The sequence below is a fragment of the Salmo salar genome, chromosome ssa27 (genome assembly GCF_905237065.1).
Source record: "Salmo salar chromosome ssa27, Ssal_v3.1, whole genome shotgun sequence".
Classification (NCBI taxonomy): domain Eukaryota; kingdom Metazoa; phylum Chordata; class Actinopteri; order Salmoniformes; family Salmonidae; genus Salmo; species Salmo salar.
Genome location: NC_059468.1, coordinates 7,531,385 through 7,603,473, shown reverse-complemented (window position 1 = coordinate 7,603,473; position 72,089 = coordinate 7,531,385).

The window sequence follows — 72,089 nt, the reverse complement described above, 5'->3', positions numbered from 1 at the left end:
CTATGTAGATATTCCATTAACAATCAGCCTCTTCCAGCTACAATAGTCATTTACAACATTAACAATGTCTACACTGTATTTCTGATCAATTTAATGTTATTTTAATGTACCAATTTTTTAAATTTTCTTTCAAAAACAAGGACATTTCTAAGTGACCCCAATATTTTGAACGGTAGTGTACATGTATGTATGTATGTATGTATATATTTTCAAAAATAACAAGTAACAAATAAAAATAATATGGCTATATATAGGGCGTAGAAATTAACCTGGCTATATACAGGGAGTACCTGTACAGGGGTACGAGTTAATTGAGGTAGCTATGTACTCACTGTACATATAGGTAGGGGTAAAGTGACTAGGCAGCAGGATAGATAATGAACAGTAGCAGCAGCATACGTGGTGAGTGTGAAAGTGTGTGAATTTTTGTGTGGTGTCAGAATGCATGTGTCTGCATGTTATGTGTGTGTGGGCATATGTAGTGTCGGGGGGTCAGTGTAAGTGTGGGGCATAGATCAAATAAAATCAATCACATTTTTATTGTCACATGCTTCGGAAAAAGTGAAACTGTGATATGCTTACATGCAGGCCCTTCCCAACAATGCAGAATACAAACAAATAAAATAATAATAGAAAAAGAACAAAATAGTAACACCAGGAATAAACACACAATGAGCAATGATATATACATGGGCTATATACATGGGGAACAAGTCTAGCGTCAATGTGCAGGGTTACGAGGAAATTGAGGTAGATACTCTATGTACATCTAGTTAGGCAACAGGATAGATAATAGAAAGTAGCAGAAATGTATGTGATGAATGTATGTAAAACAGTGGTTTACAATGAAGGTCTCCAGTTGCCTCAACAGCATACTGTAGGGTAGCACCATGGTGTAGCCAGAGGACACCTCGTTTCTGTCCTCCTCTGGGTAAATTGACTTCAAAACAAAACTGCAGTGCATAAAATCTGGTGAGTAGTTGACTCAGAGTGAGAAAGACAATAGTTGAAGAGTTTAGAATAAATACATTTCTTAAAAAATGAAGGAGAAGCAAGAGCTTTTGTTGTATTTTTTCACTTAGCCTACTTAACTAGTGAATGCAGCTAGCTAGTTTAGCCCGCTCAAACAGAGAGAGATGCTATGTTAGCTAGCTGGCTAGGGCTATCCAACACTGGAACTATTTCAAGTCAAGACAAGCTTTTGGTTTAATTGATTTATTGCCACCGGGGCCCGCCGGTGTAACTGCTTGCTGCTGACTGTTCTGCATGATTGTAGCAGATTTACTAACTCCTTAGTTCTAGTAGATATGTTGACTATGACGTTAATATGGTGACAACGATGCAGGCTGTGTGTAGCGGTTATGATATGAAGGTTTGGCTTGGAAAGGTTTTTCACCTGGTCATTGAAAGCTGATGTTGTGCACTGATGTCCACAAGGAAGGGAAAAGGTCGGAGGAGAGCATGTAGATGTGGGAAGAAATACAACGATAAATTTGATCAAACTTTTTTATGTTGCTGCTATGAAAGTGAACTGTGTTTGTGTGTGATCAGGGGTGTATTGATTCCGCTGATTCTGTTGAAAACCTTTTTAAAACGGAACAAAATATGAATAAACATACCTGAATTTGTCCAATAGAAACTCTCATTTTGAACTATTGGACTAATGATTACACCCTAGATCAGCTAGATGCAGGCAAGAGTGTGCAAGGCGGTATTGAATTTGTCAATGTTTGTCACCTTGATTACTCAAATTTCTCGAGCTATGCACTTACGTTGTAAACCTTTATTCATAGGCTAGGTTGTAGTAATTTCATGATGGTAAAGGAAAAGTTTGAGTATCATGCAGTAGCCTGAACCTATCAATGTTAAATTGACCTGGGTGAATGGAATAGGAATGACAATCATCCAATATGCTGTAATAGAAATAAGCCCTTACAAAAAAAGATTGCAGTAAACTCAGCAAAAAAAGGAACGTCCCTTTTTCAGGACCCTGTCCTTCAAAGATAATTCGTAAAAATCCAAATAACTTCACAGATCTTCATTGTAAAGGGTTTAAACACTGTTTACCATGCTTGTTCAATTAACCATAAACAATTAATGAACATGCACCTGTGGAACGGTCGTTAAGACACTAACAGCATACAGACGGTAGGCAATTAAGGTCAAAGTTATGAAAACTTAGGACACTAAAGAGGCATATCTACTGACTCTGCAAGGAGGCATGAGGACTACAGATGTGGCCAGAGCAATAAATTGCAATGTCCATACTGTGAGACGCCTAAGACAGCGCTACAGGGAGACAGGATGGACAGCTGATCGTCCTCGCAGTGGCAGACCACGTGTAACAACACCTGCACAGGATCGGTACATCCGAACATCACACCTGCGGGACAGGTACAGGATGGCAACAACAACTTCCCAAGTTACAGCAGGAACGCACAATCCCTCCATCAGTGCTCAGACTGTCCGTAAAATGCTGAGGGAGGCTGTGTCACATGAATTGACGCTGGAGGGACGAAGCAGGTACGGGGAGTAAACATTTAATAAACAACTGACATAGACGAGACAGGAACAACGTCAGAAACAAATACAAAGACAATCAATGCAGCAGCAGGGAACAGACAAATATAGGGGAGGAAATGAACATGTGATAAGTGAGTCCAGGTGAGTCCAATAACACTGAATGCATGTGACAAGGGAAGGCAGGTGTGTGTGATGGATGGCAGGAGTGCGTGATGAAGGGTCATCTGGCGCCCTCAAGCGCCAGGGGAAGGGAAGAGTGGGAGCAGACGTGACAGGCTGGACTGAGGGCTTGTAGGCCTGTTGTAAGGCAGGTCCTCACCAGACTTCACCGGCAACAACGTAGCCTATGGGCACAAACCCACCGTCGCAGGACTAGACAGGACTGGCAAAAAGTGCTCTTCACTGATGAGACGCGTTTTTGTCTCACATGGGGTGATGGTCGGATTCACGTTTATCGCCGAAGGAATGAGCCTTACACCGAGGCCTGTACTCTGGAGTGGGATCGATTTGGAGGTGGAGGGTCCATCATGGTCTGGGGCCGTTTGTCACAGCATCATCGGACTGAGCTTGTTGTCATTGCAGGCAATCTCAACGCTTTGCGTTACAGGGAAGACATCCTCCTCCTTCATGTGGCACCCTTCCTGCAGGTTCATCCTGACATGACCCTCCAGCATGACAATGCCACCAGCCATACTGCTCGTTTTGTGCGTGATTTCCTGCAAGACAGGAATGTCAGTGTTCTGCCATGGCCATCGAAGAGCCCGGATCTCAATCCCATTGAGCACATCTGCGACCAGTTGGATCGGAGGGTGAAGGCTAGGGCCATTCCACCCCAGAAATGTCCGGGAACTTGCAGGTGCCTTGGTGGAAGAGTGGGGTAACATCTCACAGAAAGAACTGGCAAATCTGGTGCAGTCCATGAGGAGGAGATGCACTGCAGTACTTAATGTAGCTGGTGGCCACACCAGATACTGACTGTTACTTTTGATTTTGACCCCCCGTTTGTTCAGGGACACATTGTTCCATTTCTGTTAGTCACATGTCCGTGGAACTTGTTTAGTTTATGTCTCAGTTGTCGAATCTTATGTTCATACAAATATATACATGTTAAGTTTGCTGAAAATGAAAACAGTTGACAGTGAGAGAACGAGAGTATTTGGAGCATAATGCATTTCTACTGCACCCCAACTGCAGTTATACTGCACTCTGACTGAAATCTTTTTTCTTAAGGGAGTCCATGCTCATAAAAAGTGCAGTCGTCCTCCCTCATCTTAAACGGCACCAACCGCCGTTGGTGTGTAAGTGTGTGCGTGGCAAATGTGTACATGTTCTGTTTGACTGAGTGTGTGTGTGTGTGTCTATGTGTTGGCGTTTCAGTGTAAGTATGTGTGTGTGAGTGTCCAGTGTGTGTGCATAGTCAAAAAGAGTTAGCTCGCTTATATAGAGCGGGTACTACTTATTTGCTGAAATGGGTGCTAGAGGGCAAAGTTCGTAAGGTGTCTTGAGCACTTTAACGAGGTGTTTAAACCCCTTATTCTTCTCAACCACCGAGAATGGGTGCATATCCGTGGCTATAAACATACCTATTGCTCTTGTAATTTCTTTAGCTTGGTCAGAATCAGCCTCAAAGTGCTGCTTGAATGCAGACGGGAGACAAAGTTGTGCTATTTTCATTGAGCAGTGGTGACATACTCTCTATGTCCATCGCCGTTGTAATCTACTGGGAAGCCAAAATGTTCTCAAACTGAAGATTTAAACGATGATGGAGAATCCTCCTGGTTTATCGACCCTACCGCTCGACATCGTTCAGAACTAGTTCCTGTCTGCGGCTCACAAAAGCAGAGTTTGAAACGCGGTCATTAAGATTAGAATTTTGATGACATTGTGCGCATGGGCTTTCGTTGTTTTGAATCGGAATAGGTAGAAGAAAGAAGAGGCATGCAACGCAGCGTAGGCATAGCCTATAGGCCTAGTTAAAAAATATATATATTAATTTGGGTTCACCGTGTGGACCGAACTGAGATCCCCTACTGAGAGAGAGAAAGTATGCAAGAGAGAAAGTATGCAAGAGAGAAAGTATGCAAGAGAGAAAGTATGCGAGAGAGAGAAAGTATTTCGAGAGAGAGAAAGTATGCGAGAGAGAGAGCGAGAGAGCACTGAAGGGTATTTAGAGGGTATAGTATGTTGGGGGAGCGGGGAACTGGAGAATAAGATGTGATATTGTTAATGTTACAGAGCATTAATATTCGTGTGAGGTCATCTATTACAGGGGAACAGGCGAGCCATGAGAGACATCCTAATGGATCCTGTCACAGAGAGAGAGAACGAGGGAGGGAGATGGAGAGCGAGAGAGATGAGAGGGAGGGAGATAGAGAGGGAGCTATAAAGGAAAGGAGAGAGAACGGGAGATAGAAGGAAAGAGAGCGAGTCAGAAGGGTAGGAAGGGAGAGACAAGAGGGAGAGTTAGGGAGCCGTGCAGAATTAATCAACAAATTAGAATGAATAATTAATGCATGGGATCCCATAAGGGTAGGATGGAATAAGGGACTGAGAGCAGAGGAGGGGAGGAGGGGGGATTAATAAAGATGCTACCACAGCCAGCTCTCCACACCAGAATCACACTGCTCAAATGGAGTCTTTTACCCAACTAGCTCTCACAGTCTCATGTCAGAATTAGATGTTCATCCAAGTTTTTCAAACATCAAAATTGTTGCAAATGTCACATTTCTAAGTGTTTAAAGTTAAGTTTAGTCATTAAATCTATATTTTCAAGGTTAGGGTTAAGTTTAGGAATTAACACTGAATGGTTAAAGTAAGAGTTAAGGATAGGGATAAGCTTAAAACCAAAATCTCAAAAACAACTTTTGATCGCTGGATTTGAATTTACAACCTTTGGAATCAGAGGCAGATGCTTATGCCCATCCACAATGCCGAAGTGAAAACCAAAACCTACTTGAAGGTAACAGCGCTCACTGTTGGCCCTAGTGCTTGGTTTCCATGTCCTCTCCCGACATCCTCAGACGTGGATGGAAGTCGAATACTGACTTTTATCATGGGTGACCTGACTGCTTTTACCACCACTGTGACTCTGTTAGGGATGTAAGGGAGGTGAGCACAGATCACTGATTACCTGACCTGATCTTCTCTCTACTGTGTCCACTGGACTTTATCTATCTAATAGGCTTTTCTTCTCAGTGACTGGGACATACACACTTTGTACCAAATTGCACCCTATTCCCTTTATAGTGCCCTATGGACGCTGGTCAAAGTAGGGCACTATAAAGGGAATAGGATGCCATTTGGGAAGCAGGACGTGTCCGTAGTATGGATGGCCCATCATTGATTATGCTCAAAGACACATTTTAATCTCAGAATGGTCGTCAATACGGGCAGCTGTAGGGCAAGGCAATAAAACAGACAGAAATACATTCACACGCACGTACAGAGTGTATGAATTTCTCAAGTTCTCCTCTCCCTTTAGGTATCAAAATAAATTAATCACAAGGAATAACATTTTGAAGTATCTGTCATATAACTAGAAGATATAAGAAAGCTCAGGAAATATATATTTTTTTACACATATTTAACACCTTATTTTTGTTGGCACAAAACTACCTCCATACTTCCATTCATTTGTATTGGTTACCCTTAGACGAGTCCTGTGAGAGTCTCCCCTTTCTATTGAGTGGTCATATTAGTTTGTAGGCCAAACCAGTCGGATGCTACAGACGTTTTCGTGGGAAGACCAATTTTTCGGGATGTCTCCTGGTCTGATGAACAGCGCTGTAGCTCTGCCACTTTCCACCGCAGACGCAGAAGGGCGACGTAGGTGGATGTGGTGGATTGAGACGCAGCCCGTGCAAAAAAAGCCCAGCAGATCTCTAGCTTAAACTGACGGATTCTGATGGGGATCTTTCTATTATGTTACTTAGATTGACATACCGGTGCGTCAATAGACTCTAGGGGTTTAAATGGAGGCTCGAATCATTCTATAATAGCTAACATTCTGTAAATCCAAATGCTCTTACATACACGCATACACACACACATATGCAGGTACACGCACTCACGCCAGCATGCACGCACACACAAAATATTTTTATTTGAATCCACAAATCACATTACAGTCGAGAAGGATTCGAACATGTCAAGGGAAACAAATATTTGGACTGTCACACCCTGATCTGGTTCACCTGTCCTTGTGATTGTCTCCACCCCCTCCAAGTGTCGCTTATTATCCCCGGTGTATATATCCCTGTGTTTCCTGTCTCTCTGTGCCAGTTCATCTTGTTTGCCAAGTCAACCAGCGGTTTTCCTTGCTCCTTCCTCCCCCCCGTCTCTGTTTCTAGTCCTCCTGGTTTCGACCCTTGCCTGTCCTGACTCCAAACTCACCTGCCTGACCCCTCTGCCTGTTCTGACTACCAGCCTGCCTATCCCCTTGTACTGTTTTGGACTCGGATCTGGTTTCTGACCCCTGCCTGGCCTGACCTCGAGACTGCCCATCGTCTGGTACTGTTTGGACTCTGACCTGGTTTATGAACTCTCGCCTGTCCCCGACCTGCCTTAGCCTACTCCCTTTGTTATAGTAAATATCGGAGCTCTACCATCTGCCTCCTGTGTCTGCATTTTGGTCTCGCCTTGTGTCCTTACATGGACACTACAGATGGCACCTCCTTCTCCACACAGCAAGGCTGCCCATGACCGCTAACACGGAGCAGTGCCTTTCTAGCTACTTTGACATTGTCATCACAGTAATGCAGGCCTGCAATCTGAAGGCCACGTACTGTCAGCCTATTTACATGGCCGAGACTCCAGAATATCAACAACACAAGCTTGCACTGATAACTAAGGCTGTTCAGGCATGACATGAAGGTCTGGTACTTGTCAGCAAAGGTCTGCTCAAGGGTCAAAAGAGCAACCCACTTCCAAAATGAGCACTTCCCTCTGGCTTCCCCCCCCACTACAATATCTGGCATACAAGAAAACACATCATCAACACCAAACCAGCCTCCTCTGACAAGAGAATGTTTGTGAATGTCTACCCACAGGTATCTAGCCACAGGGTAAATCATGCATTCTCTTCTTCCACTTGACTGCTTCCTGCACGCTTCTCTGGCAGGAAAGTGTGATGCCACTTCCATGCCCGCTCCTTCCACCCACCCTCCCAACACAACAACAGAAGGTGACTTGGCGTTGCCAACGGTGATAAACATGGGCCTTATTAAAAGACTCTGATAGTTCTCCGCTGCCTTTTTAATTTCCTCAATTAGACTTGTCATTTACCCACCTCTCCCTCTTCTCTCCTGCAGGCAACCGCTATCACAACTACCCAGCAAACAAACCCAAAGGGAGACCTTTCAACAACAAAAATAGGAGCGAGACAGAAGAGGAGAGAGAAAGGGGGAACCAGTGCCAAGACGGAGCAAGTCATTAATCGCATGCCATGTTTGACGAGTGTCATTTTGGCTGATGCCGAATGGGGGCCGGGGGAATTGGGTGAGCTCATCTAATGGTCTGTATATAGATAGATAGATAGATAGAGAGAGAGAGAGAGAGAGTCAACGAATTGCGAGGGCACTAGAACAGTCTGCAGCACCCAGCCTCACCCTACTAGAATATGAAGTCAAATGTCTACTGTTTGCTGGTGCTTCTGTCCCCAACAAAGGAGGGCCTACAGCAGAATCTAGATTTTCTGCACAGATTCTGTCAGACCTGGAATCTGACAGTAAATCTCAGCAAGACAAAAATAATGTTTAAAAAAAGGTTGTTGCCAGAACCACGAATGTCATTGCACTAGACACCGTTGCCCTAGAGCACACAAAAAACGATATATACCTCGGCCTAAACATCAGCGACACAGGTAACTTCCACAAAGCTGTGAATGATCCGAGAGACAAGGCAAGAAGGGCCTACGCATCAAAAGGAGCATAAAATGTGACATACCAATTAGGATTTGGCTAAGAATACAGATGAAGTCGAAAGTTTACATACACTTAGGTTGGAGTCATTAAAACTTGTTTTTCAACCACTCCACAAATTTCTTGTTAATACACTATAGTGTTGGCAAGTCTGTTAAGACTTCTACTTTGTGCAAGAAACAAGTAATTTTTCCAACAATTGTTACAGACAGATTATTTCACTGTATCAATTCCAGTGGTCAGAAGTTTACAAACACTAAGTTGACTGTGCCTTTAAAAAGCTTGGAAAATTCCAGAAAATGATGTCATGGCTTTAGAAGCATCTGATAGGCTAATTGACATCGTTTGAGTCAATTGGAGGTTTACCTGTGGATGTATTTCAAGGCCTACCTTCAAACTCAGTGCCTCTTTGCTTGACATCATGGGGAAATCAAAAGAAATGAGCCAAGACCTCCACAAATCTGATTCATCCTTGGGAGCAATTTCTAAATGCCTGAAGGTACCACGTTCATCTGTACAAACAATTGGATGCAAGTATAAACACCATGGGACCACACAGCCTCATACCACTTAGGAAGGAGACGCGTTCTGTCTCCTAGAGATGAACATACTTTGGTTTTAAAAGTGCAAATCAATCCCAGAACAACAGCAAAGGACCATGAGAACATGCTGGAGGAAACAGGTAAAAAAGAATCTATATCCACAGTAAAACAAGCCATATATCGACAACCTGAAAGGCCGCTCAGCAAGGAAGAAGCCACTGCTCCAAAACCGCCATAAAAAAAGCCAGACCACGGTTTTCAACTGCACATGGGGACAAAGAGTGTACTTTTTGGAGAAATGTCCTCTGGTCTGATGAAACAAAAAAAGGACTGTTTGGCCATTATGACCATCGTTATGTTTTGAGGAAAAAGGGGGATGCTTGCAAGCTGAAGAACACCATCCAACCATGAGGAACGGGGGTGGCAGCATCATGTTGTGGGGGTGCTTTGCTGCAGGAGGGACTGGTGCACTTCACAAAATAGATGGCATCATAAGGTAGGAAAATGATGTGGACATATTGAAGCAACATCTCAAGACATGTCAGGAAGTTAAAGCTTGGTCGCAAATGGGTCTTCCAAATGGACAATGACCCTAAGCATACTTCCAAAGTTGTGGCAAAATGGCTTCAGGACAACAAAGTCAAGGTGTTGGAGTGGCCATCACAAAGCCCTGACCTCAAGCCTATAGAAAATTTGTGGGCAGAAATGAAAAAGCATGTGCGTGCAAGCCAGGAGGCATACAAACCTGACGCAGATACACCAGCTCTGTCAGGAGGAATTGGCCAAAATTCACCCAACTTATTGTGGGAAGCCTGTGGAAGGCTACCCAAAACATTTGACCCAAGTAAAACAATTTAAAGGCAATGCTGCCAAATACTAATTGAGTGTATGTAAACTTCTGACCCACTGGGAATGTAATGAAAGAAATAAAAGCTGAAATAAAATCTCTCTACTATTATTCTGACATTTCACATTCTTACAATTAACTAACCTAAGACAATTTTGACTAAGATTGAATGTCAGGAATTGTGAAAAACTGAGTTTAACTTCTCTAGGGTAGGGGGCAGTATTTTGACGTCCAGATGAAAGGCGTGCCCAAATTAAACTGCCTGCTACTCAGGCTCAGAAGGTAGGATATGCATATTATTAGTAGATTTGGATAGAAAAACACTCTGAAGTTTCTAAAACTGTTTGAATGATGTCTGTGAGTATAACAGAACTCATATGGCAGGCAAAAACCTGAGAAAGATTTCCACACTTCCTGGTTGGATTTGAGGTTTGTAGTTTTTCAAGTGATTCCCCATCCAGTACAGTGACTTAGGGTTCATTTTGCACTTCCTACGGCTTCCACTAGATGTCAACAGTCTTTAGAACATTGTTTCATGCTTCTACTGTGAATATGGAGCGAACAAGAGCCTGGAAGTTGATGAGTGAGAAAATGACATGAGCTCAGAGGCGCGCGCTCGTGTGAGAGTTAGCTGTGTTCCTTTTCATTTCGGAAAACATTGTAATTGTCCGGTTGGAATATTACTGAAGATTTATGTTAAAAACGTCCTAAAGATTGATGCTATACATTGTTTGACATATTTCTACGAACGTAAATATAACTTTTTTTACTTTTCGTTGTGACATTTGCGCGCGCTTCCTGCATTTGGAGTAGTGGACTGAACGCGCAAACAAGGTATTTAGACATAAATGATGGACTTTATCGAACAAAACAAACATTTATTGTGGACCTGGATTTCCTGGGAGTACATTCTGATGAAGATCAAATGTAAGTGAATATTTATAATATTATTTCAGAGTTTTGTTGACTCCACAAAATGGCGGGTTTGGTTTCGTGTCTGAACGTTGTACTCAGACTATTGCAAAATTTGCTTTTGCCGTAAAGCTTTTTTGAAATCTGACACAGCGGTTGCATTAAGGAGAAGTGTATCTATAATTCTTTAAATAACTGTTGAATATTTTATCAACGTTTATGATGAGTATTTCTGTAAACTGATGTGCTCATTCACCGGAAGTTTTGGGAGGCAAAACATTTCTGAACATTACACGCCAATGTAAAATGGGGTTTTTGGATATAAATATGAACTTTATCGAGCAAAACATACATGTATTGTGTAACATGAAGTCCTATGAGTGCCATCTGATGAAGATCAAAGGTTAGTGATTAATTTTAGCTGTATTTCTGGTTTTTGTGACGCCTCTCCCTGTTTGGAAAATGGCTGTGTGGTTTTTCTTGTTTAGGTGCTTTCCTAACATAATCTAATGTTATGCTTTCGCCGTAAAGCCTTTTTGAAATCGGACAATGTGGTTGGATTAACTTCTATGGGCTAGGTGGGACAATACATGTATGTTTTACACAATACATGTATGTTTTGTTCGATAAAGTTCATATTTATATCCAAAAACAGCATTTTACATTCACCAAAACGTCCGGTGAATGTGCACATCAATTTACAAAAATACTCAAACGTTGACAAAATATATAACAATTATTTAAAGAATTATAGATAGACTACCCCTGGATGCAACCGATGTGTCAGATGTTAACCTGTTGGGGCTAGGGGGCAGCATTTGCACGTCTGGATAAAAAAAATGTACCCGATTTTAATCTGGTTACTAATCCTACCCAGTAACTATAATATGCATATACTTATTATATATGGATAGAAAACACTCTAAAGTTTCTAAAACTGTTTGAATGGTGTCTGTGAGTATAACAGAACTCATTTGGCAGGCAAAACCCTGAGACATTTTCTGACAGGAAGTGGATACCTGATGTGTTGTATTGACTTTAAACCTATCCCATTGAAAAACACAGGGGTTTAGGAATATTTTGGCACTTCCTATTGCTTCCACTAGATGTCACCAGCCTTTACAAAGTGTTTTGAGTCTTCTGGAGGGAGATCTGACCGAACAAGAGCCATGGAACGATGATGTCCCATTAGACACCTGGCGCACGAGTTCATGTTGGGTACCCTCGTTCCAATACGTTATAAAAGAGTATGCATTCGTCCACCTTGAATATTATTCATGTTCTGGTTAAAAAGGCCCTAATGATTTATGCTATACAACGTTTGACATGTTTGAACGAACGGAAATATATTTTTCCCCTCGTTCATGACGAGAAGTCCGGCTGGCTTACATCATGTGCTAACGAGACGGAGATTTTTGGACATAAATGATGAGCTTTTTTGAACAAAACTACATTCGTTATGGACCTGTGATACCTGGAAGTGACATCTGATGAAGAGAATCAAAGGTAATGGATTATTTACATAGTATTTTCGATTTTAGATCTCCCCAACATGACGTCTAGTCTGTATCGCAACGCGTATTTTTCTGGGCGCAGTGCTCAGATTATTGCAAAGTGTGATTTCCCAGTAAGGTTATTTTTAAATCTGGCAAGTTGATTGCGTTCAAAAGATGTAAATCTATAATTCTTTAAATGACAATATAATATTTTACCAATGTTTTCTAATTTTAATTATTTAATTTGTGACGCTGACTTGACTGCCGGTTATTGGAGGGAAACGATTTCCTCAACATCAATGCCATAGTAAAACGCTGTTTTTGGATATAAATATGAACTTGATAGAACTAAAAATGCATGCATTGTCTAACATAATGTCCTAGGAGTGTCATCTGATGGAGATTGTAAAAGGTTAGTGCATCATTTTAGCTGGTTTTATGGTTTTGGTGACCCTGTCTTTGACTTGACAAAACATTACACACAACTCTTGTAAATGTACTGTCCTAACATACTCTAAATTTATGCTTTCGCCGTAAAACCTTTTTGAAATCGTAAAACGTGGTTAGATTAAGGAGATGTTTATCTTTCAAATGGTGTAAAATAGTTGTATTTTTGAAAAATTTGAATTTTGACATTTATTTGGATTCAAATTTGCCGCTCTTGAAATGCACCTGCTGTTGATGGAGTGCACCACGGGTGGCACGCTAGCGTCCCACCTAGCCCCAAGAGGTTAAAATAGCTTTACGGAGAAAGCACATTTTTCAATATTCTGAGTACATAGCTCAGCCATCACGGTGAGCTATTCAGACACCCGCCAAGTTCGGGGCAACCTAAACTCAGAATTAGTATTAGAAATATTCTCTTACCTTTGCTGATCTTCGTCAGAATGCACTCCCAGGACTGCTACTTCGACAAGAGATGTTGTTTTTGTTCAAAATAATCCACATTTATGTACAAATACCTCCATTTTGTTTGTGCGTACAGATCACTTATCCAAAGGCATAACGCGCGAGAGCGGAACGAGAGACAAAGTCAAAATGTTCCATTACCGTACTTAGAAGCATGTCAAACGCTGTTTAAATTAAATCTTTATGGTATTTTTAACGTAAAATTGAGATAATATTCCAACCGGACAATAGCGTATTAATTCAAGAAGAAAAAGAAGGAGGGGCGCTCGCGGGACCGAGCATATCCAATCCCTTTGTTGCCAGGCAGACCACTCAGTAACTGAGCTCCTATAATCTGCCCAGTGACAGGAGAAGGCTCAAACCACTTTCTGAAGGCTTTAGACAGCCAATGGAAGCCTTAGGAAGTGCAACATCCCCCACAGACACTGTAGCTTCGATAGAGAATCAAAAGAAGAACTACAATTCTCAGACTTTCCACTTCCTGCTTGGATTTTTCTCAGGTTTTTGCCTGCCATATGAGTTCTGTTATACTCACAGACATCATTCAAACAGTTCTAGAACCTTCAGAGTGTTTTCTATCCAAATCTACTAATAATATACATATTCTAGTTTCTGGGCCAGAGTAGTAACCTGTTTAAATTGGGTACGTTTTTCATCCGGCCGTGAAAATACTGCCACCTAGCCCAGACAGGTTAACGAGAAGTGTATCTTTAAAATGGGATATAATAGTTGTATGTTTGAGAAATTTGAATTATGAGATTTTTATTGTTTTGAATTTGCCTCCCTGCTATTTCACTGGCTGTTGAATAGTGTGTCGTGCAGGTGGGACGCTAGTCCCACATTCCCCAGAGAGGTTAAATGTCTTTGGTTAAGGTGTATGCAAACTTCCGACTTCAACTGTACTTGAATCAGTTATTGATCCTATTGCCATTTATGGTTGTGAGGTCTGGGGTCTGCTCATCAACCAAGAATTCACAAAATGGGACAAAAAAAACCACACATTTAGACTGCATGCAGAATTCTGCAAAAATATCCTCTGTGTACAACGTAAAACACAAAATAATGCATGCAGACCAGAAATAGGCCAATATCCGCTAACTATCAAAATACAGAAAAGAGACGTTAAACTCTACAACAACCTAAAAGGAAGTGATTCCCAAACCTTCCATAACAAAGCCATCACCAACAGAGAGATTAACCTAGAGAAGAGTCCCCTAAGAAAACTGGTCCTATTCACGAACAGACTCGACAGAGCCCCAGGACAGCAACACAATTAGACCCAACCAAATCATGAGAAAACAAAAAGATAATTATTTCCAGTGTGTCAAGTAATTAACAAAAAAAAAACTGAGCAAATCTAGAATGCTCTTTGGCTTATCTAGACTACCTGACCACTGTGACTGACCTATAATTAAGGATAGCTTTGACAATTGTGACGACCCTCCCATTCTGTCTGACAAATTCTCTCTCACCGCTCTTGTTTCCCTTAATAGGATGTCGGTTTTGCGGAGTTGGGAGGGTCGTCAGCGAAATGGGACACGTGGGGGGAAAAATGTGTATTACCATTACTTTAAATGATAGGTATGTACAATCCTGTTACTCTGGTTGTGTAAGTTGCTGTTTTCACATAACTCTGTACCTAATTTACCAGGGCTCTGCACATCTCGTGTTCTTGCCCCCACCCTCTGTACTCTGAAACCTGCATGTTCCGAACGAAGTGTCTCCTCAACCTAAGAACAAACCGTTCTTACTACTCGCAGGAGAACACGGAGTACTCCAAATATATGGCCACCTCATCCAGTAGATATGGGTTGGTTTGACACATTGAGACAGTTGTGGTGGATTAAGGAAATGTAACCAGGTTGGGCTATATAAAGGCAAGCCCCAACTCAGAATCATTCAGCTCTCAACGAATCACTTATCGGTGGTTCGCCGACCAGCTTCATTATTGCAATAATTAAATCGATATCAAATAAAGATTGACTGTTTGAATTATCCAAGTTTCTCTCACTTGATTAGAATTTCCATGACAGACATCTGGGCTCGGGTGTGTCCCGTGGATAAATACACCTTTCTCCCACACATCGAAGAGACTCGCAGACACTGTTTTTTGTTTTTTGTTTGTTGCATTTTGGGGCTTCTTTTTGGAACCTCACAACACCCCATCTATGCACACATCCACTCACTTACACATACACCATTGTTTCTTGTCCTCCCCTCTGTAACAGGCTACGAGCCAGTTGGTAATACTATGTAGAGACTCAGTGAGCATAGCCTTGCTATTGAGTGAGGCCGCCACAGGCAGCAGACCTGGCTCTCAAGAGAAGACAGGCTTTGTGCCCACAGCCCACGAAATGAGGTGGAGACTGACCTACACCTCCTAACCTCCTGGCAATTGTATGACCATATTAGAGACACATATGTCCCTCAGATTACACAGACCCACAAAGAATTTGAAAACAAATTCAATTTTGATAAACTCCCACATCTATTGGGTGAAATACCAGTGTGCCATCACAGCAGCAAGAATTGTGACCTGTTGTCACAAGAAAAAAGGGCAAACAGGGAAGCAAACACCATTGTAAATACAACCCATATGTTTATTTATTTTCCCTTTTGTACAATGTTACAACACTGTATATAGCCATAATTTGACATTTGAAACGTTTCTATTCCTTTGGAAATTTAAATCTAATGTTTACTGTTCATGTTATGTTTAGTTCACTTGCTTTGGCAATGTAAACATATGTTTCCCATGCCAATAAAGCCCTTTGAACTGAATAGAATTGAGAGGATGGAAAGAAGGGGTGGGGAATTGGGCGAGATGTGGAAAGAGAGAGCAAGAGAGTAAGGTGGAGAGAGGGTCAATATTTACTATGGTGGGTGTGATCGGAATAAGAATGAGCTGAGAGAAAGTAAGTGAGGTGTAATTAAGGAATTGAGATGTCACAGGGCTGAGAGTTTGGTTGATGAGCTCCAGACATTCATATTCCTCGCTTTTTCCCCCCATTTCGCTCTGGTCGTCTCTTTCACTCCATCCCCTCCTCCCTCCTTCTTTGTTTCCGTCTGCCCTTCTCTCTACCCGTCTGCCCTTCTCTCTACCTGTTATCTTTTCTTTCCCTTGTCTTTCAGACCTTCATTATATCTGGTCTGGATGCTCCCTTCCTCATCCTAAACCTTTTCACAACGTCAGTCAATGAGGAGTCGCAAAGTGTCCCCGGTTCAATTCACACTGCCCTGACTTCTTGACTCACCCAGGGCCCTAATAACAACCATTCCAGTTTACTAATGGGCACTATTTGAAGTATATTTCAGACACTCTCACACACAGCTAGGAATCTTAGGGGATCATGGGGAATGGACATAAGGGTAGGACCTGTGAGAGCGAGGTGGTGCGAGGTCGCTCAACTCCCCTACCAGAGATTTCTGCTAACTCGACCTTACCCCACAATAATGACTCCGTTTTTTTAAAAGGCCCAGCGCAGTCAAAAAACATGATTTCCTGCATTTTATATTTCCAAACTATGAGGTTGGACTAATACTGTTGTGGCCTTCCTGGTGACATCACCAGGCATTAAATTAGTTATTAGATCAATGAGAAAGAGAAGCGCTCTACAATAAAAGCTAGTTTTCAGTTTTCCCCTCCCCATTAAGACCTCTCCAAGACAGTCCTAGCAAAATTCTTGCTTGAGAAATTGCTCTTTCCTAAGAAGCTATTTTTGTTCATTTTAATTGAAAACAATCAAAGTAAGGTACTTAAATGTTACCCTGAAATTATTTGATATTGAGATCAGTGGAGGCTGCTGATGGGAGGACATCTCTAAGTTTCTTCCTAGGTTTTTGGCCTTTCTAGGGAGTTTTTCCTAGGGAGTTTTTCCTAGCCACCGTGCTTCTTTCACATGCATTGCTTGCTGTTTGGGGTTTTAGGCTGGGTTTCTGTACAGCACTTTGAGATATCAGCTGATGGACGAAGGGCTATATAAATACATTTGATTTGATTTGATGTGTTTGATGTATTTGTTGCTATTCCACTGACTCCGCTCCAGACATTACCACGAGTGTAACGCTTGATGTAGTGGGTGTGGAGTCAGGCGCAGGAAAGAAGAGTGTTTGCTATCGGGCTTTAATAAATGCACTGTCAAAAGAATATACACCCAAGAACAACAACAGGGTGTAATCAAAAACACAAGGATCCAAACACACGTTCCACTACACGAAACACAGTGAAGGACAGAAATAAGCCCGCACACAGAACAGGTGGGGAAACGGGCTTAAATACCCAACTAAACACTAATGGGACACAGGTGAAACCAATAAAGACAAAACCAACAGAAAAGGAAAAAGGGATCGGTGGCAGCTAGTAGGCCGGTGACGACGACCGCCGAGCGCCACCCGAACAGGGAGAGGAGTCACCCTCGGCAGGAGTCGAGACAGTACCCCCCCTGACGCGCGGCTCCCACAGTGCGCTGACACCGGCCTCGGGGACGACCCGGAGGGTGAGGCGCAGGGCGATCCGGGTGGAGTCAATGGAAATCCCTCAACAGTGTTGGATCCAGTATGTCCCCCACTGGCACCCAGCACCTCTCCTCCGGACCGTACCCCTCCCAGTCCACGAGGTACTGCAGGCCCCTCACCCGGCGTCTTGAGTCCAGAATGGCACGTACTGTATACGCCGGGGACCCCTCGATGTCCAGAGGGGGCGGAGGGACCTCCGGCACCTCACCGTCTTGTAAGGGACCAGCTACCACCGGCCTGAGGAGAGACACATGAAACGAGGGGTTAATACGATAATACGAAGGGAGTTGTAATCTGTAACACACCTCGTTTATCCTCCTCAGGACTACACGCTGCGGACCCAGCTTCCGGCAGGGCAGGCGAAGGGGCAGGTTTCGGGTCGAGAGCCAGACCCTGTCCCCTGGTTGGAATACGGGGGCCTCACTGCGGTGGCAGTGAGGGAGCGCTGCACCCAATCCTCCACCGCAGGAGCCTCGGTCTGGCTCTGATGCCACGGTGCCAGGACCGGCTGTTAGCCTAACACACACTGAAATGGTGACATGTTAGTGGAGGAGTGGCGGAGTGAGTTTTGGGCCAGTTCGGCCCAAGGTATGTACCTGGACCACTCCCCTGGCCGGTCCTGGCAGTACGACCGCAGAAACCTACCCACCTCCTGGTTAACTCTCTCCACCTGCCCATTGCTCTCGGGGTGATAACCGGAGGTCAAGTTGACCGAGACCCCCAGGCGCTCCATAAATGCCCTCCATACACGGGACGTGAACTGGGGACCCCGATCAGAAACGATGTCCTCCGGCACCCCGTAGTGCCGGAAGACATGGGTGAATAGAGCTTCCGCAGTCTGTAGGACCGTAGGGAGACCGGGCAACGGGAGGAGACGGCAGGACTTAGAGAACCGATCCACAACTACCAGGACCGTGGTATTCCCCTGAGACGGGGGAAGATCGGTGAGAAAGGCCACCGACAGGTGGGACCACGGCCTCTGTGGAACGGGGAGGGGTTGTAACTTCCCTCTAAGAAGGTGCCTAGGAGCCTTACTCTGGGCGCATACCGAACAGGAAGAGACATAAAACCTAACGTCCTTAGCCAAAGTGGGCCAGCATTACTTCCCCCTAAGGCCTAGCACTGTCCTCGCCACCCCAGGATGACCCGACGAGGGTAACGTATGAGCCCAGCGAGTCAATTGATCACAGACACCAAGCGGCACGTACTTACGGCCTGCTGGACAGTTGGAAGGCGCAGGCTCCAACTGTAGCGCCCACTCGATGTCCGCGTCCACCTCCCATACCACCGGTGCGACCAGCTTAGATGCTGGAAGGATGGGAGTAGGATCGATGGGCCGATCCTCAGTGTCATAAAGACGGGACAGCGCATCGGCCTTAGTGTTCATGGAACCTGGTCTATACGAAATAGTGAACTGGAACCGGGTGAAGAACATGGCCCACCATGCCTGACGCGGGTTCAGTCTCCTAGCTGCCCGGATATACTCCAGGTTCCGGTGGTCAGTCCAGATGAGAAAAGGGTGTCTAGCCCCCTCAAGCCAGTGTCTCCACACGGTCAGAGCCCTAACCACAGCCAACAGCTCCCGGTCCCCCACATCATAGTTACGCTCCGCTGGACTGAGCTTCCTAGAAAAGAAAGCACAGGGGCGGAGTTTCGGTGGCGTACCCGAGCGCTGAGATAGCACGGCACCCACCCCAGCCTCGGACGCGTCCACCTCCACTATGAATGGTAAGGAAGGGTCCGGGTGCGCCAACACAGGCGCATCAGGGAACAGTGCTTTCAACTGGGTGAAAGCCCTGTCCGCCTCTGTCGACCATCGCAAATGCACCGGCCCCCCCTTCAGCAGTGAGGTAATGGGAGCCGCCACTTGGCCAAAACCCCGGATAAACCTCCGGTAGTAATTGGCAAAACCCAAAAACCGCTGCACTTCCTTCACCGTGGCTGGAGTCGGCCAATTACGCACGGCCTTAACGCGGTCACACTCCATCACCACCCCCGAGGTGGAAATGCGATAACCCAGGAAGGAGACGGCTCATTTGGAGAACTCACACTTCTCAGCCTTGACGTATAGGTCATGCTCCAGCAATCTCCCAAGCACCCTGCGCACCAGGGACACATGCTCGGCGCGGGTGGCGGAGTAAATCAGGATGTCGTCGATATACACTATCACGCCCTGCCCATGCAGGTCCCTGAGAATCTCGTCTACAACGGATTGAAAGACGGCTGGAGCATTCTTCAACCCATACGGCATGACGAGGTACTCATAGTGGCCCGATGTGGTACTGAATGCGGTTTTCCACTCGTCTCCCTCCCGAATACGCACCAGATTATACATGCTCCTGAGATCCAGTTTCGTGAAAAAACGCGCTCTGTGAAATGATTCCACTGCCGTAGCGATGAGAGGTAGTGGGTAACTAAACCCCACTGTGATGGAATTGAGACCTCTATAATCAATGCACGGACGCAGACCTCCCCCCTTTTTCTTCACGAAAAAGAAACTCGAGGAGACGGGTGAGATGGAGGGCTGAATGAACCCCTGTCTCAGAGATTCTGTGACATATGTCTCCATAGCCAACGTCTCCTCCTGGGACAATGGGTACACGTGACTCTTGGGAAGCGCAGCGTTTACCTGGAGGTTTATCACACAATCCCCCTGTCGATGGGGTGGTAATTTAGTCGCCTTCTTCTTACAGAAGGCGAGAGCCAAATCGGCATACTCAGGGGGAATGCGCACAGTGGAAACCTGGTCTGGACACTCCACCGACGTGGCACCGATGGAAACTCCCAGACACCTACCCGAACACTCCTCTGACCACCCCTGGAGAACCCCCTGTTTCCACAAAATCTTGGGATTTTGACTGGCCAGCCAAGGCACCCCCAGCACCACTGGAAATGCAGGTGAATCGATAAGGAAGAAACTAATTCGCTCCTTATGATTCCCCTGTGTTACCATGTCCAGTGGCACCATGGTCTCCCTGACCAGCCCTGACCCTAATGGCCGGCTATCTAAGGAGTGCACGGGGAAGGGGGAATCTAACGGTACTAGTGGAACTCCCAGCTTGAGGGAGAGTCCGCGATCCATAAAGTTCCCCGCTGCGCCTGAATCGACTAGCGCCTTATGCTGGGAACAGGGGAAAGAATCAAGATTTTTTTTTTAATCAAACATATGACCAACAGAGGGTTCTGCCTGCCTTCTCGACTCCCAGAGGGACCCCCCCAGCACCGGTCGACCGTGTGTCCTCGGCGACCACAATTGGTGCAGGAGAATGGGAATGGGCGCGGGAGGGCTAGGAGGTGGAACTGACAGGACCCTTTCTGAACGCCCGCGGGCAGCCAGCAGATTGTCCAGTCGGATTGACATGTCAATCAGTTCATCCAGGGAGAGTGTAGTGTCCCGACACGCTAGCTCCCTGCGGACGTCCTCCCGGAGGCTGCACCGGTAATGATCTATTAGGGCCCTGTCGTTCCACCCGGCCCCCGCAGCCAAGGTCCGGAACTCCAGAGCGAAGTCTTGCGCGCTCCTCGTCTCCTGCCTGAGATGAATCAGTCGCTCGCCCGCCGCCCGGCCTTCTGGAGGGTGATCGAATACGGAAACTCAGGGTAGTTCTCTCTCGCTGAGTTGGGGCTGTTCCAGACAGCGTTGGCCCATTCCAACGCTCGCCCCGTCAGGCAGGAGACGAGGAGGCTCACACTCTCCTCTCCCGAGGGAGTCGGCCTCATGGTAGCCAGGTATAAGTCAATCTGAAGCAGAAACCCCTGGCATCCCGCTGCTGCTCCATCATACTCCCTCGGGAGCGCAAGATGTAATGCTCCAGAACCAGACGTAGGAGGGAGCGGAGTAGGTGGACTCATCTGGTGAGTCGGAGGCGAAGAGAGGAGACCACTCCTCTCCCATCGGTCCATCCTCTCCATCATTTGGTCCATCGCTGACCCGATTCGATGGAGTACGGTGTTGTGGTGGAGGACCCGTTCCTCCATAGAGTGGAGAGGGGTGGCGGCTGCTGCTGCTGACTCCATACTTGAAGGTTCGGGCTTCTGTAACGCTTGATGTAGTGGGTGTGGAGTCAGGCGCAGGAAAGAAGAGTGTTTGCTATCGGGCTTTAATAAATGCACCGTCAAAAGAATATACACCCAAGAACAACAACAGGGTGTAATCAAAAACACAAGGATCCAAAAACACGTTCCACTACACGAAACACAGTGAACGACAGAAATAAGCCCGCACACAGAACAGGTGGGGAAACGGGCTTAAATACCCAACTAAACACTAATGGGACACAGGTGAAACCAATAAAGACAAAACCAACAGAAAAGGAAAAAGGGATCGGTGGCAGCTAGTAGGCCGGTGACAACGACCGCCGAGCGCCACCCGAACAGGGAGAGGAGTCACCCTCGGCAGGAGTCGTGACAACGAGCCTGTCCTCCCCAATTAAGGTGCTACCAACCTCCTGTGATTGAGACACAAACGGCTGCATTGGACCTTTAATTAGTTCCCTCTATACTTTGTCTCTACTCAAATGAATATTCCCTAAAAGTACAATTCTGCATATAATTTGGTGGTTTGAAAACAGTATTAATTATAAGCAACTGTAACATCAAAACGTCTCGCTTCCCCAACACACACACAGACCCCCTAATGTGTACGAAAACCCCTGAATTGTGGAGTTTATCACTCCCACACAGACAATAGAGAGATTTAGAATCTCACACTGGCTCGCTGTCTGCTGTTTCACACAATTTATGATAATGATTTCACAGACTTTCCCTCGACTCCCCCTCTTGCCTGCTGTTGGGATTTATCTCAGTCACTGAGGGGCAGAAGAACTATGCACACACACACACACACACACACACACACACACACACACACACACACACACACACACACACACACCTGATGTGGACAGATATCTATTCTACACATGTCCCCTGTTTGCTTTAGGACTGCACTCTGTGTTGATCATATGAATGCTCATGTTGTGCGTCTATCCTAACAAGGGCCTTGACTCTTTCCTGACAGCATAATAATCGGACATTGAAAAACTCATGACCCTACATTACATGCACCAACATGCATATTGAAAATATATATTTATCGAGTTGCAATTAAGCTTAATTAGCGTTGAGAAATGTTCTGAAGGAATCAGGTGGCATGGGAGGTAAATTCTTTACTGGTTCATTACGTCTTTACTTTCATGTTAGCGGCTTTGCGAGGAAGTCCATTGATTTCCCAGCGTCGATACTGGGGCCCACCGATGCTCAAAGGCCGGAGCAGCACCTGGTTCCCACGCTCTCTGTACTAATATGACACTTGACATACACACAGATGCGCTCGCGCAAAAACGACTCAGTGAGAAGAGAGAATCCGAGAGAGAGAGAGAGAGAGAGAGAGAGAGAGAGAGAGAGAGAGAGAGAGAGAGAGAGAGAGAGAGAGAGAGAGAGAGAGAGAGAGAGAGAGAGAGAGAGAGAGAGAGAGAGAGAGAGAGAGAGAGAGAGAGAGAGAGAGAGAGAGAGAGAGAGAGAGAGAGAGAGAGAGAGAGAGAGAGAGAGAGAGAGAGAGAGAGAGAGAGAAGCTCTGACAGCCAGAGAGCTCTTAGAGGCGGCAGCCTTCAGAGCCATCTGGCACCAGAGATTATTCAACATGCTTCCACTCACTGTCTAATGGGATTGTTCCTTTCCTTTCCATACAGTAAGCTGGAGCAGGACCAAAGGCTCATGTTACTGAAGCCATTCAGAATCACACACTGTGTCAATGCATGAACCGTGAGATTTTTGAGAAAAACAGTTACTTGGCACATGGAATGCAAGCTGAAGAAAAGGGCGCACACGCACACAGTTATTTTGATATGCCTCAAACTGTATGTGTATGCAAGCTTAAGATAGAAGCGCGCACACACACACACAGGAACGTTAATGAGATCCGGGAGTCTCCTCTGTGACCATCGGAACAGCCTCTAGCTGCAGGAGAACGAAGGGAACACCCTGAGCAGGATAAACATGCACGCACACACACAGAGGGGAAGGTGAGTAGCTGAGAGAGAAATAAGAGAAAGAGAGAGACAGAGAGAGGGGGGGAACAGAGAGGGGCATAAAATACAAGTAGAAGGTGAGAACGAGGGTAGTCAGCTCATCCTTTCTTCCTCTCCAATAGGCGTAGTCAGAAACCCCGTTAGTATCAGCATCAGTGACAGGCTATAGCCAGGGTCTGAATATATGGGAGGACCACGGAATGACAAGGATCAGTGGGCCTTTGATGCTCCACACACGTACCGCACACACAAACCCCTCACCCATCACCACATATGCAATTGAATTACTTGCATTCAAAAAAATACCATTTGCACATCCATATTACAGTGTCACGTTGACCAACACTGGTTTCCATGGGGACATCAGTACATCTGCACCATCAGCTTCTGCATGTGATTGGCAATCACACCTCCCTCCATCCCAATGCCCTGTTGGTCGCTTTCAGCCAGTCAGCATACTCTGCCCAATAACAGAACCCAACAACTCGCAAAATCAACTAAAAAGCTCCAATATGCTCATTCCTCATGATGTTTCACGCTAGCCGGCTTCTCTTTCGCTATTTGACTGTTCTATTTCTCCATTGTACTTCTCCACAGCTGTCTTGGTTCTTTCTCTCTTTCTTTCCTCCCTCTCTTTCTCCCTCTCTCCTTTTCTCGCTGTCAGAGTTAATATGACCTTTATGGGCTGTCAGCTGGTTTGGCGCCACATCAATCATATTTTCCCATTAAGAGGACAACTCTTTCAGCTGTTGTCACCACCGCCCCGCTGGGGCTGCCACCCCCGACTAGCAAGGGGGCTGTAGGGGGGAGCGTTCTTAACTGACAGACAGGGAAAGGGACAACTTCTCTCCGACACCTGTCACCTTTCCCCCCTCTTTTTTCCTTCCCTGCAGATCTCTATTTGCTCCTGGATTAAACGCCACATCAGGATGATCTGCACTTACATATTCTGAGAGAGAGAGAGTACCACCCACCTCCTCCTTCCTTTACTCCTTTCTTTCCCCGCCTCCTCCCCCTGGGTTTACTCCTTGAGTAGGCGCCACATCTCGATGATATGAGAGAGTCTACCTCCTCCGGTATGTGTATGGTCCTTCAGGAGGCCAGCGCCACTTCATAATGATCTGAAGGCTTCTGGGCCCAGCAAAATATACTCACTCTCTCTCTATTCTCCCGGGCACCAGGTCGTTGAGTGGGTAAACTTTGCGCTTCTCATCTGTCCCCCCAGGACCGCAGTCCCAGGATAGAGGGTTCCAGGGAGAGTGTCTGATGCTCGTTTGAGGATCAGCGATAAAACTATCGGCGCTGGCTAATTATCACTGACTGATGATTGCGTCAGGGACCGTCTCTTCCAAGACTGTGCTCTGCATCCTGCTGCAGAGTTGTTACATATCACTGCTGTGTGTATGCCACCCTGAAAAATAGCTTCCCTTTTCATGAACTGCATCATTAAGACTATAAAAAAGAACTGGGAGAAAACAACGGTCAGTTCTTTCACCCAACATCTCTCTCCCCCTCTCCCTATACCTACCTTCATCCCCTCTCCCATGCATACATTCTTGCCCAGGCCCAAAGAGAGTAGTATTTTTTAAGATTTCTGGCAAGATGTCAAGTTGCTACCAAACTCAGCAAAAAAGAAACTTACCTTTTCCAGGACTCTGACTTTCAAAGATAATTCGTAAAAATCCAAATAATTTCACAGATCTTCATTGTAAAGGGTTTAAACACTTTTTCCCATGCTTGTTCAATGAACCATAAACAATTAATGAACATGCGCCTGTGAAACGGTCGTTAAGACACTAACAGCTTACAGACGGTAGGCAATTAACGTCAAAGTTATGAAAACTTAGGACACTAAAGAGGCCTTTCTACTGACTCTGAAAAACACCAAAAGAAAGAAGCCCAGGGTCCCTGCTCATCTGCGTGAACGTGCCTTAGGCATGCTGCAAGGAGGCATGAGGACTGCAGATGTGGCCAGGGCAATAAATTGCAATGTCTGTACTGTGAGATGCCTAAGACAGCACTACAGGGAGACAGGATGGACAGCTGATCATCCTCGCAGTGGCAGACCACGTGTAACACCTGCACAGGATCGGTACATCCGGTCATCACACCTGCGGGACAGGTACAGGATGGCAACAACAACTTCCCAAGTTACAGCAGGAACGCACAATCCCTCCATCAGTGCTCAGACTGTCTGCAATAGGCTGAGAGAGGCTGGACTGAGGGCTTGTAGGCCTGTTGTAAGGCAGGTCCTCACCAGACATCACCGGCCTACGGGCACAAACCCACCGTCGCTGGACCAGACAGGACTAGCAAAAAGTACTCTTAACTGACGAGACGCGGTTTTGTCTCACCAGGTGTGATGGTCGGATTCGCATTTATCGTCGAATGAATGAGCGTTACACCGAGGCATGTACTCTGGAGCGGGATCGATTTGGAGGTGGAGGGTCCGTCATGGTCTGGGGCGGTGTGTCACAGCATCATCGGACTGAGCTTGTCGTCATTGCAGGCAATCTCAACGCTGTTGGTTACAGAGAAGACATCCTCCTCCCTCATGTAGTACCCTTCCTGCAGGCTCATCCTGACATGACCCTCCAGCATGACAATGCCACCAGCCGTACTGTTCGTTCTGTAAGACAGGAATGTCATTGTTCTGTCATGGCCAGCGAAGAGCCCGGATCTCAATCCCATTGAGCACGTCTGAGATGTTAAGCTTACTGAAAATAAACACAGTTGACAGCGAGAGGACGTTTCTTTTTTGGATGAGTATATACAGTGTGTGATTTATCAAATCAGGCAGCGTCTGTGGGCTAGCTCAGACAGGCCCATCACAGTGCGCCCCGATCAACAGACCGATGTAGAGACAACAGACAGAATGAGGAAGTAGCACGACCCTGCCAGACTTATGACTCTGTCTCTCTCAACTTCTCCTCCCTTCCGTTCGATGGCTGTCTGTCTGGAGCTTTCCACCTCTCCAGTGTTCAGATTTTATACAGGCTGATGTTGGAGCAGCTCTTTCCTTCACACAAATTGGAAAGGACTTCAAAAGGAGTTGATTCTGACTCCACACACTCTCTCTCACTCTCTGTGTCTCTCAATGTCTCTCGCTCTCTTCATGTATTTCTCCAACTCTCTCTCTCCCTCCCCTCTCTCTTTCCATCTGTCTCCACTCTCTCTCCTCATGTTTGAGGTGAAGCTGTCAATTCTGCTTGGCTAACCTTGAAGTGAGTTCACAGAGGATTTTATAAAGTTATCACTGAGCACTGGAGACGGTGTGTTAATCAAATAGTGTTAATGCAATATGATTAAATTTACTGTTCATTTAGGCTGAATTACTGTCAACAGCAGATTATAATAATAAAATGAATTAATTTAATTGATTAACCATGGTTAAATAATGGACTCTTTATTTTCACTAGACTTCAAAGAATTATAAAGTATTGGGTTTTAGCAGGTGTCGTGTCTTTGGCTATGCCGGATTAAGTGATATGACATGCTATTCTATAAAATCCTTTCTCTGTAATTAATATTACCTGATTAAGCTAATCATGTAAATGTAATTAACTAGAAAGTCGGGGCACCACGGAAGAACGTTTATAGAGCCGTTATCTTCCGAATAAACTCTTAAAAGACTTAGTAATATTTTACATCGATAGCCGTCATCTTAATCCTCACCTTATTTCAGTCTCATAATGAAAGTTGTAAATTCTTGGTTATCTTCACGAACCCTGGCTAACAAGTTGAATCAGCAATACAAAATTGGGTTTAATTATTTATTTACTAAATACCTAACTAATCACACAGAATTACATATACACAGAATACAAATGATGTCATACAGAAAACGTCCCTGGTGGACGGAGCCGACATGGCGACTTGTTACACAAAGAAAGGGGGTTGGGCTTGAATGAAAGAGCGGGAAGACTGAGGAACCAAGAAACAGCTATGCTATCGTAAATACGGAATCTTATGCATTCTAAATTACCGCCCATTTGGAAAAGGAAAATGCAATAAATATTTACTCTGAGCTGCGCTTCGGTAGATTGGTCGTAGATAGTAGGCCGGGTTGGCCAAGAGAGATCTTCCTGTCCTTGGAAGAATGTCTCTGGTGGTAAATTGGATACGTTGTGGTATCTTCATCTGTGTTAGACTGGATTCGCTGTCCGTCCTTTCCTAGCCCACGTTTACAGCGGCCGCTGCTAACTCAACGGCTAGGAAGTATCACTTCTGTAGTGAATAAGCGTTCAAAGTTCATTCCATTCACAACCAAAGCTCACGCCGAGGTTGGCTTAGTTCTGTACTTGACATGTGTGTCCCTTTAACGCAGAGGCTGCAGACCTCACGTAGTGGAACTAACGTTACATTGTGTCATTGTCTTATATAGTAGCGAGGGGAGAAGGGTGTGTCTCATTGTTTATAACCCCGTCTCTTCACAGGGGCGGGCCACTGATTAAGCAGGGCACTTTTCTTATGAAAACCCAATTCTCTCATTTGGAAGCTAAAATTACATTTAATCTCCTAACAAACAATTTCAATATCAAACATTTCAATTGCATAACAATTCCATGTGACTCTGATAACTAGAGGGTGTATACTTTCCCAGGTACAGTTTATGTCGTCCTGTCATCAGTCATAATGTCTCAGATGACAACCGAACTGACATCCATACTCATTAAGTTCCAAAGCATATTTCCAACTGGTTTTATTACCAAAATATGGTTCCTTTTCCCCATTTGTTTGATGTTCCCAGACTCTCTATATTTAACAAAGGCTATTCAACAGTCCTTCAGTAGGGTCAGAAAGAGAGGGGAAGGGAGAAAGGTATTTATAAACCTTACCCACAGGCCAACGTCATGACACAGGGGTGGAACTAATGAATTACAAATACTCTCATTAGTGTAATTGAGTACCTGTACTTTTTAGAGTATTTTTCAAAGTCAGTTATTTTACTTAAGTATGTTTTTAATGAAGTATTGTACTTCACTACCTTTATGGACAATTTCCATAATAGTAGATTATGATGGCACAGGAAGTTCGCAGGCGGGATCCCTCAGAGCCAGAAAAAAAACTGCTCATCGTTGTTAAGTCAGTGACCAATCAAATAAAATGTCACGCATCACGCACATAACAGACCAAACAAATCAAGCTGTGCACACAAACTCAACGATGGTCAGAAGATTTTCAAAAAGGCAAAAATAACAATGAGACTGAGGAGACACAGACACAGTGTCTGCGTCTTCTGAAGAAGACGAGGAGGAGAATGACTGGCTGCATTTCAGTGACCAGTTCTCCTTCAAGCACAGGAGAGGCGACTGTGTAATCATGCATTGAAGTTGCTTACCCAGGATGCCTCGAACGTATAGAGCAGAGGCGGTCGGTGCCGTTTAAGATGAGGGAGGACTGTCACGATCGTCGTATAGAGTGGACCAAGGCGCAGCGTGAGTTGAGTTCCACATCTTTTATTAAAGTGAAACTAAGAAAACAACAAACATACAACAACCGTGAAATTGTAGTGCTCAACACACTAACACAAAACAATATCCCACAAATGTAGGTGGGAGAAAGGGCTTGCTAAATATTGTCCCCAATTAGAGGCAACGATTACCAGCTGCCTCTAATTGGGAACCATACAAACCAACAACATAGAAAAAGAATGACTAGAACACCCCCCTAGTCACCCCCCTAGTCTATGGTAGAGTAGTTCAGGGCGTGACAGGGTTTTTCTCTCTCTATGTTTTCTATTTCTATGTTTACCTCTACACACAGCCTACATCATTGTCACCATATTAGCTAAAGTAACGTCACAGTCAACATAGGAAATAGAACTAACGCGTTAGTAAACCCACTACAATCATGCAGTACATTGTAAGCAATTTAAATCAAAATCAAATTAAATTTTATTGGTCACATGCTTAGCAGATGTTAATGCGAGTGTAGCGAAATGCTTGTGCTTCTAGTTCCGACAGTGCAGTAATATCTAACAAGTAATCTAACAATTCCACAACAACTATCTAATACACACAAATCTAAAGGGATGGAATAAGAATATGTACATATAAATATATGGATGAGCGATGGCCGAGCAGCATAGGCAAGATGCAATAGATGGTATAAGATACAGTATATACATATGGAGATGAGTAATGTAAGATATGTAAACATTGTTAAAGTGGCATTATTTAAAGCGACTAGTGATCTATTTATTAAAGTGGCCAATGATTTCAGTCTGTATGTAGGCAGCAGCCTCTCTGAGTTAATGATTGCTGCTTAACTGTCTGATGGCCTTGAGATAGAAGCTGTTTCAGTCCCAGCTTTGATGCCACTGTACTGACCTCGCGTTCTGGACGGTAGCGGGGTGAACAGGCAGTGGTTGTTGTCCTTGATGATCTTTTTGGCCTTTCTGTGACATTGGGTGCTGTAGGTGTCCTGGAGGGCAGGTAGTTTGCCCCTGGTGATGCGTTGTGCAGACCGCACCACCCAACCTTGCGGTTGAGGGCGGTGCAGTTGCTGTACCAGGTGGTGATACAGCCCGACAGGATGCTCTCAATTGTGCATCTGTAAAAGTTTGTCAGGTTTTTACGTGACAAGCCAAATTTCTTCAACCTCCTGAGGTTGAAAAGATGCTGTTGCGCCTTCTTCACCACACTGTCTGTGTGGGTGGACCATTTCAGTTCGTCTGTGATGTGTACGCCGAGGAACTTAAAACTGTCCACCCTCTCCATTACTGTCCCGTCGATGTGGATAGGGGGGTGTTCCCTCTGCCGGTTCCTGAAACCCACAATCATCTCCTTTGTTTTGTTGACGTTGAGTGAGAGGTTGTTTTCCTGACACCACACTCCGAGTGCCCTCACCTCCTCTCTGTAGCCTGTCTTGTCATTGTTGGTAATCAAGCCCACCACTGTTGTGTCGTCTGCAAACTTGATGATTGAATTGGAGGCGTGCATGGCCATGCAGTGATGGGTGAACAGGGAGTACTGGAGGGGGCTGAGCACACACCCTTGTGGGGCCCCAATGTTGACAATTAGCGAAGTGGAGATGTTGTTTCCTACCTTCACCACCTGGGGGAGGACCGTCAGAAAGTCCAGGACCCAATTGCACAGGGCAGGGTTGAGACCCAGGGCCTTAAGCTGAATGATGAGCTTGGAGGGTACGATGGTGTTGAATGCTGAGCTGTAGTCAATGAACAACATTCTTACATAGGTATTCTTCTTGTCCAGGTGGGACAGGGCAGTGTGCAGTGTGATGACGATTGCATCGTCTGTGGACCTGTTGGGGCGGTATGCAAAATGAAGTGGGTCTAGGGTGGCAGGTAAGGTGATATGATCTTTGACTAGTCTCTCAAAGCACTTCATGATGACAGAAGTGAGTGCTACGGGGCGATAGTCATTTAGTTCAGTTATCTTTGCCTTCTTGGGAACAGGAACAATGTTGGCCATCTTGAAGCATGTGGGGACAGCAGACTGGGATAGGGAGTGATTGAATATGTCCGTAAACACACCAGCAAGTGGTCTGGTCTGCGCATGCTCTGAGGACGCAGCAAGGGATGTCGTTTGGGCCAGCAGCCTTACGAGGGTTAACACGTTTAAATGTCTTACTCACATTGGCCATGGAGAAGGAGGGGGAGGGGGCGCAGTCCTTGGTAGCAGGCCACATCGGTGGCACTGCATTATCCTCAAAGCAGGCAAAGAAGATGATGTGGCTGGTTTTCTTTTTGTTGTCCGTAATTGCCTGTAAACCCTGGCACATACATTATCGTTCAAAAGTTTGGGGTCACATAGAAATGTCATTGTTTTTGAAAGAAAAGCAAATTTGTTGTCCATTAAAATAACATCAACTTGATCAGAAATACAGTGTAGCCCTAGTTAATGTTGTAAATGACTATTGTAGCTGGAAACAGCTGATTTTTTTTAATGGCATATCTACATAGGCGTACAGAGGCCCATTATCAGCAACCATCACTCCTGTGTTCCAGTGGAACGTTGTGTTAGCTAATCCAAGTTTTTTTCATTTTAAAAGGCTAATTAATCATTGGAAAACCCCTTTGCAATTGTTAGCACAGCTGAAAACTGTTGTGCTGATTAAAGAAGCAATAGAACTGGCCTTCTTTAGAGTAGCTGATTATCTGGAGCATCAGCATTTGTGAGTTTGATTACAGGCTCAAAATGGCCAGAAACAAAGACCTTTCTTCTGAAACTCGTCAGTCTATTCTTGTTCTGAGAAATGAAGGCTATTCCATACAGGAAATTGCCAAGAAACTGAAGATCTCGTACAACGCTGTGTACTACTCCCTTCACAGAACAGCGCAAACTGACTCTAACCAGAATAGAAAGAGGAGTGGGAGGCCCCGGTGCACAACTGAGCAAGAGGACAAGTACATTAGAGTGTCTAGTTTGAGAAACAGATGCCTCACAAGTCCTCAAATGGCAGCTTCATTAAATAGTACCCACAAAACACTAGTCTCAATGTCAACAGTGAAGAGGCGACTCCGGGATGCTGGCCTTCTAGGCAGAGTTGCAAAGAAAAATCCATCTCTCAGTCTAGCCAAAATAAATAATAGATTAAGATGGGCAAAAGAACACAGACACTAGACAGAGGAAGATTGGAAAAAAGTTTTATGGACAGATGAATCTAATTTTGAGGTGTTCAGATCACCAAGAAGAACATTTGTGGGACACAGAAAAAAATGCAAAGATGCTGGAGGAGTGCTTGACGCCATCTGTCAAGCATGGTGGAGGCAATGTGATGGTCTGGGGGTGCTTTGGTTGTAGTAAAGTAGGAGATTTGTACAGGGTAAAAGGGATCTTGAAGGAGGAAGGCTATCACTCCATTTTGCAACGCCATGCCATACCCTGTGGACGGTGCTTAATTGAAGCCAATTTCCTCCTACAACAGGACAATGACCCAAAGCACAGCTCCAAACTATGCAATAACTATTTAGGAAAGAAGCAGTCAGCTGGTATTCTGTCTATAATGGAGTGGCAAGCACAGTCAACGGATCTCAACCCTATTGAGCTGTTGTGGGAGCAGCTTGACAGTATGGTATGTAAGAAGTGCCCATCAAGCCAATCCAATTTGTGGGAGGTGCTTCAGGAAGCATGGGGTGAAATCTCTACATACATTTCATGTATGTTTTCATTGAAAACAAGGACATTTCTGAGTGACCCCGAACTTTTAAACGGTATTGTAAGTCTCGTAAGTCTGAGCCGTTGAATTGCGACTCCACTTTGTCCCTGTACCAACATTTCACTTGTTTGATTGCCTTGCGGAGGGAATAACTACTATGTTTATATTTCAGCCATATTCCCAGTCATCTTTCCATGGTTAAATGCGGTGGTTCGCACTTTCAGTTTTGCGCAAATTCCGCCATCTTTCCACCGTTTCTGGTTAGGGTAGGTTTTATTCACAGTGGGTACAACATCTCCAATGCACTTACTTATAAACTCACTCACCGAGTCAGCGTATAAATCAATGTTATTCTCTGAACAATTCCCAGACCGCGTGATCAAAACAATCTTGAAGCGTGGATTCCGATTGGTCAGACCAGCGTTGAATAGTTCTAGTCACAGGTGCATCCTGTTTGAGTTTCTGCCTATAGGACGGCAGGAGGAAAATAGAGTCGTAGTCGGTTCTGCCGAAGGGAGGGCGGGGGAGGGCCTTGTATGTATTGCGGAAGTTAGAGTAGCAGTGGTCCAGTGTATTGCCTGCACGAGTGCTGCAATCGATATGTTGATAGGATTTAGGTAGCCTTGTTCTCAAATTTGCTTTGTTAAAACCCCCAGCTACAATAAATGCAGCCTCCGGATATATGGTTTCCAGTTTACATAGAGTCCAGTGAATTTCCTTGAGGGCCGTTGTGGTATCTGCTTGACAGCTACACACAGCTGTGACGATAACTGACGAGAATTCTCTTGGGAGATAATATGGTTGGCATTGGATTGTAAGGAATTCTAGGTCAGGTGAACAGAAGGACTGTCAAGAGGTGAGTGTAGCTGGTGCTTCGAAGTCAGGCGCAGGAGAGCAGAAATGAGCAGACAAAGCACTTTACTAAGGCAATCATTTGCACAGAACTCAACTGCGTCACAAAACAAATGCCCAACGATTCAGTGAGGCAGCACAAAGTACAAAAACACAAGTACAAAGTACAGGCTGTCACAAAGCACGGGAAATAAAATAACCCGGCGCAAACCAGCCGGAAGCGTGCCAACCTCAACAATAAACAATTACACACACAGACATGGGGGGAACAGAGGGTTAAATACACGACATGTAATGAGGGAATGAATACCAGGTGTGTGGGAAAACAAGACAAAACAAATAGAAAAAGAAAGGTGGATCGGCGATGGCTAGAAGACCGTTGACATCGACCGCCGAACGCCACCCGAACAAGGAGAGGGACCGACTTCGGCGGAAGTCGTGACAAGGACTTGAGTTCCTGTATGTTGTTATGATTACACCATGAGTCATTAATCATGAAGCATACACCCCCGCCCTTCTTCCCAGAGAGATGTTTATTTCTGTCGGAGCGACGCATTAAGAAACCCGGTGTCTGTACCGACTCCGACAACATATCCCGAGAGAGACAGGTTTCCGTGAAACAGAGAATGTTACTATCTCTGATGTCTGTCTGGAAGGCAACCCTAATTTTGTCCACCTTGTTGTCTAGAGACTGGACATTGGCGAGTAATATACTCGGAAGCCATGGGTGGCGTGCACGCCTTCGAAGTCTGACCAGGAGGCCGCTCCGTCTACCTCTTCTGAGGTGATGTTGTTTTGGGTCTGTCACGGCTGTCTAGGACCAGTGGAGATGTGGAATCAGGAGCAGGAGACAGAGGGCCGGAGCAACTGTGTTTTAATAATAATAGCAAACGCAATAGCCGTAGGGCACAGGGCGCGTGGCGAAGTCCGCCAGGGGAAAACACATTCCCAAAATAAGCGCACTGAAAAAAAGCGCACGGGGCGCAGCCCGGCAATATAATGGACAATAACAGCTTACACTCGCAACCGTCCGAAGTGGACAATAAACAATCCCGCACGAGAACCCCAACTGAAAATACACACTAAATAACCCCCCACTAATGACAAACACAAAACAGGTGCGGGATAGACAGACAAAACCAAAAGACACAGAAACAACGATCGGTGGCAGCTAATAGGCCGGCGACGACGACCGCCGAGCGCCGCCCGACCGAGGAGGGGCGCCACCTTCGTTAGATACTGTGACAGTACCCCTCCCCTGACGCACGGCTCCTGACGCACGGCTCCAGCCGCGCGCCGACGCCGGCCTCGGGGCCGGCCCGGAGGGCGAGGCGCCGGCCGATCCGGACGGCGACGGTGGAATTCTTGTAACATAGGTGGATCTAGAATGTCCGCCGCCGGAACCCAGCACCTCTCCTCCGGACCGTACCCCTCCCAGTCCACGAGGTACTGCAGGCCCCCTACCCGACGTCGGGAGTCCAGGATGGCTCGGACTGTGTATGCCGGGGACCCCCCCGATGTCCAGGGGGGGCGGGGGACCTCCAGCACCTCATCGTCCTGCAGTGGACCAGCTACCACCGGCCTGAGGAGAGACACATGAAACGAGGAGTTAATGCGGTAATATGAAGGGAGTTGTAACCTGTAACACACCTCGTTTATCCTCCTCAGGACTTTGAACGGCCCCACAAACCGCAGACCCAGCTTCCGGCAGGAGCAGGCGGAGAGGCAGGTTCCGGGTCGAGAGCCAGACTCTGACCCCCGGATTATACACGGGGGCGTCACTGCGGTGGCGGTCAGCGCTCTCCTTGTGACGTTCACCAGCCCTCCTTAGGCACTCCTGGACACCATTCCAGGTCTCCTGAGAGCGCTTCACCCATGCCTCCACCGCAGGAGCCTCCGTCTGGCTCTGTTGCCATGGCACCAGGACCGGCTGATACCCCAATACCACCTGGAAGGGTGACAGGTTGGTAGAGGAGTGGCGCTGAGAGTTCTGGGCCATCTCAGCCCATGGCACAAACTGCGCCCACTCTCCTGGCCGGTCCCGGCAATACGACCGCAGGAACCTGCCCACATCCTGGTTAATGCGCTCTACCCTGCCCATTACTCTCGGGGTGGAACCCCGAGGTCAAGCTGACCGAGACCCCAGCCTCTCCATAAACGATCTCCACACCCTGGACGTGAACTGGGGACCCCGATCAGATACGATGTCCTCGGGCACCCCATAGTGCCGGAAGACATGGGTGAACAGGGCCTCCACGGTCTGCAGGGCCGTAGGAAGACCGGGCAAAGGGAGCAGACGGCAGGACTTAGAGAACCTGTCCACAACGACCAGGATCGCCGTATTCCCCTGGGACGGCGGGAGATCCGTGAGGAAATCCACCGAGAGGTGAGACCAAGGCCGCTGTGGAACGGGGAGGGGCTGTAATTTCCCTCGAGGCAGGTGCCTAGGAGCCTTGCACTGAGCGCATACCGAACAGGAAGAGACATAACGCCGAACATCCTCAGCCAAGGTAGGCCACCAGTACCTTCCCTTCAGGCCCCGCACTGTCCCTTCCACCCCAGGATGACCCGAGGAGGGTAGAGTGTGGGACCATCGGATCAGGCGATCGCGAACACCAAGCGGAACGTATTTCAGGCCCACGGGACACTGCGGTGGAGTGGGTTCTGACCGACCCGCCCGCTCGATGTCCGCATCCACCTCCCATACCACCGGTGCCACCAGACAGGAGGCGGGGAGTATGGGAGTGGGATCGATGGTCCGCTCCTCGGTGTCGTAGAGACGCGACAGTGCGTCAGCCTTCCGGTTCCGGGAACCTGGAATGTACGAGAGGGTAAAGTGAAACCTCGTAAAAAACATGGCCCACCTTGCCTGACGGGGATTAAGCCTCCTCGCTTCCCAAATATACTCCAGGTTACGGTGGTCGGTCCAGATGAGAAAAGGGTGACGTGCCCCCTCAAGCCAATGTCTCCACACCGTCAACGCCCTGACCACGGCTAACAGCTCCCGGTCCCCCACATCATAGTTGCGCTCCGCCGGGCTCAGCTTCTTAGAAAAGAAGGCACATGGGCGGAGCTTCGGAGGAACGCCCGAGCGCTGCGATAGCACAGCTCCTACCCCAGCCTCGGACGCGTCCACCTCCACTATGAATAGCCAAGAGGGGTCCGGATGTGCCAGGACGGGTGCGTTGGTAAACAGAACCTTCAGACGATGGAAGGCTCTGTCCGCCTCTGCTGACCATCGTAGCCGCACCGGCCCCCCCTTCATCAGTGAGGTAATGGGAGCCGCCACCTGGCCAAAACCCCGGATAAACCTCCGATAATAATTAGCGAACCCCAAGAACCGCTGCACCTCCTTCACAGTGGTTGGGGTTGGCCAATTACGCACAGCCGTCACGCGGTCACACTCCACCTCCACCCCCGAGGTGGAAATGCGATATCCTAGAAATGAGACGGCTCGTTTGGAGAACTCACATTTCTCAGCCTTGACGTATAGGCTATGCTCCAGCAGCCGCCCAAGCACTTTTCGCACCAGGGACACATGCTCGGCGCGTGTGGCGGAGCAAATCAGGATGTCATCGATGTACACCACCACACCCTGCCCGAGCATGTCCCGAAGGGCCTCGTCCACAAAGGATTGGAAGACAGCGGGAGCGTTCTTTAACCCATACGGCATGACGAGTGGCCAGATGTGGTACTAAATGCGGTTTTCCACTCGTCTCCATCTCGGATACGCACCAGGTTATATGCGCTCCTGAGATCTAATTTCGTGAAGAAGCGCGCCCCGTGAAATGACTCCACTGCCGTAGCAATGAGAGGTAGCGGGTAACTGAAACCCACTGTGATAGCATTTAGACCTCTATAGTCAATGCACGGGCGCAGACCTCCCTCCTTCTTCTTCACGAAAAAAAAGCTAGAGGAGACGGGGGACTTAGATGGCCGAATGTATCCCTGTCTCAAGGACTCAGTGACGTATGTATCCATAGCCACTGTCTCCTCCTGAGACAGAGGATACACGTGACTCCTAGGAAGAACCGCGTCAGCCTGGAGGTTTATCGCACAATCCCCTCGTCGATGGGGGGGTAATAGAGTCGCCTTCATCTTACTGAAGGCGATAGCCAAATCGGCATACTCTGAGGGAATGTGCACGGTGGAGACTTGGTCTGGACTCTCCACCGTAGTCGCACCGATGGAAACTCCTATGCACCTACCTGAGCACTCCCTCGACCACCCCGTAAGAGCCCTCTGCCTCCACGAAATCTGAGGGTTGTGCGTGGCTAGCCAGGGGATTCCCAGTACCACCGGAAACGCTGGGGAGTCAATGGGGAACAGGCTGATACGCTCCTCATGACCCCCCCACGTCTGCATAACCAGTGGCACTGTGACCTCCCCTACTTGGCCTGACCCTAGCGGTCGACTATCTAGGGCGTGCACGGGGAAGGGGTGGTCCAGCTGAACCAGGGGAATACCTAACCTCTTCGCTAACCCACGGTCCATAAAACTCCCAGCTGCACCTGAATCGACTAGTGCCTTATACTGGAAGTGAGGGGAAAAATCAGGAAAACAAACAGAGGTGTACATGTGGTCGACAGGGGGCTCTGGGTGTGGCTGGTGCGGACTCACCTGGGGGGTCGAAGTAGTGCTCTGCCTGCCCTCCGAACTCCCGGGGGGACCACTCCAGCACCGGTCCACAGTGTGTCCTCTGCGTCCACATCGGGTGCAGGAGAGACCCCCCCCCTCCGGTCCTCCTCGACGCAGCCCCCCCCATCTCCATGGGCTGTGGAGCGGGGGGAGTGGGAGGCGGAACGAACAGGCCCCGACTGGAACGTCCCCGGGAAGCCAGCAGGTTGTCCAGTCTAATGGACAAATCCACCAGTTGGTCTAGGGTGGAGGCGTTGTCCCTACAGGCCAGCTCCCGGCGGACGTCCTCGCGAAGGCTACACCTATAGTGGTCTATCAAGGCCCGCTCGTTCCACCCCGATCCAGCGGCGAGAGTCCGGAATTCCAGGGCGAAATCCTGAGCGCTCCTCGTCTCCTGTCTCAAATGGAATAGCCGCTCACCCGCCGCCCTGCCCTCCGGGGGATGATCGAAAACCGCCCGGAAGCGGCGGGTGAACTCAGGGTAGTTGCCCCGAGCCGAGTCTGGGCCATCCCAGACCGCATTGGCCCATTCCAGGACTCGACCCGTGAGACAGGAGACGAGGACGCTCACCCTCTCTTCGTCGGAGGGGCGGGGGGGGCGGACGGTCGCCAGGTATAGTTCCAATTGGAGCAAGAACCCCTTGCAGCCAGCGGCCGTCCCATCGAACTCTCGGGGAGGAGTAATCCGGATACCACCGGCGCCCGCTTCAGGGGGTGTGTGTAGGGGCGCAGGGTGAGGGACCGGAGCTGGTCCAGCTGGGGAAGCACCTCTCTCCCAGTTCTCCAACCGGGCCAACACCTGGTCCATGGCCGAGCCTAGGCGGTGGAGGAGGCTGGCGTGTTGAGAGACCTGCTCAGCCATGGACGGCGCTTCTGCTCCTGCTGACTCCATTGTTGGTGCGGGATTCTGTCACGGCTGTCTAGGACCAGTGGAGATGTGGAATCAGGAGCAGGAGACAGAGGGCCGGAGCAACTGTGTTTTAATAATAATAGCAAACGCAATAGCCGTAGGGCACAGGGCGCGTGGCGAAGTCCGCCAGGGGAAAACACATTCCCAAAATAAGCGCACTGAAAAAAAAGCGCACGGGGCGCAGCCCGGCATATATAGTGGACAATAACACTCGCAACCGTCCTGAGTGGACAATAAACAATCCCGCACGAGAACCCCAACTGAAAATACACACTAAATAACCCCCCACTAATGACAAACACAAAACAGGTGCAGGGATAGACATACAAAACCAAAAGACACAGAAACAACGATCGGTGGCAGCTAATAGGCCGGCGACGACGACCACCGAGCGCCGCCCGACCAAGGAGGGGCGCCACCTTCGTTAGATACTGTGACAGGGTCGGCCTCTGGGATTAGATCCAATGTCCTGGGTGGTGGTCCGAACAAAGGATCCGCTTTAGGAAAGTCGTATTCCTGGTCGTAATGTAAGTTGACATTGCTCTGATATCCAATAGTTCTTCCCAGCTGGATGTAAAAACACTTAATATTTTCTGGGCTAACAATGTAAGAAATAATACATAAAAAAAACAAAATACTGCATAGTTTCCTAAGGACTCGAAGCGAGGTGACCATCTCTGTCGGCGCCATCTTGCTAGGTTTTAGCAGTTACACCGGCGGGCCCTAGTGGCAATACGTTTGTAAAACCTAAAGCTTACCTTGACTTGGAAGAATTCCAGTGTTGGATAGTCATAGCCAGCTAGCTAACATAGCATCTGTCTGTTTGAGTAGGTTAAACTAGCTAGCTGCACTCGCTAGCTAAGTAAGTAAAAAAATGAAAAAATCTCTCATCTCTCTCTCTCTCTCTCTCTCTCTCTCCGCCTTCATTTAAGAAATGAATTTGTTCAAAACTGTTCGACTATTGTCTTTCTCTCTCTTTGAGACAACTCGTCAACTACTCACCACATGCATGCTCTGCAGTGCTAGTTAAAAGCTTATGCTTTTGGTGCTAGATTCATTCGCATGCTGCAAGAGCTCTGACAGGTTGGAGGACGTCTTCTGGAAGTTATAATTACTGTGTGAGTCTATGGAAGAGGGTGAGAACCATGAGCCACCTAGGTTTTGTTTTGAAGTCAATGTACCCAGAGAAGGACGGAAGCTCGCTCTCCTCTGGCTACTCCATGGTGCTACCCTACAGAGTGCTGTTGAGGCAACTGTAGACCTTCATTGCAAATAGCGTTTTAATCAATTATTTGGTTTTTAGTTTGATCTCAAAAGGATAACCTTTTAAATGTTTTACTATTTTTATTTTTATGAAATTCACTGAGGATGGTCCTCCCCTTCCTCCTCTCAGGAGCCTCCACTGATATAGGAGGTAAGATAACTAGATATAAATGACCAAAATTGTGATATAGATGGCTTTAGCAGCTTGTAGCCTAAGTTAACTAGATAGATACATGGCTAATTACCACCCGATGATAGTCGTTATTGTGGCAAGCACATCATTGTCACTATGTGTTGTGGTGGCTAGCCAGCAAGCTAACGCTAGCCATGTAAGTTATCTTGGTTAGCTAACAACATTAGCTAGGCTAACATCAGCAAGTGAACTAGCTAGCTAGTTAGCTAACGTTAGCTAGTTTGGTCATGACATAGGTGGAAAGTCCTACGATTTTTAGCTATGTACTTTGTCTGTGTAAATTAGGACAGGGTAAAATTGTATTATTTTTTAAGCTAACTATATTTGGTTAGATTTCTCAGATGTATGAATTACTCAGATGATGTATGCATGCATAGATGAATATGTCAGGGCTTTCTTCGTCTTCTGACGATATAACGAAATCATCGTCGGAAAAGGTAGACCAATACGCAGCAGATATGTGATTGTTCATTTTGAAAATTTATTCACTTCAAAACAAATACAAAACAACAAACAAGAAAACGAACGATTCACTGACAGTCTGCAAGGCACAAGGCTAAACACAGAACAATCACCCACAAAATACAAGACAAACACACCCAACTAATATAGGACTTCCAATCAAAGGCAACACCAAACAGCTGCCTTCAATTGGAAGTCCAACCCCAATTAACTCAACATAGAACCAGACACACTAGACTAAACATAGAAATACCTAAACATAAACCAAAACCCAGAAATACTAAATCAAACACCCTTTTAACAAACACACCACCCCGAACCACATAAAACGAATACCCTCTGCCACGTCCTGACCAAACTACAATACTAATTAACCCTTATACTGGCCAGGACGTGACAGTACCCCCCCTTAAAGGTGCTAACCCCGGAAGCACCTTAAATTAAAAAAAAAAAAAATAAGAACCCCCAAACAACAAAACCAAAATTCCCCTCTACTAAAGGGAGGGAAGGGAGGGTGGCTGCCGTCAACGACGGCACTGTGCTACACCCCCCCTCCCCAACCCACCTATATCTGGAGGTGGCTCTGGTTCCGGCCGTTCCAGGCTGTCGGGCCACTCTGGCATCGTCGGGGGGCAGTCGGGCCAGTCTGGCATCGCCGGGGGGCAGTCGGGCCAGTCTGGCAGTTCGGGACAGTCTGGAAAGTCTGGCAGTTCAGGACAGTCTGGGCAGTCTGGCAACTCGGGACAGTCTGGGCAGTCTGGCAACTCGGGACAGTCTGGGCAGTCTGGCAACTCGGGACAGTCTGGGCAGTCTGGCAACTCGGGACAGTCTGGGCAGTCTGGCAACTCGGGACAGTCTGGGCAGTCTGGCCACTCGGGACAGTCTGGCCACTCGGGACAGTCTGGGCAGTCTGGCCACTCGGGACAGTCTGGCCACTCGGGGCAGTCTGGGCAGTCTGGCCACTCGGGACAGTCTGGCCACTCGGGGCAGTCTGGCCACTCGGGACAGTCTGGGCAGTCTGGCCACTCGGGACAGTCTGGCCACTCGGGGCAGTCTGGCCACTCGGGGCAGTCTGGCCACTCGGGGCAGTCTGGCCACTCGGGGCAGTCTGGCCACTCCGGCAGTTCAGGGCAGTCTGGCCACTCCGGCAGTTCAGGGCAGTCTGGCCACTCCGGCAGTTCAGGGCAGTCTGGCCACTCCGGCAGTTCAGCGCAGTCTGTGCCGACTCCGGCAGTTCAGCGCAGTCTGTTGACGACTGTTGACTGGCGGGCAGCTCTGACGACTGTTGACTGGCGGGCAGCTCTGACGACGACTGTTGACTGGCGGGCAGCTCTGACGACGACTGTTGACTGGCGGGCAGCTCTGACGACGACTGTTGACTGGCGGGCAGCTCTGACGACGACTGTTGACTGGCGGGCAGCTCTGACGACGACTGTTGACTGGCGGGCAGCTCTGACGACGACTGTTGACTGGCGGGCAGCTCTGACGACGACTGTTGACTGGCGGGCAGCTCTGACGACGACTGTTGACTGGCGGGCAGCTCTGACGACGACTGTTGACTGGCGGGCAGCTCTGACGACTGTTGACTGGCGGGCAGCTCTGATGACTGTTGACTGGCGGGCAGCTCTGATGACTGTTGACTGGCGTGTCTGGGTTTACGCACTTGTAGCCTGGTGCGTGGTGCTGGTACTGGGCTTACCAGATTATGAACACGCACCTCCAGGCTAGTGCGGGGAGCGGGAACAGGACGAGTCGGACTGGGTTGACGCACTTCCGGGTCCGCACGAGAGACAGGAGCTGGAAACCCAGGGCTATGGAGGCGCACAGTCGGTCTAGATCTTACCTCCTGCACAACCCGCCTTGGCTGGATGGAACTAGTAGCCCTGTACGAGCGGGGTGCTCGTACAGGGCAGACTGGGCTGTGCAGGGGGCTGATGGTAGCCGTGCGTAGAGCGGGAGTTGGGTAGCCTGGTCCTCGGAGGCGTACCGGCGACCAGATGCGCTGCGCAGGCATCCTCCTACCAGGCTGGATGCCCGCTCTAGCACGGCACCTGCGAGGGGCTGGAATAACGCGCACCGGACTGTGCGTGCGTATGGGTGAGATAGTGCGCTCCTCAGCGAAACATAGCGCTCTCCACCCCATACGCTCCTCCATATAACCACGGGTAGCTGGCTTCCGGCTCTTCTTACGCCTAGCCAAACTACCCGTGTGCCCCCCCCAAAAAAATTATTGGGGGTGCCTCTCGTGCTTCTCCCTCAGCGCGTCCATGGCCTCGTACCTACGCCTCTCTGCCTTGGCTGCCTCAATTTCCCACTGCGGGCGGCGATACTCCCCAGCCTGGTGCCAAGGTCCGGCCCCGTCCAGAACTTCCTCCCAGGTCCACTTCTCCCGCCAGTCCAACTCAAATTCCCTCTGCTCCTTCTTCTGCTGCTTGGTCCATAGTTGGTGGGTGATTCTGTCAGGGCTTTCTTCGTCTTCTGACGATATAACGAAATCATCGTCGGAAAAGGTAGACCAATACGCAGCAGGTATGTGATTGTTCATTTTGAACATTTATTCACTTCAAAACGAATACAAAACAACAAACAAGAAAACGAACGATTCACTGACAGTCTGCAAGGCACAAGGCTAAACACAGAACAATCACCCACAAAATACAAGACAAACACACCCAACTAATATAGGACTTCCAATCAAAGGCAACACCAAACAGCTGCATTCAATTGGAAGTCCAACCCCAATTAACTCAACATAGTACCAGACACACTAGACTAAACATAGAAATACCTAAACATAAACCAAAACCCGGAAATACTAAATCAAACACCCTTTTAACAAACACACCACCCCGAACCACATAAAACGAATACCCTCTGCCACGTCCTGACCAAACTACAATACTAATTAACCCTTATACTGGCCAGGACGTGACAGAATAACCAAATATCACATTATTCCATCACATAGATGGAATTAACTTGACTATAACTAGGGCCTGGGGCCTTTAATGTATCTAAGCTTTCATAACACCTTTATGATGCCGTTCATGACACATTGAGAGCTGATGTAGGCCTATCTTTCATTACATTAACCTTCATGATTGATGTATTCATTCAACATCAGTGTCGTTCGTAAGTAAGGTTTTGTCTATATGATTCTTTTTTTTTATTGAGTGGGTGTGTATGTGAAGTGAAAGAGAACAATAAATGGGTTGGTTTAACTGTGTGATTCTACACAATAGGTACAGATAGACATGGACTTTGTAGGTCTGAGGACATCTGACAAAACTCACTTCAGTCTCTGAGAATAACAAGTATGGAAAGTCTGTGTTTGGGCTATTGTATTGTCAGTGATTTGATAAAATAAGTTGCCACATAAAGCAGAATTTGCAGAAATATTCAATATGTACTGTATATGTTTTGTATTTACCACTATACAGGTTTGGTCTACATGAAGCATCATCTTTACAGAGAATGAGACAGAGCAACAGAGACAGCATTCATCTGATTTCATCTCATCACTAATGCCCAAAAGGTCACAAGGTACAGGGGAGCTGGATGGGGTACCTTGCCCGTGTGTCAGACAAGATGGACTTGCTTCATTCCTTTCCATACATAAAGAAGCTGTCTCAAACTCAACACATGCCTGCCTGCCTTTGCCGCCTGTGAGCGTCTTTTTACATGTGCTGGACTACTCTTCACTGCAAAGCGAGCCAGGAAAGACTAGATTCACTTTGAAAATCAGCTCCTGCTAAAACAGAACAGAAAGTTCAGAGAGAAGGGAAGGCGTTAGCCCAACATCAACATATATGAAAATGGCGAGTTTCTATGTTTTGTAGTATAAAAGATAAAGGTAAGCGTTCCCAATGACATCATCAAACAATTAGTAGACAATTTGTAGGCAATGCCTACTCACAATTGGTCAAAATCATACGACGCACACCATTGGAAAGGCATTGATGTTGGGGTGGTGCTGAAGATGATGAATATGAAGCTTAAGATGTGAAGTTTCCCTTTAAGGAACCCTAATAACCTAATGGACTCTGTATATGTAGCCTGTAGTTTATCAATCTCTTGCAACATCTATAGCCCCTTTTCTATTTCGGGAGTCTCAAAGGTTTGCTAATTCCTTTAACATTTCCATGAGGTTCTGTTGTTTCCTCTAGAGCTAATTTGACATCAAATTCTTTAGACATGTCCAGTGTGTCCTGGCACTCCCTATTTGGCCCTGTATGGGTCATTGAGTGAGTGAGTGAGTGAGTGTGAATTGTTTATGCACTTTATTTTATATCGCATTTAGTTTATCAATACATTTGAATTGCTTTGAACGTTACATTTATTTAAAATGTCAATAGTATATATATATTTTTTACATACAGATGTGCCTTGTTGCAACTCACAATCAAGGTCAATGTTTTGATAATAACTAAATTACTTTTAGAATACTTTTTTAAATGACCTATTTTTACTTTTACTTGAGTAGATTTAAAATGTCATCATAGTAACAGTTCTTCTACTTGAGTAGGATATTTCAGTATTCTTTCCACCTCTGGGTTTCAGTCCTCCAATCCAGCACCAATGTAGGGAACCCACCTGGAACAAAGGTAGGCTAGGGTTTAAGTAGGCCTGGGGTGGGGAGTTAGAGGGGCCGTACCGTGAGGGACTGCTGGTTCAAAGAGATCTGACACTGGGCAGCTGAACAGATGGTGTGTGTGTGTGTGTGTGTGTGTGTGTGTGTGTGTGTGTGTGTGTGTGTGTGTGTGTGCCTGTGTGTGCGTGCCTGTGTGTGCCTGCGCCTGAGTGCAAGTGTGAGCAGAAGGTCTATACCTCAGCACCTTAGGTAACAGCATCAGCCCACTGAGATGTGATGTGAGGTGAGCTGATGATGCTTTGTTCTCATTACGAACTCCCAACCTCACATTCTCGCCCTCTTTTCCTGCCTCTCTCTCTCTCCCAGCCCTCCCCCTTGGCTCATTGCCCCAGAAGTGTTGGTTGGTCCTCAGCGAACAGGATTACCTCCAGGCCAGCAAGACAAAAAAACAGCCTTGACTCAGGCCTCGCTCTTTCAGTGATTGGGTCGCTTCTGTGGGAATGGAGCACACAGAGAGAGAGAGAGAGAGACAGACAGATGGACAGACAGACTCACACATGCACGCACGGACGTATGGCACGCGCACACACGAACACACACACTCACATAATATAAAATACACCCACAGTCTCTCAGTCTGTGTCTGTGCCTCCCTCCTCCTCTCCTACCCTCCCTTTCTTTCTTCCAGCTGCACCAGCCAGCCTCCTTATCCTCACACAGCTCCTATCACCACTGCAGTGCTGACCCAGTACCCCTCTCCTCTTCCCTCCCTCCCTCCCTCCTCCTCCTCCCTCTCCGTTCTCTCATCACATTACATGTCTCTCTGCTGCCGATTGTGGTCCCAGGGTACCGTCATTGCCGGAGGACGGAAGAGCGAGAGAACAAGAGAGATAGTTTGGGTCAAAACAGTACATCCTTACAGCATCTCTCCACCAGCCCACTGCATATCACTAGAGGAAGGGACAGTGTTAATGGGATGAGTTTTAATAAAACATTTAAATTTCACTGTGTCAGGGGACAAGAGAGGCAGAGAGAAGAGGAGAAGAGATCATCAGGAGAGCGGAGAGAAGAGAGGATAGCAGGGTAGACAGTTTGGCTCAGTGGTTCTGTGGCTAGTGAGAATAAGTCCGACCCACCCCAATCCGACCTGATCCAACCAAGGCCTTTCCAGGGCCATCCAGAACCCAGACATTGTCCTCTATGGACATTTAGCAGTCAAACGTACCCTAACTGTACAACTGCTGTCACTGCCATCGGTGCCCTGTGCTAAAGGGTGAGCAGCTTGCTCTAATTTCACAGTATTATAATTATAACTTTCCCTGATATTGCTCTCACGTGCATTCATGGACAGTAGCTCAGTGGTTTAAATAGTACCAATTGGGTAAACGTACCTTAACAATAATGGTGTTATGCATTTACACACATTTACATAATTTTTTTCTGACTCAACTAAAGCCTGATTTCACAGGAAGGGTGTGTACGGTACAGTATACACTGTATGACTATGACATATTTACTTTGGGCTACTTCTCATTAATTATACATGTCAGTGTGGCCATGAAGGCATTGTATAATTCATGTTTACTTCTGTGCATCGTCTCAGAGAGGGGGTTAATATTGACCTCCTGATGCAGGGTCGTCTTTTAATTGTTTGATAGCGGCAGTTAGACATGAGAAGGAATGCGGGCAAGAATAAATTAGGTTTTAATTAGGAACATCTTGTTCTAATTCTCTCTCCCTTGTTAACTTGCTATTGTTTGTTCTTTTGTCTTTTTATAGAAGAGAGATTGTTGAAGAAAATTGAGTGTGGCAGCAAGATGCCGCCATAGAGAACTCTCCAAGGCTATCTGTCTGTAGTTTTTAGTTTCAGACAGAAGTTTAACTCTGATACACAAAGGGATTTATTACAGATCTGTATGCATATATTTGTTATGCATATATCTTTTTGCAAAAGCTTCACAAGGTGATGCTTAGCAATGATACCGTGTTGATCTATCAGCTACCGTTTAGGGGTGAAGGTGAATATATGTGAAATCTATTGGGCTTGAAAATGCACGGTTTGATAGCAAAGTCAGTTTAACAACATCCCAGATAATTGGAAACACTCCCAGAGCGCTTCTCCAGTTCCACTGTGTTTCATCAATTGATTAAAAGCACCACTTTAGCTACATTGCTCAGGCAAAGTAGTAGGATAAAGGGTGAAATCTTTTGCTGTGTCTCAAACCATTAATATTGACATGACTATCCTACTTCCTTCCATTCTTCCTTCGGTGAGGTAGATCCACAACGCTTTTAAATATAACACAGTATTTGTGGGTTGTGGGGTTGTGAGTGGCGCCTCATCCCTCAACTGTTAATATTTTAAATATTGATCGTGTTGAAAGGTGCACAAAGTCCCCCCCGTATCCTCTTTAGGTAAAGTCTCTGCAAACACACTTCCTGCTCTTGGCCCGGTTGAAAAACATCTTAAGTGTTTCAGTTAAGGATTTATCTTAAGGAATAATTTCCCCTTACCCAAGGGAATTGTTTAAGGGCGTTGCGTAGAGCCCCTCCGTCATTTTCCTTAGGTAAGGGCATACTTAAGGGGTTTTAAGGTAGTTTGAAGGCATGTATGGCAGAAATAGTATCTGGCTACCATGGAGACGACCTGATTCGCTGTCTAAAGGTGATCTCGCCAAATAAATTACATTTATTTGGGGAGATCGTAAAATAGAACTTCCACATTCAAGACAGGAGAAACAAATCGATTCAGAAGATAATAAAACACGTTTCTTGTAGCTACTTTTTTCTCAACTTGTTTATATTACTTTCTAGCGCGTCAAGTTAACTTACATAGTAGGTAGCTTGCAAGCTAGCCAGGTAGCTTTGTAGCCATGAATTGTGCACCTTCCATTGTTTAGCTAAGTAGCTAGCTATACACCTAGCTAGCTAGCTATACACCTAGCTAGCTAGCTATACACCTAGCTATACACCTAGCTATCTAGCTAGCTATACACCTAGCTATACACCTAGCTAGCTAGCTATACACCTAAAAGCTGTTTACATTGATATCCATACTGAATGAAGCACTTAAGGGACCTCATGGACACCCTCACTTAATTTAAGGGGGAAATTCACCTTAAAATGTTTTGTGCAACTTACTAAAGTTAAGGAAACTTAAAGGGAAAAGATAAGGGGAAAATTAACTTAAGATGTTTTATGCAACTGGGCCCTGCTCCCCTGCGACCCATAATAAAAGGAAGCAGCTCCTAGAAACACAGGACCTTGAATGGGGCCTTTTTAATGGTGCTTTGACTAAAAGGCTCTTAGATGGCACTACTCCTCAAGACTGTGTCCCAAATAGTATTTTATAGACTCCGCAAAGATATGGTGGAGATACATCTAGTTTTTTCATAGACGGTCAAGATGTAGTCAACAAGGAAAGGAGACGATGTCAAAGAAGTCTCCTCTTTTGTGAATGCTCATTTTAAAAGGCGTATCCTTTGACATTTGTGTTCATCATGCAATGGGAAATTTCAACATCACATTTATCCAGTCAATTCAAATCTACATGGTTGGCGAGGGTCTAGGGGATGATTTGGAATTCTACAATACATTAGATGCATTTGTGCAAAAGTTCTCTCCTCCTTCTCCTGAGATCAGTGGCCAGATGTAGGCACAGCCTGTGACTACAGGTTAGAGAAGAAGTCTCTTTGGAGACAACATCCTCCTCCTAAATTTAGAGTCCAACTTAGGTGATTAGCCATTTCCAATAGCCCCTAGTACAGGGATCATCAACTAGATTCAGCTGCAGGACAATTTATTTATTGAGCGGATGGTCAGGAGGCCGGAACATAATTACAAATAATTTGGAGACTGCAAATTGACCGTAAGAAGCCCAAACAGATAACATTTGACTAAAACAATCATTTCAAATATTGCTTACATTTGTATACATACTGTATATCTCTCTATTATGCATGGGAATACTTTGGAACAGATTTCCTAAAGTAAAATCACTCGGAGCTGATTTGCTAGTGTTTTATAGTCTTATGTTCAACAATCAAAATATTATTATTTTTGGTTCAGAAAACTTGGGGGCGAAATAAAATCCCGGCCTCCAGTTGGGGAACCCTACCCTATCATCATGTGGATGGACTCCGTCTCTGTAGGAGCCCGTGGGAGCTGGAACGGGAGCTGTGTCTCTGGCTCCTATCTTCAGGGTCATTGCCGGGTAATTAGTTTTGCTTTAATGGCTGCTCGCTAGGTCAAGTGATTACTGTAATCCCACTATCTGTTCACCTCTTACGGGTAATCTCTCTAACATATCTTCTGCCTTCTCTCTCTACCTCTCCCTACCTCTTTTTCCAGGAGGACAGGAAAAGATGAGGCACCATCTCTCCCACATTTTTTTCCTCTCTCTCTCTCTCTCTCTCTCTCTCTCTCTCTCTCTCTCTCTCTCTCTCTCTCTCTCTCTCTCTCTCTCTCTCTCTCTCTCTCTCTCTCTCTCTCTCTCTCTCTCTCTCTCTCTCTCTCTCTCTCTCTCTCTCTCTCTCTCTCTCTCACACACACACAAATACAGAGAAGCACGCAGGCACAAAGGTGCACCTTCGCTCACTCACCTACATACATTTTGTAAGCCTTTGTTCTGGGATTATTCTGTTACAACTCCAACACTTTCTCAACCATCCAAACTACATCAGATAAACTGGAGGAAGACACCATCTGTGTAGATCCAAAACACCCAGATGGAACCAGAGTACACACAGCCCACAAAACAAACATCAACAGCCTATTGGAACTAGTACAGCCTAAATAAACTCTTCCCAGCAGCAACCCGTAATGGTCAAGTAATTAAGCGCAGCGGCAACAGAAACACGTGATCCCTGGCACACCTGGATCGTTAAGAAGTCGGGGATTAGGCCTAATTAGTGTGTAATTAGTGACAGCCAGAGCTCCACCCTCCGCAGGTGCTGACACTAAAGAGGCTCATTAATATTGGCCTGGCGAGAGAGGAGATCAAACAAGCCTTAATTGACGGCAGCTTAACTTCATAAAAGCAAATCATTTGCGAGGACGGAGCTCTAAATAATCTTTCAAAACAATGAGATAAACGTGCAGATATCAAATTGAGATGTCAAGCCAAAAAGGAATATTGTGGAGACTAATTTGGGTATGTTAATTGATCCAGTGAATTCTGCTATCAAATGGATGGAGAGAGAGACAGGGAGGTTGCATGGATGGACTGTATTTAAATTTTTTTGTAAAAAATGGATCTCCATTAGCTGTTGCTGAAGCAGCAGCTACTCTTCCTGGGGGCCAACCTGTATTGCAGTTTTATGGCCCATTTTGAAAGGCATAATGGCTTTGAAATTGATATAGTCTGGACTGTCTGGTGCATGTTAACTCTATTCATGTCTGGGTCTGGTCTAAACCTTGTCTTTCAGACACAGTGACTGGAATCAGACTTGCCCTGGGACAACAAAAACACGTGATTTCAAAAATGTTATTGGACCATAAACAGATATGGCTCATTAACCTGTACGGTCCAAATAATGATGATCCAAGCTTCTTTGAAAATATAGATAATAATTTATCAACCCTACAAGCAGTACAATACTATTATTATGGTGGGAGATTATAATACGGTATTAAATACCTCTATGGACCATAAAGGAAATTACCCTCATGCACTTAAGGAAATCACGAATGTCATGGATATATTGGATCTAGTGGATATACGGAGGCTTAAATATCCTGACCTAGTGACATTACATGGCGGAGGCTCAGCAAAGCTAGTCGTCTTGATTACTTTCTTATGTCATTCTCTCTGGTACCAAAAGTTTTTTTTAAAGTGTTGATAGGGGACATAACGCGGTCGGTCCATCACATAATTGGCATATATATTAGTCTTACAGAATTTCCACGTGGGCGAGGATATTGGACATTTAATCAAAGCCTATTAGATGATAACTTACTTTTTATGACATAACATACTGTAGGTACAGCAGATCCCCTTATTGTATGGGACACTTTTAATGTGTCTTTAGAGGCCATGCAGTTCAGTACTCATCTCTAAAACAAAAGCAATTTAGATCAAAAGAGTCCATATTAACAAAGGAAATGGTACAATAAAAACAGTACCATAGAGCCTCAGAATAGGTTGGAAGAAAAACAAAAAGAAATGGAGGAACTTAATTCAAGGAAGATCCAGTGTAATATATTATAAAAAATAAAGCAAACTGGATGGAATATGAGAATAAATGCACCAAATTATTTTTTAATCTTCAACATAGAAATTCTACCAAAAATAATTTACTGAAACTTGTTACAAATGATGTAGTCACTCATGATTCACCAAATTATATTTTGAAAGAGGAAGTAAAGTACTTTAAGCATATGTGTTCATTTCAGTCTCCTCCATCTCCACTAACCGACGCTAATTGTATGGATTTCCTATTAATAATGTAAAATTAACAGCTGTACAGAAAGACTCATGTGAAAGCCAAATTACAGGGGAGGGACTTTTTGATGCAATTAAAGCCTTTAAGTCCAGGAAACCTCCAGGGCTGGATGGCATACCAGTGGAGGTATACCAATTTTTGGGGGATATTAGCATGTTTTAACCACTCCTATATAAATGGTAGATTATCAGAACCTCAACAAGAAGGTCTGATTTCATTATTACCGAAACAGGATCCAAGTGGTAAATATAAAGATCGGATCAATTTAAAAAAACGGAGGCCTAGTACACTTTAGTGCTGTGATGCAAAAAATTCTAGCAAAATGCTTAGGGCATGGAATTAAAAAGTTAATGTCAGATATTATTCATCATAATCAGACAGGTTTTTTAAATGGACGATACAATGGAGATAATATAAGACAAGTACTTTAAACAATAGAACACTATAAAAAAAATTGGGAAACCAGGCCTGGTATTCCTAGCTGACTTTGAAAAGGCCTTTGATAAGGTACGACTGGAGTTTATATATAAATGCCTGTAATATTTCAATTTTGGATAATCTCTTATAAAATGGGTTAAAAATAATGTATAGTAACCCTATATGTAAAATAGTAAATACTACTTCTCAAGGTTTTAAACTGTCAAGAGGAGTAAAACAAGGTTGTCCACTATCGGCTTACCTATTTATTATTGCCATCAAAATGTTAGCTGTTAAAATCAGATCCAACAATAATATAAAGGGATTAGAAATCCAGGCTTAAAAACAAAGGTGTCATTGTACGCTGAAGATTCATGTTTTCTTTAAATCAAATGTCTGCTCTACCCAAAATTACAACCAACTAATTGCAGCATTACCGCAAAAATGGAAGATGAAAGTGGAAGGGGGAAAAAGTAAGGGACTTGTCTTTCGGCCCTGCATTAAAGACCAAAATTGGTTAAAGAAAATTGTGATAAATCAAAATATATACCAGTTTCATTTAAGGACCCATAAATGGACAGCTGTGCCATTTAGATTGCAAAATAGTTGGGATGAGATTTGCGATGCACAGATTCCATGCAGTGGCGGATTTAGGTATAGGCGACATGGGCAGCCGCCCAGGGCGGCATCTTGCCGAGGGCGGCTCGGGGCGCCCGCACAAAAAAATAAACAAATAAAAATCATAATACTAATTTGGTGTGGTGACATTTGCGGGATCGGTTTTCTATCGCTCATTTACACGTCATGCCAATGATATCATGTCACCGTGTGGGACTGTGGGTCAATTAACCTTGTCGGAGTGGGTGCCCTGATTCTAGTTTGTGAGCTAGGCAGGCTACTGCCTGGGAAGGTCTCTCACTCAGAAGTACGAGATGGTGAGGGGGCGGGGATAGGTTGACTTCAGGTCTCCCCAAGTGGAAACCCGAGGTAGGGGGAGTGGGGAAATCTATCAAATAGAGCACCTCTAACTTTGTACAGTACTAATGCAATTAGTAATGCAATAGTGTAATAATCAGGTTCTCTTCTTTATAAGTGTGTTATTCTATTTGTGTATGCGTGAGATATAGGATTTGTGCAATTTAGTTTTATGTGTTTTTTTTTAAGCAATAGGGTAATAGTTTAATAATTTGATTATTTTAATTTGTATTTATATACTCCAATTTGTTTCTATTTGTCTTTGTTACATATTTTTGATATTTATGAGTCTTATTTTGTATATATTTTTATATTTATATAGTTTTATATGTTATGATTATTTATTTGTGTTGTTCCAAATGTCTGAATAAAATGGACAGTTTTGTTGGCGGGGGGAGGGGCGCTGAAGGGGGGGTTCGCCCAGGGAGCCATACAAGCTAGAGCCCCCACTCATTCCATGGCACATAGTTTATGAATTGACATGCAAAACGACGCTGGACTTAAAATTTGAATTTTTCAATTTAAATTATTATACAAAATTCTTGCAACCAGTAGAATGTTTATATATGGGGGATACAACCTTCCCAGCTCTGCAGATTTTGCTGCAAGGAGGCAGTCATTAGATTAGAAAAGTCATAGTCAATCGATCAAAAATGTTTATCTTTAATTTATGATCTGTAGAAACTATGAGAATAGAAAGTGTGAGAGTTCAGTGACCAGCTGGGAGGAAGACGACACGACAGCATACTCCTCAGGGGATAGGTACTCCGTGTAAAGCCAATTAGTACACACCTGGGCCCACTAATTGCTTTGTGTCTTCCTCTATATAGGTGTGCCAGGAGAGGAGCTGGGGGAGAATGGGGAATAGAGACAGGGACCTGGGAGGACATCGGATTACATTAGAGTGTCTAGTTTGAGAAACAGACGCCTCACAAGTCCTCAACTGGCAGCTTCAATAAATAGTATCCGTAAAACACCAGTCTCAACGTCAACAGTGAAGAGGCAACTCCGGGATGCTGGCCTTCTAGGCAGAGTTCCTCTGTCCAGTGTCTGTGTTCTTTTGCCCATTTTAATCTTTTATTTTTATTGGCCAGTCTGAGATATGGCTTTTTCTTTGCAGCTCTGCCTTGAAGGCCAGCATCCCGGAGTCGCCTCTTCACTGTTGACGTTGAGACTGGTGTTTGCGGGTACTATTTAATAAAGCTGCCAGTTGAGGACTTGTGAGGCATCTGTTTCTCAAACTAGACACTCTAATGTACTTGTCCTCTTGCTCAGTTGTGCTCCGGGGCCTCTCACTCCTCTTTCTATTTTGGTTAGAGACAGTTTGCGTTGTTCTGTGAAGGGATTAGTACACAGCGTTGTACGAGATCTTCAGTTTCTTAGCAATTTATCAACTTGAACTTGTTAACGCAACGTGCCATTGGAACACAGGAGTGATGGTTGCTGATAATGGGGCTCTGTACACCTATGTAGATATTCCATAAAAAATCTGCCGTTTCCAGCTACAATAGTCATTTACAATATTAACAATGTCTACACTGTATTTCTGATCAATTTGATGTTATTTTAATGGACAATTTTTTGGTTGCTTTTCTTTCAAAAACAAGGACATTTCTACGTAACCCCAAACTTTCGAACGGTAGTGTATGTACAGTATATGTATGTATATTTATATATATGTGTATGTACACTGCTCCAAAAAATAAAGGGACCACTAAAATAACACATCCTAGATCTGAATGAATTAAATAATCTTATTAACTACTTTTTTCTTTACATAGTTGAATGTGCTGACAACAAAATCCCCCAAAAATTATCAATGGAGGTCTGGATTTGGAGTCACACTCAAAATTAAAGTGGAAAACCACACTACAGGCTGATCCAACTTTGATGTAATGTCCTTAAAACAAGTCAAAATGAGGGTCAGTAGTGTGTGTGGCCTCCACGTGCCTGTATGACCTCCCTACAACGCCTGGGCATGCTCCTGATGAGGTGGCGGATGGTCTCCTGAGGGATCTCCTCCCAGACCTGGACTAAAGCATCCGCCAACTCCTGGACAGTCTGTGGTGCAACGTGGCGTTGGTGGATGGAGTGAGACATGATGTCCCACATGTGCTCAATTGGATTCAGGTCTGGGGAATGGGCGGGCCAGTCCATAGCATCAATGCCTTCCTCTTGCAGGAACTGCTGACACACTCCAGCACATGAGGTCTAGCATTGTCTTGCATTAAGAGGAACCCAGGGCCAACCGCACCAGCATATGGTCTCACAAGGGGTCTGAGGATCTCACCTCGGTACCTAATGGCAGTCAGGCTACCTCTGGCGAGCACATGGAGGGCTGTGCGGCCCCCCAAAGAAATGCCACCCCACACCATGACTGACCCACCGCCAAACCGGTCATGCTGGAGGATGTTGCAGGCAGCAGAACGTTCTCCACGGCGTCTCCAGACTCTGTCACGTCTGTCACATGTGCTCAGTGTGAACCTGCTTTCATCTGTGAAGATCACAGGGCGCCAGTGGCGACTTTGCCAATCTTGGTGTTCTCTGGCAAATGCCAAACGTCCTGCACGGTGTTGGGCTGTAAGCACAACCCCCACCTGTGGACATCGGGCCCTCATACCACCCTCATGGAGTCTGTTTCTGACCGTTTGAGCAGACACATGCATATTTGTGGCCTGCTGGAGGTCATTTTGCAGGGCTCTGACGGTGCTCCTCCTGCTCCTCCTTGCACAAAGGCGGAGGTAGCGGTCCTGCTGCTGGGTTGTTGCCCTCCTACGGCCTCCTCCACGTCTCCTGATGTACTGGCCTGTCTCCTGGTAGCGCCTCCATGCTCTGGACACTACGCTGACAGAAACAGCAAACCTTCTTGCCACAGCTCGCATTGATGTGCCATCCTGGATGAGCTGCACTACCTGAGCCACTTGTGTGGGTTGTAGACTCCGTCTCATGCTACCACTAGAGTGAAAGCACTGCCAGCATTCAAAAGTGACCAAAACATCAGCCAGGAAGCATAGGAACTGAGAAGTGGTCTGTGCTCCCCACCTGCAGAACCACTCCTTTATTGGGGGTGTCTTGCTAATTGCCTATAACCTCCACCTGTTGTCTATTCCATTTGCACAACAGCATGTGAAATTTATTGTCAATCAGTGTTGCTTCCTAAGCGGACAGTTTGATTTCACAGAAGTGTGATTGACTTGGAGTTACATTGTGTTGTTTAAGTGTTCCCTTTATTTTTTTGAGCGGTGTATATAAATAAATATATTTACCCAAAAATATATGGGGGATTGAAAATGATGCAGACAATTACATTGATGGAAGCTACAATCTATCTGCAGTATTAAAGCTGATCTACGCCCTAAGAAATAAAATAATAAAAAATGTAAAACACGTGTCCCGGTAGGCTTTGTAGTGATGCTGGAGCGGAGCTTCTTTTTGACCCAGTGACTCCATGTTAGGCTGAGGGTTGATGTGCTGATTTTACCAGCAGAGCTTGCGATACGGTAAATGAGGATGAAGGGAGATTCTTCACACACAGGGAGGGGGGGATGTTTCACTTACCGTGTGAGAACAGCTACACAGACCACCCCATTTTTTTTTTTAGTATAACAAAAAAGACTGTTCAATTCCCATGAATTCAGCAGAAAATGTATTTAATTGAGGACATCCGCTCCCTAGTTTTCCCATGAATAAAATAAGAAACATGATCATGTTTCAATGTAATCAAGGTATGAAATTATTGTTATTGTTCAAATGCAATCTCTTTTTCTGGGTTAGTTGTGGTCAATTTACAGTGTACCAATTATTATAATTATGTATTGGGCCACCGACCATCTGCTCCGACAAAAATCGTCCCACAGCTGAATCTAGTTGCCTACCCCTGGTGTAGTATAAGAATATTCACTTTACTCCTCCTCTGCGTTGCTATTCTCTCCTTCCCTGCTCTAACACCTAACCCTTAGCTCAGTTTCCCTCTCCTTCTTGACCTCTTAATAGAAAAAGCTGAGATGGAGAGACAAGAGAGCGATAGAGAGAGAGAGAGGAAAAGGAAAGAGAACAACAGAGATACAACAAATAAACCAGAGGAGTGAGAGAGGAGGACAGGAGGAATGTGGGAAAGGAGAGATCAGAGAAAGCAGAGAGTTGAGGGACACTCTCATTAATCCTCTGCAGAGCTGACGGTGAGAAGTGTCTGTGAGAGCAAACGACCAAGAGGGGTTAAAGCACCACAGCAGGCAGCTGGCCTCTCAATGACCAGCCAGCAGAGAGCACAGAACACAGAGATGCCAGACACAGGGGCACATGAGGGGTGATACTGTGGCTGATTGACTGGGCAATATACTTAAGTAGGATTCTCTCCTTCATGAATAGGGATCAGTGAAACGACTGGACAGGTTGTCACTATAATGTCTTTGGTGTGTACTGGAATAACTCTTACCTTGCCTTCTGCTCATCATGGCAACAAGAACACTCTACATTCCATATGTCCCTTAGTTCAGCTGGAAGAAAAAGGAAACAAGGAGGTGTGTTAGACAGTACTTGCCTTTCTTGCACTTAGACTTGTCTTTTCTTACTAGCGCTGACTTTGCTAATAGCTGCTTTATTGAGGAAAAGTTGACATACTTTGACTGTTATATGTGGTTGTCTCAGTTCAATCACCACTCCACTCCTCTATTCCCTCTCTACACCACCTCAACACTAGTGCACACTCCCCTCACTTTGTTTTTATCAAATACATTTCCATCTCCATATCATTCCCTCTCAATATCACTTTGTGCTAGACCGGGTGTATTGCGATCAATTTTGAAAAGAGATCAGGAGATGAAATTGGAATTGAATGACACCTTCATTCAGAGCTCGGTCGGGGGGGGGGATCAATGGACAAAAGCAGGAATGCGCTCATCAGATTAATTAACAAATTAATTGATTGCTTAAGAGGTGGGTGATGAAGGGCGTTGGGGAGGGTTTTTTTGACGAGAAGGGTTTAATCAAGTTGTGAAGTCCGTGGCTGTATGTCTCAAGGGTGTATGGTAGATACAGGTTCCTAAACACAGGACAGTAGAGGAGAGAGGAAGTGTGTGTGCATGCTTGGGTGAAAGAGCTGGAACAGGTAGGGACCATTTTGAATGTACAGTTTTGCAGCCAATGAAGACAGTTTTGGTGCAGTGAAACTATTTGGTATAAGACACATGGGTGATGGATTTTAAGAGTCGGATAGTTAATGTGACTTGCTTCAGCAAGACCACTCTAGCTCTTTGACATACTTCTGACTTATTATTTTAGTTATTATTATTTGGACCACTGCTCCTTTTCAACTGTTTAAGCTAGAAACGCCATCAATCTTTAAAGTGTGCAGACTGGATGGAAATAATGTCTTTCATTAACATACAAATATTTTTTTGACAGCTGGCATAACATTTTTCAAAGAAATGACCCTTTCTAGTTGGTATTAAAGTGTGGGATAATCATGTTCTGTACTACAGTATGAGGAAGTCTGTGTCAGCAGTCTAGTCTTGGTGGTCTGGTATTGTACAGTATAAAACAGTTTGATTGGACAGTTTGTAGGAGCCATAGCCTAAATGTGGGAGGACAGGTTTTTGGGGTAGAGTATGAGGCCCGTTGGACTCATTTCAGAGGCTTTGTAGTGCGTGCCCTATTTATCCACAATCCCTAACTGTATTTGAATTCATCCCGTAAACACGTTTTCACACCACACATCACACATATGCTGTACTGTATCTTCTGAGCCCTCTAACCTACTGTACCCAATCCACTCACTCACCTAAGGGACAGATGGATAGAAAGACAGGTTTGTGGTCATAGGGGGTGTGTGGTGTGTCATCTAGCCTAAGGTACACCTGTCATCTAAGGTCACTATTGAGAGTCTGATTTATGCCTAGATTTATATCTTAATCCCGGATTAATTTGGGAAATGTGTCTTCATCCACAGGTCTCAGTAAAACGGCAAACTATCAGCCATCGGTCTGGATGTCTCCTGTCTCTTATACACACTGGCTGGCTGGATGGATGGATGAAAAGTCCCTGGCGATGCTGCCACGGCCACATGTGCTCCCACCTGATGGTGCGGAGAACTAGGGATGTCAAAATGGAAGGAGAGAGGTGGGGATGGGAGAGAGATGGACCAGAGCAGGGAGTGAGAGAGAGGGAGAAGAGAATAGAGAGTAGGAAGGGAGAGAGGGAGGGTGGATGAGAGGAGAGGAGAGGGGAAGAGGGGAAAGATGAACTGTTGAAGACATGTAGGTGGGGGTGATTTGCATTCGGAACAATCCCACTACGCTACATTAGCGAGCCCATTTTAGAAGACAGCCAGTTCCCCAACACTCTACTGCTACCAGGGTGACACACACACCGGCGGAGGCTCCTCAGAGAAAGGGGACGACCATCCTGCTCAGTGAATTTCATAAAAATAGAAATAGTGAAACATAAACAAGTTTTCCTTTTATAATAAGACTATACGATATAGGCAGAATCTACCGCACACCCAACATAAGATTTGTGAAGGTGCTGGAGGCAAAAGGTAAAACTGGAGGAATAGGAAAATCACTCCGCACACTAGAAAAGACTATACTAAATATATTCACGTTACTGATTAAAGCACACTGTTTTGCAATGGCCTGTAGTAGCCTGGTATTTTCTGTCTTCTGCGTACATTGACTTCAATAAAAACCTAGGAGGCTCATGGTTCTCAACCCCCTTCCATAGACTTACACAGTAATTATGACAACTTCCGGAGGACGTCATCCTACCTATCAGAGCTCTTGCAGTATGAACTGGCATGTTGTCCATCCAATCAAAGGTTCAGAGAATGAATCTAGCGGTGAAAGCATAAGCTACAGAAAGCTAGCACAGCAGTGCATAAAATGTGGTGAGTAGTTTAATTGTTTTGAACAAATTAATTAATAAAAAAAATGAAGGAGAAGCAGCAACAGAGAGAAAGAGAGCTAGCTATATTTTGTTGTATTTTTTTCTTCTTAGTTTACCTAATGTGGCTAATTTATCCTACACAACAACCTGACTCAAACAGAGATTAATGTTATTTATGTTAGCTAGCTGCCTAAGGCTATCCAACAATGCAACTCTTTTAAGTCAAGGTAAGCTTTTATTAATTTATTGCCACCGGGCCCCACGGTTTAACTGCTAAACTGCTTGCTGTACTGTACACTGTACTGCATGACTGTACACATGGATTGGATTGTGGGATTACTAATACATTAATTATAGTTTGTTGACTATAACATTATATGGTGACAACGAAGTAGGCTGTGTAGCGCTTAGTGGTTACGATATGAAGGTTTGGCTTGGAGAGGTTTTTGTGACTGTTCACAGATAGCTGTTGTCCACAAGCAAAGGAAAAAGTTGAGAGGAGGAGAGAGCGTAGATGCGAGAAGGAATTACAGTGCATTCGGAAAGTATTTACACATTTTGTTACAAGACAGCCTTAATCTAAAATCTATTAAACTGTTTTCTTCCCTCATCAATCTACACACCATACCCCATAATGACGAAGCAAAAATAGGTTTTTAGAAATGTTTGCAAATGTATATTCAGTACCAGTCAAAAGTTACTACTAATTAGTCAAAAGATAATTAGTAGCATGTCTCAAATGTAAGTCGTAAGACTACATACAATACGTGCGTGAGATGAAAGTGCCTAGGATAGCATATGGTCTGCCTTTTGGTGCCTTTGTGTATCATAATGTGATTGTCTTGTGTGTGTATAGACAGTACCAGTCAAACGTTTGGACACACCTACTCATTCAAGGGTTTTTCTTAATTTTTTACTATTTTCAACATTGTAGAATAATAGTGAAGACATCAAAACTATGAAATAACACATATGGAATCATGTAGTAACCAAAAAAGTGTTAAACACATTATTGATTCTTCAAAATAGCCACCCTTTGCCTTGATGACAGCATTGCACACTCTTGGCATTCTCTCAACCAGCTTCACCTGGAATGCTTTTCCCACAGTCTTGAAGGAGTTCCCACATATGCTGAGCACTTGTTGGCTGCTTTTTCTTCATGCCACGGTCCAACTCATCCCAAACCGTCTCAATTGGGTTGAGGTCGGGTGATTGGGGAGGCCAGGTTATCTGATGAAGCACTCCATCACTCTTCTTCTTGGTCAAATAGCCCTTACACAGCCTGGTGGTGTTGGGTCATTGTCCTGTTGAAAACGAATTCACAGTCCCACTGAGCGCAAACCAAATGGGATGCAGTATCGCTGCAGAATGCTGTGGTAGCGTGCTGGTTAAGTGTGCCTAGAATTCTAAATAAATCAATGACAGTGTGACCAGCAAAGCACCTCCTCCATGCTTCACGGTGGGAACCACACATGCAAAGATCATCCATTCAACTGCTCTGCGTCTCACAAAGACACGGTGGTTGGAACCAAAAATCTAAAATTTGTACTCATCAAACCAAAGGATAGATTTCCATTGGTCTAATGTCCATTGCTTGTGTTTCTTGGCCCAATCAAGTCTCTTCTTCTTGTTGGTGTCCTTTAGTAGTGGTTTCTTTGCAGCAATTCAACCTTGAAGGCCTGATTCACTCAGTCTCCTCTGAACAGTTGATGGTGAGATGTGTCTGTTACTTGAACTCTGAAGCATTTATTTGGGCTGCAATTTCTGAGGCTGGTAACTCTAATGAACTTATCCTCTGCAGCAGAGGTAACTCTGGGTCTTCCTTTCCTGTGGCGGTCCTCATGAGAGCCAGTTTCATCATAGCGCTTGATGGTTTTTGTGACTGCACTTGAAGAAACTTTGAAAGTTCTTGAAATGTTCCACATTGACTGACCTTCATGTCTTAAAGTAATGATGGACTGTCATTTCTCTTTGCTTATTTGAGCTGTTCTTGACATAATATGGACAGTCTTTTACCAAATAGGGCTATCTTCTGCATACCCTACCTTGTCACAATACAACCGATTGTCTCAAACGCATTAAGAAGGAAATAAATTCCACAAATTAACTTTTAACAAGGCACACCTGTTAATTGAAATGCATTCAAGGTGACTACCTCATGAAGCTGGTTGAGAGAAAGCCAAGAGTGAGCAAAGCTGTCATCAAGGCAAAGGGTGGCTACTTCGAAGAATCTCAAATATAAAATATATTTTGATTTGTATAACCCTTTTTTGGTTACTACATGATTCCATGTGTGTTATTGCATATGTGTTACTTCATAAAGAATGAGTAGGTGTGTCCAAACTTTTGACTGGTAGGGTATATATATACAGAAATATCACATTTACATAAGTATTCAGACCCTTTACTCAATATTTTGCTGAAGCACCTTTGGCAGCGATTACACGCTTGGCACACCTGTATTTGTGGAGTTTCTTCCATTTTTCTCTGCAGATCCTCTCAAGCTCTGTCAGGTTGGATGGGGAGTGTCGCTGCACAGCTATTTTCAGGTCTCTCCAGCGATGTTCGATTGGGTTCAATTCCGGGCTCTGGCTGGACCACTCAAGGACATTAAGAGACTTGTCCCGAAGCAAGACTCTAGGAAGAGTCTTGGTGATGGAGGCCACTGTGTTCTTGGGGATCTTCAATGGGGCAGACATTTTTTGGTACCCTTCCCCAGATCTGTGCCTCAACACAGTCCTCGGAGCTCTACGGACAATTCCTTCTACCTCATGGCTTGGTTTATGCTCTGACATGCACTGTCAACTGTGAGACCTTATATAGGCAAGTGTGTGCTTTTCCAAATCATGTCCAATCAATTGAATTTACCACAGGTGGACTCCAATGAAGCTGTGGAAACATCTCAAGGATTATCAATGGAAACAGGAGGCACCTGAGCTCAATTTCGAGTCTCATAGCAAAGGGTCTGAATACTTATGTAAATAAGTTATTTCTGTTTTTATTTTTAATACATTTCCTACAATTTCTAAAAACCTGTTTTCACTTTGTCATTATGGGGTATTGTGTGTAGATTGATGAGGGGAAAAAAGTATTTAATCCATTTTAGAATAAGGCTGTAACATAACAAAACATGGAAAAAGTCAGTGGGTGTGAATACTTTCCGAATGCACTGTATACAACAAAGTGATGATGCTGTATGTGGCTGCTGTGAACGTGAACTGTGGTTGCGGGTGATCAGGGGTTTATTCATTCTGCTGATTCTGTTGGAAAACATTTCTGAAACGGAGGCAAAAGTAACGGGGAGGGATCTACCTGAATTTGTCCAATAGAAGCTCTCGTCATTAGTTTGGACTTACACGCCTTGATTACTCCAATGTATCTCTCGACCTGTGCACCTACGTTATAAACTTTGATTTGTAGGCTAGGTTGTAGTGACCTCATGATGGGTATAGGGAAAATTAGAGTATCGTGTTGTAGCTTAAACATATGGATGTTACCTTGAGCTGGATGAATGGAATATGAACGACAGTCATCCAATATGCTGTAATAGAAATAAGGCCAAGCTCATAAATAAAAAATGTCCTCCCTAATGTTAAATGCCACAGACTGCCACTGACGCACGCTCATGCACGCACACACACACGCACGCTCACACACACACACACACACACACACACACAAACACACACACACACACACACACACACACACACACACACACACACACACACACACACACACACACACACACACACACACACACACACACACACACACACACACACACACACACACACACACACACACACACACACACACACACACAGGCCTGAGGAGATGCATAGCGGTTGTCTAATGTAGCAAGACCCCTCTCCCCAGAGCATATGTAACTATAGGAGAGTACAGCTAGACCACTCCAGACTGTGTAGATGTTGGACCCAATGCAGCAGGGTCACCACAGACCACCACACCAGACTAACTACAGATTGACTGACCCAGTGCATAGAGCACAACCACCCCCAAAGCACACACAATAGACCATGTACAGTAGATACTGATCCTTTTACGATACCACAACCTACATAAATACCTGCCAAACGCAGAGGAAGGGACCACCAAGGACCAAAATGAGATATTAAAGTTTATTTTTATTCAACTAGGTTAGTCGCATTGAGATAAGACATATTTTTTTCAAGAGAGACGTGGACCAAGACAGCAGCATCTGAAAGACATTTTGCAACACAATTACAGTCCATCTTAAGTGCATACAGGCAGAAACACACTTATTGCTGATAGAGAAACCAAAACCATAGTTAAGATACAATGCAGATATGCAATAACGAAAGGTAACTCCAGAGCCTAAGGACATAAAAATAACCACTACAGCTAAACCAAATCAAATCAAATCAAATGTATTTATATAGCCCTTCGTACATCAGCTGATATCTCAAAGTGCTGTACAGAAACCCAGCCTAAAACCCCAAACAGCAAGCAAAGCATGTGAAAGAAGCACGGTGGCTAGGAAAAACTCCCTAGGAAAAACTCCCTAGAAAAGCCAAAAACCTAGGAAGAAACCTAGAGAGGAACCAGGCTATGAGGGGTGGCCAGTCCTCTTCTGGCTGTGCAGGGTGGATATTATAACAGAACATGGTCAAGATGTTAAAATGTTCATAAATGACCAGCATGGTCAAATAATAATAATCATAGTAGTTGTCGAGGGTGCAACCAGCACGTCCGGTGAACAGGTCAGGGTTCCATAGCCGCAGGCAGAACAGTTGAAGCTGGAGCAGCAGCACGGCCAGGTGGACTGGGGACAGCAAGGAGTCATCATACCAGGTAGTCCTGAGGCATGGTCCTAGGGCTCAGGTCCTCCGAGAGAAAGACAGAAAGAGAGAATTAGAGAGAGCATATTTAAATTCACACAGGACACCGGATAAGACAAGAGAAATACACCAGATGTAACAGACTGACCCTAGCCCCCCGACACATAAACTACTGCAGCATAAATACTGGAGGCTGAGACAGGAGGGATCAGAAGACATTGTGGCCCCATCCGATGATACCCCGGACAGGGCCAAACAGGCAGGATATAACCCCACCCACTTTGCCAAAGCACAGCCCCCACACCACTAGAGGGATGTCTCCAACCACCAACTTACCGTCCTAAGACAAGGCCGAGTATAGCCCACAACGATCTCCGCCATGGCACAACCCAAGGGGGGGCGCCAACCCAGACAGGAAGACCACGTCAGTGACTCAACCCACTCAAGTGACGCACCCCTCCCATGGACGGCATGGAAGAACACCAGTAAGCCAGTGACTCAGCCCCTGTAAAAGGGTTAGAGGCAGAGAATCCCAGTGGAAAGAGGGGAACCGGCAAGGCAGAGACAGCAAGGGCGGTTCGTTGCTTCAGCCTTTCCGTTCACCTTCACACTCCTGGGCCAGACTATACTTAATCATAGGACCTACTGAAGAGATAAGTCTTCAGTAAAGACTTAAAGGTTGAGACTGAGTCTGCGTCTCTCACATTGGTAGGCAGACTATTCCATAAAAATTTAGCTCTATAGCCGTTTGCTTAGAAATTCTAGGGACAATTAGGAGGCCTGCGTCTTGTGACCGTAGCGTACGTGTAGGTATGTACGGCAGGACCAAATCGGAAAGATAGGTAGGAGCAAGCCCATGTAATGCTTTGTAGGTTAGCAGTAAAACCTTGAAATCAGCCCTTGCCTTAACAGGAAGCCAGTGTAGGGAGGCTAGCACTGGAGTAATATGATCACATTTTTTGGTTCTAGTCAGGATTCTAGCAGCCGTATTTAGCACTAACTGAAGTTTGTTTAGTGCTTTATCCGGGTAGCCGGAAAGTAGAGCATTGCAGTAGTCCAGCCTAGAAGTAACAAAAGCATGGATTAATTTTTCTACGTCATTTTTGGACAGAAAGTTTCTGATTTTTGCAATGTTACGTAGATGGAAAAAAGCTGTCCTTGAAACAGTCTTGATATGTTCTTCAAAAGAGAGATCAGGGTCCAGAGTAACGCCGAGGTCCTTCACAGTTTTATTTGAGACGACTGTACAACCATCCAGATTAATTGTCAGATTCAACAGAAGATCTCTTTGTTTCTTGGGACCTAGAACAAGCATCTCTGTTTTGTCCGAGTTTAAAAGTAGAAAGTTTGCAGCCATCCACTTCTTTATGTCTGAAACACAGGCTTCTAGCGAGGGCAATTTTGGGGCTTCACCATGTTTCATTGAAATGTACAGCTGTGTGTCGTCCGCATAGCAGTGAAATTTAACATTATGTTTTCGAATGACATCCCCAAGAGGTAAAATATATAGTGAAAACAATAGTGGTCCTAAAACGGAACCTTGAGGAACACCGAAATTTACAATTGATTTGTCAGAGGACAAACCATTCACAGAGACAAACTGATATCTTTCCGACAGATAAGATCTAAACCAGGCCAGAACTTGTCCAGACCAATTTGGGTTTCCAATCTCTCCAAAAGAATGTGGTGATCGATGGTATCAAAAGCGGCACTAAGATCTAGGAGCACGAGGACAGATGCAGAGCCTCGGTCTGACGTCATTAAAAGGTCATTTACCACCTTCACAAGTGCAGTCTCAGTGCTATGATGGGGTCTAAAACCAGACTGAAGCGTTTCGTATACATTGTTTGTCTTCAGGAAGGCAGTGAGTTGCTGTGCAACAGCTTTTTCTAAAATTTTTGAGAGGAATGGAAGATTCGATATAGGCCGATAGTTTTTTATAATTTCTGGATCAAGATTCGGCTTTTTCAAGAGAGGCTTTATTACTGCCACTTTTAGTGAGCTTGGTACACATCCGGTGGATAGAGAGCCGTTTATTATGTTCAACATAGGAGGGCCAAGCACAGGAAGCAGCTCTTTCAGTAGTTTAGTTGGAATAGGGTCCAGTATGCAGCTTGAGGGTTTGGAGGCCATGATTATTTTCATCATTGTGTCAAGAGATATAGTACTAAAACACTTTAGTATCTCCCTTGATCATAGGTCCTGGCAGAGTTGTGTAGACTCAGGACAATGGAGCTTTGGAGGAATACCCAGATTTAAAGAGGAGTCTGTAATTTGCTTTCTAATGATCATGATCCCACACACAGATACAGGACTATACGGCAGCCACCCAAGTCCAATGTCAACCACACTTTACAGATGCCTTAAGCAGCAAAAGCATCCTGAGAACAAAACCAAGTGTCCGATGCAGCTAGCAGCAAGCACCTGAAGACTATCCTGCTAACACACCAACATCTGCTACTGTCTATATGTGTGTGTGAGAGAGAGAGAGACTAAAAGTTGTCAAAAATATAAATAGTAAAGTAAGGTACAGATACCCCCCAAAACTACTTAAGTAGTACTTTAAACTATGTTTACTTAAGTACTTTAACCCCCTGGTGAGCAAGTGGGTGAATGAGTCAGTAAGATAAAATCCCTCATTCAGTAAAAAGTATAGGGGACAATGAGAGGAAGGTGAAAAAGTAAATCAGCACCATGTCTACCTCCCTTGTCTCCCTCCGCCCTCCACTCTCACAAACCTCTCCATTATGAAACCTTAACAGAGGTTAGAAGCATGAAAATAACTTTCCCAGTTCTATAGTACCTAAATAGGAACACATCCACATTATATGGCCTAACTACATAAGAATAGATACACCCAGGGGAACTAGGCTACATTTCACTGTAAACTGATGTCCCTTTCCTTCTATGACGCATAGTGTAATTATAGCCATGCAGTCCACTGAGTGCTACAGTAAGAACCCCTGTGTATTGTGTTCTACCGTGTTCTACTTAAGTGATAATGCCCGAGAATCCGGTGTTTGGAGGATATATTGACACGGGTGTAATTAGGCCCGAGACGAAGTGTTTGGAGATATCCTCCAAACACCGGATTCTCGGGCATTATCACTTTTATACAACGAGTTACCAACATATTCAAATAAGGATTTCAATATTTTTATTAAAAACGTAATTTTGATGAATTTCTTCATACTATTTCATCCTAGGCCTCCTGAGTGGCGCAGCAGACCCGGGTTCGATCCCGGGCTGTGTCGCAGCCGTCCGCGACCGAGAGACCCATGAGGCGGTGCACAAAATGTGGATGTCTGTTGAGTTAAAGGCATTGAATGATGATGATACATGTGTGGGTCTGAGAAAAAGAGATAGCATGTGTGCCAGTGTGCTAAACAATTTTCATGGTCTGTAGAAGAGTCCATTACTCCCAGTGAGATTGGTAAGCAGAAGGTATTGACAGAACACAACCCAGCAGCCCCTCCATTCCCGAAGCCCTCACCCTTCTCTCTTTCCGGCACTTCCCTCCTTTTCCTCGAAAACAGGTTCGGAATGCCTAGCCCCTCCCCACCTCCTGCATCCCATAACCAATTTACTGTCTCTGCATGCCCCTTCCATAAACAAACACACTCTCATATCACCCTGGTTCACATCATCAAGATGCTGTTTATTCCCATAAACGAGCTCAGTCACACAGTCGCCCACGCACACAAACACACACACCACACCAAATTCATATGCTGAGCATACAGCCTGGACATCTGAAGCTACATGTACAATTTCTCTGCCTCACATTAACAACCCAGAATACAGGGCGTGGACATGAGAGAGCACAGAGGATGGGATATAGAGAGAAATATAACACAGAGAGTCAGATGGAGAAGGAGAGAGAGACAGAAAGGAGAGGAGAGAGTGAGAGGAGAGAAAGAGACAAAGAAACAGAGAGAAAGAAAGAGAGAGACAGAACAGAGAGAGGGAGAGAGAGAGATAGAAATAGAGAGCAGAAAGGAGAGGAGAGGCCTAAGATGCAGGCTGTCTCAGGTCTTTTCGTAGAGGCCAGACAGCTGGACAGACTGCTTATGCAGCAATACCCTTCTGTGTCTGGCTCTCTCCCCCGTGCCCCTGCGGGCCCCACCTAATCGCCTGTCTTATTCCCTTTCCCAACGTCTCCCTCTCCCCATGAAAACAGATGCAAGAGACCCCAATGGCCTTCAACAGCACTCACCTGTATGCTGAGCGATTTCAGCGGGAGTCAGGGAGGAAATAAACATCACAACAAAACACACAAGGTCTCAACTGAACTGCTCATATTTTATTTGTATGGCTGTCTGTCCCTCTCGCTTACTCACACACACACAACCATACACACGCACACTCAAGCGAACAATCATTTTCTGAAGGATATGTGAGCAACAAAAAAACAGAAGGCCTCATAAACTGTTTTTCACGTACACCTCAAATATCATCTCTCTACATTACAACATTCAACCTTTGTCTCATCTCTTCGTCTCCTGGGTCCTGAGATGGGTTTTCTTGAAACTCATATCCCCTCGTTCTTAAACTTTCTTGTCGCCTTGTAAAGACTTGTACTTTAATAAAGTTCTGTACTGACGAAACACAGAGTAAACAGAAAGACCAATACTCTAGGCATACATACAGTACAGTGGCTTCAGAAAGTATTCACACCCCTTGATTTTTTTCACATTTTGTTGTGTTACAAACTGGGAATAACGATCAACGATCTACACAAAATACTTTTTTCTTGGTAAGAAACTCCAGTGTAGATTTGGCCTTGTGTTTTAGCTTATTCTCCTGCTGAAAGATGAATTCATCTCCCAGTGTCTGGTGGAAAGCAGACTTGAACCAGGTTTTTCGCTAGGATTTTGCCTGTGCTTAGCTCCATTCCGCTTATTTTTTATCTTGAAAAACTCCCCAGTCCTTAACGATTACAAGCATACCCAAAACATGATGCAGCCACCACTATGCTTGAAAATATGAAGAGTGGTACTCAGTAATGTGTTGTATTTGCCCCAAACATAACACTTTGTATTCAGGACAAAAAGTGAATTGCTTTGCCACATTTTTTGCAGTATTACTTTAGTTCCTTGTTGCAAACATGATGCATGTTTTGGAATAGTTTTATTCTGTCCAAGCTTCCTTCTTTACACTCTGTCAATTAGTTTAATATTGTGGAGTAACTATATTGTTGGTGATTCATTCTCAGTTTTCTCCTATCAAAGTCATTAAACTCTGTAACTGTTTTAAAGTCACTATTGGCCTCATGGTGAAATCCTTGAGCGGTTTCCTTCCTATCCGGCAACTGAGTTAGGAAGGATTGGGTATATTGATACACCATCCAAAATGTAACTAATTAGGGCATGAAGATGGTGGTGCAGCTGGAGGAATTTCAAGGAAGGCACAGTGGTGGAAAAAGTACCCAATTGTCAAACTTGAGTAAAAGTAAATATAATATAATATAAATATAATATAAAATGACTCAAGTAAAAGTGAAACGCAGCCAGGAGGGAGGTGCTTCTGCTTCCCTACTTGCTGAAATGTACCACGATATAGTGAGATAGTGTCAGCGAATGCTAGAAGTGGTGGTAGGAGTCAGGCGCAGAGAGCAGAGGTAAGGAGATTTTTTTTGTACATTTTTTTTTTTTTTTTTTAATGTGTTTATTCCGTAACACAAACAAAAACGGTCGACGCCAACACAACCGGCGTGAAAATGCGAGGTGCCCAAAACCAACAGGTGCACAGCACGCACATAAAACAATACTATATGATCGCCAGCACTTTCAATAACAACACACACTAACGTAAATAATCCCGCACAAACCTGTGCGGGCTAAACAGGCTTAAATACCCATAAATCAAGAGAACCAAATAGGGAACAGGTGCAAACAATAAGACATACCAAACGAAAAGGAAAAAGGGATCAGCGGCGGCTAGTAGGCCGGTGACGACGACCGCCGAGCGCCGCCCGAGCAGGCAGGGGAGTCACCTTCGGTGGAATTCGTGACAGTACCCCCTCCTGACGCGCGGCTCCCGCAGCGCGCCGCCACCGGCCTCGAGGACGAACCGGAGGGCGAGGCGCAGGGCGGTCCCCATGAAGGCGGTGGAATTCCCTCAGTAGTGGGGGGTCCAAAATGTCCTTCCTAGGTACCCAGCACCTCTCCTCCGCGCCGTACCCCTCCCAGTCGACGAGGTACTGTAGGCCCCCCCCCCCCCCCCCCCGGAGTCTGGAGTCCAGAATGGCGCGTCTCTTATACGCCGGGGACCCCCCAATGTCCAGCGGGGGTGGAGGAACCTCCGTCACCTCACCTTCCTGCATGGGACCAGCCACCACCGGCCTGAGGAGAGACACATGAAACGAGGGGTTAATACGGTAGTAAGATGGAAGTTGTAACCGGTAACACACCTCGTTTATCCTCCTCAGGACTTTAAACGGCCCTACACACTGCGGGCCCAGCTTCCGGCAGGGCAAGCGGAGGGGCAGGTTTCTAGCCGAGAGCCAGACTCAATCCCCTGGTGCAAACACAGGGGTCTCACTGCGGTGCTGGTCAGCGCTCTTCTTCTGCCGTCCACTCGCCTTATTGAGTGCGTCTTGGACGGCTCTCCAAGTGTCCTTCGAGCGCTGCACCCAATCCTCCACCGCAGGAGCCTCAGTCTGGCTCTGGTGCCATGGAGCCAGGACCGGCTGGTAGCCCAACACGCACTGGAACGGTGACATGTTGGTCGATGAGTGACATAGGGAATTTTGGCCTATTTCGGCCCATGGGACGTATCTCGCCCATTCCCTGGGCCGGTCCCGGCAATACGTCCTTAGAAACCT